Below are 72,089 nucleotides of genomic sequence, written 5' to 3' on the forward strand. Positions count from 1 at the left end.
ACACAGAAACTGAAACAGGCTCTAGGCTCTGAGCACAGAGCCCGATGAGGGGCTCGAACTCACAGACTGCAAGATCATGACCTGAGCTGAAGTCGGACGCCCAACCGACTGAGCCACCCAGGCGCCCCATTTTGCAATTCTATTTTAAATGTACTCCTGACTTGCTCCCTGCTTTTCCTCTTCTCTTCTACTTCTGACATTTCATTTCTTCCTTCTTTCACTCCCTTCTGTTATCTTAAGTGCTTATATTATATTCCTTTCTATAATTATTTACATTCTTAACATAGTTTTCTATAATATTTTTTTCCTTTTTCCATGAAACCATTTCATGCATTACTACCATCTCCATCAGAGTATGAATGACCACTCATACCTATTCTGTCTATTCTGACATGTATGCTAATATTCTAAGATCCAAAATTTTTGAATATTCAAACTAAGTTTTTTTACTCTGAATCTGTCCTGTATATTGTCCCTCTCAGTCACAATTCTTCTGAATCTCTTTTGGAAAACTTATTAATAAGTCACTAAAAATAATTGTATAACCCATTTTGTATGGCAAAAAATATGAAGATGCATGAAAATCAAGGATTTTACTTCAGGCCAGACCTCACATATTTTTTTATGTAAAATTCAGATTCATAAACTAACTTGAAACATAAACAGCTGCATTTATTTAAGATGCGTTTCCAGTAAAAATTTTCTTCTCTCATTCTTATTTATACAAGTTAGTATAAAGTTATGTTGTGTTTATTCATTCTTCTTTCTTTTTGTCTTCTTACTTCAGTCTACCCTTTCCCATCTTTAGTGTCTGCTGTTGGTGTCTCCCTTTCTTCCTCTCTCTTTATATCATGCCCTCTTCTCTTCTTGCCTCCTCTTTCCTTTAAAATTCACGACTCCTTACATTAACTGAATATTAGTTTTTTTAATTCATTTCTCCATTGCTTTCCTCATATGGTAAAAACCTCCTTTCCTTTTATTTTCTCATTCTTGTCTCTATTGTGTTGGTGTCATTTCTCTACTTTCCATTGCTTTGTCATAATATTTCTCTCACTTGTGAGTGCCTTCTGATTTTTAGATTACATAAATTTATATCCTTTTTGAATTTTACTATTTCTTACCGATCATACTGAGGAGAAAAACCTCTTCCTCTACCCTCTTATGTTGGTTATGAGGGCCTGCAAATTAAATCAATAAAAGAAGAACAAGAGAAAAAGCAAAAAAAAAAATTATTCACATGCTTATGGGAGTTCATAAAAGAAGTAGCTCATAAATGGCTAAAATTAGGAGTTTATATACTCAACCTCAAAAAAAGAAAGAGGGGAGAGAAAAGGCTTCTATGGTAAGAATAAATGGGTTTTGAAGAGAACAAATAAAAGATAAGAAATTTGTATAATCACTTTTTATGCAGGTGCAAGTAGTATTTTCTTTCTTTCTCAGGACCATAAAACACCATCAGAGAAGGGAATTTATAAAAGTTTCTTTCTCAGTCGTTCCTGAATTTAGTGAGAAAGGAAAGCCTCAAGGAGGCTTATTCCTGCAGCCATTGAATCTCAAATGTGTTTGCTCTAAAGTAATATTCACTTGGAAGTTAAAAATAAAATAAAAATAAAAATAAAATCACATTAACTTGGGGAGTTCAACGGGTCTCCACAATACTATCTAAATTATTCTCATATCAAATTCTTACTCAGAAACCAAAGCTTCTCACACATTATTCTTTTTTCTTGCTTTCCTAAAATTCCCCATTTCATATTTGTAATTATTCTGATATATATCCTAATATTTTTTATTTATTATTAGGCTTCATTTTTTCTACAATCCTTTCTCTGTGCTTTTTTATTTGCACAATTTTCTTTATTTTCTTGCCTGTTTTCAATTGTATTTTTTTCTCTCCTTCCCTTGTTTTCTTTAGCTGATTTCCCTGCTGGCATGCCACTACTCTCATCCTTTTGTCTTTTTTAATTCTACTTGTACCTTCACATTTATTATTTCTCTTTACCTTTCCACCTTGATTAAACATTGTCTCCTAATTTCTATTCCCTTTCTCTCTCATTTTCTTTCATCTCCTCCACTGATCTATTAATTTATTTAAACATTGCTTTTTATTTTATTTTTATTATTTTTATTTTTTATGTTTTAGAAGTTTTTATTTAAACCCAAATTAGTTGTGGCACCTGGGTAGCTCAGATAAGCGTTGGACTTTGGCTCAGGTCATGATCTCACAGTTTGTGGGTTCCAGCCCCACATCATGACTCTGTGCTGACAGCTCAGAGCCTGGAGCCTGCTTCAGATTCTGTGTCTCCCTCTCTCCCTGCCCCTCCTGGGTAGCGCGCTCTCTCTCTCTTTCTCTCTCTCTCTCTCAAAAATAACTAAACATTAAAAACAAATCTTAACACAAGTTAGTTAACACACAGTGTAATATTAGTTTCAGGTGTACTGAGCACTTCCATACAACATGCAATGTTCACCACAAAAATATGTGCAATTTTTACTGCCTTGTTTTCCTGTTCATGTTTCTTGCCTCTTCATTTGTCTCTGATCTCAAAAACAAAATTTACATACAAATTCTCCAAGTCAATGTAAGAAAGTGATTTAGATTTTGTGGGCAGTTGCAATGAGTTTTAAATATGGTTGACATGTGGCACTTCATGATATTGGGTATTCTGATTTATAAACATCCTATGTGCTACTACTATTTCTGTCTTAACAGTTTTCAATTAACTTCTGCAGTTTATTATAGAAATTCTCACATAAATTTGAAGTTACCTCACACTGTTATTGTCATCCTAAATCCTATAGTTTCTAAAATTACACTATCTATGGAAATACCTGTTAAAATAAGTAGCTGTGCTACCTACTGTAATATTTTTCTCTAGAGTTTTAAACTTATTTTCAGTGTAGACCATATTATCATCAATGAATAAGAACAATCACATTTTTTGGTTTTGGAATGCTTATCCTTCTTTTAATTCTTTTCCACATATGTTAAGAGCCCCAATGCAATAAAAAACGGGGACATAATAGGCAGTGCACTTACACTTCTCACTTAAAAGAGAATTAGTTGGGTACCATAATTTATTGTTTGTTCTATGTTTATATTAGCTATCTTTCTTGCATAAATTTAAAATCTTCTTTGTATTTACAATATACAATAGGGTTTTATTTTGTCATAAATGCATGTTAAATATATATGAGTGTACCTTTATTACCTGCTAAAATATCATGTGCCTTTCATGTTTCAGGCATTAGTATGGACAATTATGTTAATAGATTTCTTAAATATAAGGCATCTTAGAATATCTGAGAAATTTAAACTGTTTATGATATATTATTCTCTTTATACCTTGGTGCATATAGCTTACATTATTTATATGTATATTTATATACATTATTGAGATGAAATTAGCAAAACATAACATTAGCCATCTTATTTTGTGCCATTCAGTGGAACCTACATTTGCAATGTTGTGCAACCACAGCTCACATTAAGCTTCGAAACATTTCATCACTCCCAAAGAAAACCACAGAATCCCCAGTCACTCCTCTCTCCTCCCTCCCTCCATTCCCTGGAAACCAATGTCTGCTTTCTGTCTACAGATTTATGCATGTTTGGATATTTCATATAAACGGAATCAGACCATGTGTGACTTTTGTGTCTCACCCCTTTCACTTCTTTGCTGAACTCTCTCATGAGAGTGTGGGCATATCTTGACTAGAGAATGACTGGTGTCCCATATGGGTTCTAATTTTCCTTAGAATGCAATGGTCTCACATAAAATTCTGGAAATTAGCTGAAAATATCTTCTTTATGTCTTGCTCATCCTCTAATAGGCTAGGCTGTTTCACAAGGTGGTATGATGGGCAAAGAGCAAGGCTTGCCTGCAGGCATTTATCAAGAGCGTGGTTGTGTCACATTTACCCCACACTGACTTGCCAAAGTGTGTCAAAGGCCAACCTATATTCAAGGTGCAAAGGAAAAGGCGATCTCTTGATTGGAACCACACATCCCATTACAAGGAAGGGAAGAACTTACAGACATTTTTCTAGTCCAGCACTTCCCGGGATCAAGAGCAACTGAGATGTGAGAAACTGGAGACAGGGAGTAAAGATGATTATTTAGAGGCATATCCCTCAACAGGAAGAGAGCAATGACTTAAGAAATGTGCAAGAAAGGCAGTACATTTGCATGTGGAGGGAAACATTTTTTTATAATGCATGAGGGAAAGGAATAACAGAAGGGAAAGGAATAACAGAAGAGAGGGTCTTAGCAAGAAGGAGAGTTCCAGATTTATTGCACAAGTGGATGGATTAGCTGTAATTAGAAACATAGACAATTTATTCACAGTACCAGAGGAGAAGGGTGCTTTTCTCAGCAAGGATATAAAAAAGGTATGATGTAGTGGTGGGATTATTTTGAAGGAGTCTTTTCACTGATTTCTTTTCTAAATGAAATATGAAGTTCACTAATGGTTGAATGAATAAATAAAATAAAGTTATATAGATATAGATAGATGATAGATAAAAGATAGGTGATAGATAGATAGATAGATATGATCAATGGAATTCATTGAATACAATGGAATATTATTCAGCCATTAAAAATAGAATTCTTGCATCTGTGAAAACCTGGATGAACCTTGAGGACATGATGCCACATAAAATAAGTCAGAGCGTGAAAAACAAGCCCTGTATGATCTCATCTATATGTGCAATCAAAAAATTTAAAACTTATCCCACTGAATTCATAGATAAAAAGAACAGATTGGTGTTTGCCTGAGGTGAGGTTCAGGAGATTGGAGAAATAGCTGACATGGTAAAAGGTACAAAGTTCCTGTTATAAAAGAAATAAATTATGGAGCTATAATCTGCAGTGTTATGGCTATAGTTAGTAATGGCTATAGTTAGTATGGCTATAGTTATAGTAATAGTTATGGCTATAGTTAGTATAGTTAGTATAGTGTGTATATTTGAAAGCTGCTAAAAGAGTAGATCTTAAATGTTGTCATAACAAGGAAGAAAATTTATAACTACGTGTGGTGATGGATGTTAACCAGAATTATTGTGGTCATCATTTTGTGATATATACAAATATAAAATTTTATGTAGTACACCCAACACTGTCATACTACTACACATCAAATATATATCGATAAAAATATGCAATATGGCATCAAAACGACACTGGCAGAGCATATGTTGGTGTTTTGAGAATAGAGAAAATGTTATTAAATAGTGATCAAGGGAAGTGAGAAAGTGAATACAGTAGAAATGCCATTAAAAATTTCTATGTGTTCTGGGAAGAGAAAGAAAAGCCCACCGGACTTAGTATTGAGGAATTTGGTATAACTTCACGTACACTGTTTTATGTTTTTATCCATCCGTGTTTATCTGACCAGGATGCATGGACGAGGAAAAATGTTAGATTTAATGCAAGTTGTCTTTCATGTGATGAGGAGTGTGAAGTGGGGAAAAAAAGGATGGAATCACATATTTTTGCAGGAAGTGATTATAATGCTGGCTTGTGGAAGTTTAGGTAAGGAGAAGTTGTGACAAAGTTATGGAGAGTCGAGATTTTCAGACCCTGATGATAACAAAGTAATATTAAAGTCAAAGATTAGATAGACTAAGTGGAAATAGCTGCTAATAGGACAATGTGAGGCTTGAAAATGACATAATAAGTTTACTATATTGGTAATGACAACAGCTAGTGTGTAAGCAAAAGAGAGAGGAGGGGGTCGCAGGTGAGCCAAGAGTGTTGGAAGAGAGGAGATCACAAATGTCAGAGACTGAGGCTATCATGCTAACCCATTGGTGTGGATCTACAATCACTAAGACATAACATAGGTTGAGTTGGGAAGTATCATACTAAGTCAGGAGCCATGGAGGTGGGTGACTTGAGTCAGCAGATTATTTCTACAGGCACTGTGATGGATATAGACTGATAGCAAATGTTTCAAAGCTGGAGGGATGGAAAATTATCTGCAAATGCTAGTGATCAAAGAGAATGTTGTCACATACAAGCCTGGTAAAAAGGAGCGGAAGGGAGACAAAGATTCCACTACCTGAGAGAGTCTCAACTGAAGCAGTGGCTTCAGGGTAGAATGAAGAAATGAAGTGAATTTTCAGGATGCAATGAATTGACCCATGTACTGAAATATATTTACTGTGTACATTGGTAGGATATTGGAGTTGCGGAAACATGAGCAGTAGGGTCAGAAAAAGGCATTTACAGAGCCTGATGGTAGGATGTGACTCTGGGGATGGAGTCTTCTTCTGATGAATGACAAAAATGATGAATGTTGGGGTGCCTGGGTGGCTCAGTCAGTTGAGCGACCGACTTCAGCTCAGGTCATGATCTCACGGTTAGTGAGTTTGGGCCCACACCTGGCTCTGTGCTGACAGCTCAGAGCCTGGAGCCTGCTTCAGATTTTGCGGCTCCCTCTCTTTCTGCCCCTCCCCCACTCGCGCTCTGTCTCTCTCTGCCTCTCAAAAATAAAGAAAAATAATAAAAAATAAAAAATAATAATAAAAAATGACGAATGCCAACTATAGTAGCAACATAATAGTTGACATTAAAATACATTAAAATTTTCTGTTGTTCACGACAATAGATTGAAACACATTCAAAATATAGAAATGAAGTTCAGAACATATACATAGAACATAAAATCATATAAATATTGTTTTTAATGCATAAATATTTTCCCTTGGGAAATTCAAGTTATTTTTGAGAAGTTTTTTTTTGAGAATTTTTTTTTATAAATAAGCATGTTTGTCTTAACCCTAATGTTTCTGTGAAGTGACTTTAACAATTCCTGACATTTACCTCCAAAACTGATTATTAATTTCCTCAATATTGTTACAGAGCATTCACACAATCTTCTGCTCAGGGTGATCATACATCATGGAATCTTCTTAGAGTTCTATTATTTCCATTAGGCTTAAAAATCATTTCAGTGCCCTCTTGAGTTGTGGAGGAGACGATCCATAGTATAAGAGCCAATTATTATAATGATTTCAAATGAGACTATTTTAGGAATGTTCTTTCTGTCTCAAACTGGAATTGGTTTTATTGGAAATACATTGCTACTGGTGTTATTCATCAACACTTTCTTGCCCAGCCCCATACAAAGAAACCTATAAACTTGATATTTACCCATTTAACTTTATCTAATGTCATGACAATTCTTTTCAGTGCAATCCCAGAAATAATGAATGCCTTTGGAGTAAGAAATTTCTGGATGACATTGGTTGCAAGGCAGTGCTGTACCTATACAGAGTCACCTGGGGTCTTTCCCTCTGCACCACATCTTCCCTGAGTATTTTACAAGCCATAATTATCATTTCCAGCAACTCTAGGTGGGCGGGGCTCAACCCAAAATCTCCTCATACATTTTTCCTGTCTTCTCTTCTTTCTGGATCACCAACATGTTAATCTACATCCATGTCATCATAAGTGCTGTGGCCCCGTACAACACTACTGGAATTGGACAAGTGTTTTCTCTGACATACTGTAGTGGAAAAAAGTCTGATCTCCTTCCACAGACTGCTTTGCTAGGGGGCAAGGTCTTATGAGATTTCCTGTGTATGTTCCTTATGATCTACTCAAATGTGTAGTGGTAAAGTTCCTCTTCACACATCACAAGGTAGTCCAGCATCTCCACAAGACCAGCCTCTGCCCAAGACTCTCTCCTGAAACCAAGGCCACCCACACAATCCTGGCACTGGTGAGCTGCTTTGTTTTCTTTTACTGGACTATCAGCTGCCTTACTATTTACATAATGTACAGCTATAATGTACAAGGATTACAGAACATCATTATTTTTCTCTCCTGTTGTTTGCCAGCGATTTTTCCATTTGTGTTGCTCAAAAGTAATAACAGATGATCATTTCTGAACTGTGCTTTTGTAAATATGAGACAGTTCTCTCAGAGTCTCGAACACCCTCACACACTTCTCAGATACAAAGGGGCATGTGATTAGATGTTCCCACTCCACAATTTTAGTGAGGTAAAATTCTGAGAATGCATTAATAATTTTTACTTTGGGAATTTCTTCAAATCATCGAAGTGAACAGAGAAAATAAATGATTAGATACATGTAATGAAATGTTTGGAATTGTTGCACCTAGCCAGAGCACTCTTTGTCCTTTCCTAAAATTATTGTCAAAAATTCATACCTATGATTACTTGGATACCCTTATTTCTAAGAGTTCCTCCATAATGAGACATATCTATCAGTTAAAGTACGGTAACTACAATTGCTGGATTATGCTGGACTGCCTTCACTAGACAAAAAATTTTATATCTGCACTGTTGTATGTTTTGGATCCAAACAATGCTTGAATTTACCATATGCTGCTGATTATGTCTAGTTTAATCATGGAGTGTGATATATAAGTGTACATATAACCATGCTCTCTTCACTCTGTGAATACTGATCACCATTCCCCAGAGCACAAAAGTATTGCCCATTCTCAAATACTTCATAAGACCTTATGTTACCTTGTGTGTGCACGATTTTGTATCTATTTACATCACTAGAAGTATTTTTTGAATTCTTACACATTCTATTTTGTATAAGTATATTGTTGTGTCAATAGCTAATATTTTTATATGGACAGTGTTGTACTTTTATCAAAGTATTTAGCAATTCTCATATATCACAGAATGATAAATTAGAAAATTAATTTTTTCTTGAAAGCAGTCAAAATTCTCAGTAAAATTCTTATAAACAATTTTTAATAACTGCCTCAAATAAATGTAAAGTTAATCTGATGAAGAAAAAGTAGTAAGCTTCATGCTAAAAGTGCAGCTGCTCTCAGCACATTTGTGACTCTTACAGCACAGACCTCTGTGCTTCAAAGCTCCTTGGGAAAGAGAAAACTGGGGGTTAGAGCCAGAATACAAAGATTTACTAATGATGTAACACAATTCAACTACATTCTTTTTACAATAGAAATAACTAATGCATGAAGACACTCAAAGATTGAAATTAAAAAGGAAAAAAAAAACTACAGTAGGCTAATTGACATAAAGCTAAATTAAACATATAAAATATGAGACAAAATTATGTGGTTGTGATGGAGGTAACTATAATAATGATAAAGGGATAAATTAACTCGGAAGAAATATCTGCCCTAAAATTGAATACAGTTAGAATAATAACTCCATAAAAATTTAGTTCTTTTAGACTCTGAACTTAGGTGACCATCAATTTAATATAGACTGCTATACAAATAAGGTGTTACACATAAATCTAATGGTAATGATGAATCAAAAGCCCGTGTTAGATACAGAAACAATAAAGAGAAAGAAAGCCAAGCTTAACATAAGAAAAGCCAATAAACCACAAAAGAAGAGAGAAAGAGAAGAAGAGAGCAGAGCAGAGCTACCAAACAACCAGAAAACAATGAACAAAATGACAATAAGCACATGTCTATCAATACTTACCTTAAATGTAAATGAGCTAGCTGTTCCATCAAAGATACAAGGTGACTAAATGAATTTTTTAAAACACCCATCGATGTGTTGCCTATAAGAGACTCATTTTGGACCTAAAGAACCATCAAGGTTGAAAATGAGGAGCTGGAAAAACATATTCCATTCAAATGGAAGTTAAAAAAAAGGAACAAGGCAGGTTAGCAATATTCTTATCAGACAAAATAAACTTTAAAACAAAGACTATAGCAAGAGACAAAGAAGGACACTCCATAGTGATGAAGGCATCAATACAAGAGTTTATAACAATTGTAAATATCTATGCACCCAACATAGAAGAACCTAAATACATAATGCAACATTTAAAGACTTATAGGGAAAAATTGACAGTAATAAATAATAATAGAAGACTTCAACACCCCACTTATATCTACAGATAGATCCTCCAGGCAGAAAGTCAACAAGGAAACAGTGGTTATAAATGGAACACCAGACCAGATGGACATAGCAGAGATATGCAGAACATTTCATTCAAAAACAACAGAATGCACATTCTTTTCAAGTGTACAAGAAACATTTTCCAGAGTAGATCACATATTAAGCCACAAAAGCAGTGGCCCTATAAACTTAAGAAGATTAAAATCATGTTGAGCACCTTTTCTGATGATAACAGTATAAAATGAGACATAAACTACAAGAAAAAAACTGGGGGAAAAAAGATGTGAAGACTATGCAACATGCTACTACACAATAACTGGATCAACAAAGAAATCAAAGAGAAAACCAAAAAATATGTGGAGACAAATGAAAATGAAAACTCAATGATCAAAAATCCTTGCAAAAGCAGTTCTAAAAGGGAAGTTTATAGCAATACAGGCCTTCTCTAGAAACAAGAAAAATCTCAAATAAACAACCTAACTTTACACTTAAAGAAAGTAGAAAATGAAGAACAAATAGTGCCCAAATCTAGTAGAAAGTGGAAATAATAAAGATTCAAGCAGAAATAAATGAAATAGGGACTGAAATAGAAATAGAAAATTTCAATAAAACCAAGAGCTGATTCTTTCAAAATACAAGAAAATTGACAAATCTCAAGCCAGACTCATCAATAAAAAAAGACAGAGGAGTCAAATAAATAAAATCAGAAATGAGGCAGAAAAAATAACTGACACACAGAAACACAAAGGATTGTAAGAAAATATTATATGTCAACAAACTTTTCAATCTAGAAAGAATGGATAAATGTAAATACACACACACACACACACATTTCCAATATGAACCAAGAAGAAATAGAAATTTTCAACAGACTGATTATTACTCATGAAATTGAGTTAATAATAAAAATAACTTTTAACAACCAGAAGTCTGGATCTATACTCTGAAAACTATAATATGTTGAAAGAAATTGAACATGACATAGTTGAATGGAAAGATATACCATGCTACATAAATTGCACATATGAGTGAAATCATATGGTATTTGTCTTTCACTGACTTGTTTCACTTAGCATAATACTCTCTAGCTCAATCCACTCATTGCAAATGGCAAGATTTCATTATGGCTGGTAATATTCCATTGTATATATACAATATTCCATTATGTATACATATTCCATTTTATGGCTGGTAATATTCCATTGTGTATATATAACCACATCTTCTTTATGCATTTATCAGTTGATGAACACTTGAGCTGTTTCCAACACTGAGCTATTTTAGATAATGCTACAATTAAAAAAAATAGAGGCAAACCAAGAAACAGACTCTTAACTATAGAGAACAAACTGATGGTTACTAGAGGGGAGGTGGGTGTTGGGATTGGGCGAAATAGTGTATAGGGATTAAGGAGTACACTTGTGATGAGCACTGGGTGATGCAGGAAGTGTTTCAGTAAACCTGAAAGTAATATTACACTGTATGTTAACTGGAATTTAAATAAAAAGTTTTTAAAAAGAGTTGATTAGTACATACAGTCCAAGAGATTCCAGGGGCACATATGCACAGTGAGACAATTATCTGAAGAAGCAGCAAGAGGGTGATCACCTTCAAGTCAAAGAGATAGGTCTCAAAAGAAATCAACCCTACAGGTACCTTGCTCTTGGACCTCCAACCTCCAGAAATGTGAGAACATAAGTGTATTTTTCAAAAAAATTACACACACACACACACACACACACCATGCTAATAGATTGGAAGAATTAATATGTTTTTTTAATTTATTTATTTTATGTTTTATTTATTTTTAAGCCAGAGAGAGACAGAGCATTAGTGGAGATGGAGCAAAGAGAGAGGGAGACACAGAATCCGAAGCAGGCTCCAAGCTCTGAGCTGCGAGCACAGAGCCTGATGCGGGGCTCGAACTCACGAGCTGTGAGATCATGACCTGAGCCGAAGCAGGACGCTCAGTCAACTGACCACCCAGGCGTCCAGAAGAATTAATATGGTTAAAATGTCCATACTGGGACACGTAGGTGGTTCAGTCAGTTGAGCTTCCAACTCTTGGTCTCATCTCAGGTCATGATCTCACAGTTGGAGGGATCAAGCCCAGAATCAGTCTTCATGCTGAACATGGAGCCTGCCTGGGATTCTTTTCCTCTCTCCCTCTGCTCCTCTGACCCACTCATTCATTCATTGATTCATTTTCTCTCTCTCTCTCTCTCTCTCTCTCTCTCTCTCTCAAAATAAATAAATAAGCTTTGAAAATTAAATAAATAAAATGATGAGACTACTCAAAGCAATCTATAGAGTCAATGCAATCTTTGTCGAAATTCTAATAGCACTTTTCATGGAACTAGAACAAGTAATACTAAAATTTTATCAAAACCACAAAACACCTTGAATAACTAAAGAAATATTGAGAAAGAACTAAGCTGGGCAGCACACAATTCTAGATTTTAAGACATACTACAAAGTTACAGTAATTAAAGCAGCATGCTACTGGCAGAAAAATAGAGAGATGAATGGAACAGAATAGAGTGCCCAGAAATAAGCCTAAACTATATGGTCAATTAAGGAGGCAAGACTATATGATGAGGAAAAGATAATCCTTCCAATAAATGGTTTTGGAAAAACTAGACAGCTGCATGTAAAATAATGAAATTGGAGCACTTTCTCAAGCCATACACAAAACTGATTGAATTAAAGCCTAAATGTGATATGTGAAACCACAAAATTCCTGCAGACATCAGCCTTAACAACATATTTATGGATATGTCTTTTCAGGAAAGAGAAAGAAAAGTAAAAATAAACTATTGGGCTTACATCAACATAAAAGCTTTTGCACAGTGAAGGCAACCATCATCAAAACAGAAAGGCAACCTTCTGGATGGGAGAAGGTACTTGCAAATGAAATATCAGATAAGGGGTTAATATCCAAAATATACAAAAAACTTATGCAACTTACCACAAAAACATAAATCTGATTTAAAAGTGGACAAGAGACAGCAATAGCACTGCTAGGAATTCACCCAAGGGATACAGGAGTGCTGATGCATAGGGGCACTTGTACCCCAATGTCTACAGCAGCACTTTCAACAATAGCCAAATTGTGGAAAAAGCCTAAATGTCCATCAACTGATGAATGGATAAAGAAATTGTGGTTTATATACACAATGGAGTACTATGTGGCAATGAGAAAGAATGAAATATGGTCCTTTGTAGCAACGTGGATGGAACTGGAGAGTGTGATGCTAAGTGAAACAGAGAAAGACAGATACCATGTTTTCACTCTTGTGTGGATCCTGAGAAACTTAACAGAAACCCATGGGGGAGGGGAAGGAAATAAAAAGAGGTTAGAGTGGCAGAGAACCAAAGCATAAGAGACTCTTAAAAACTGAGAACAAACTGAGGGTTGATGGGGGGTGGGAGGAAGGAGAGGGTAGGTGATGGGCATTGAAGAGGGCATCTTTTGGGATGAGCACTGGGTGTTGTATGGAAACCAATTTGACAATAAATTTCATATATTAAAAAAAAGAATAGTTAATGTATGTTCTCAAACTATTCCAAAAAAAAAAAAAAAAAGAAAAAGAAATGGAAGAAAAACTTCCAGATTCAATCTACGAGATCAGCATTACCCTAATACCAAAACCAGATAAAGACACTACAAAAAAAAAAAAAAAAAAAAAAAAAAAAGGAGAGACCTACAGGCCAATATCCCTAATGAACATGGATGCAAAAATTCACAAAATACTAGCAAATTCAATCCCACAGTACATTAAAAAAATCATTTAAGACGATCAATGGGTTGCAAGGTTGTTCGATATTTGCAAATCAATCAGCATGATACATCAAATCAATAAGAGAAAGGATAAGAACCATATGACCATTTTAATACATGCAGAAAAAGCATTTGACAAAGTCCAACATCCATTCATCATAAAAACCCTTAATAAAGTAGGGTTAGAGGGAACACACCTCAAGATCATAAAGGCCATTTATGAAAAACCACAGGTAACATCATCCTCAATGGGGAAAAACTCAGAACTTTTCCTCTGTGGTCAGGAACACTGTCACCACTGTTATCGAACATAGTATTGGAAATCCTAGCCACAGCAATGAGACAAAAAAAAGAAATAAAAGGCATCCAAGTCAGCAAGGAAGAAGTAAAACTTTCACTATTTGCAGATGATATGATATTCTATGTAGAAAACCTGAAAGCCTCCACAAAAAACTGCTAGAACTGGTAAGTGATTTCAGGTAAAATAACAAGATATAAAATCAATGTACAGATGCATTTCTGTTGCATTTCTATACACCACTAATGAAACAGAAGAAAGAAAAAATTAAGGAATCAACCCCCATTTACAATTGCACCAAAACCATAAGATTCCTAGTAATAAACCTAACCAAATAGGTGAAAGATCTGTACTCTGAAAACTATAGAACACTGATTTTTTTAATGTTTATTCATCTTTGAGAGAGAGAGACAGAGTGCAAGAGGGGGAAGGGCAGAGAGAGGGGAGGACACAGAATCCAAAGCAGGCTCCTGGCTCTGAGCTGTCAGCACAGAGCCCAATGCGGGCCTCAAACTCATGGACCACAAGGTCATGACCTGAGCTGAAGTCAGACGCTTAACCGACTGAGCCACCCAGGCACCCCTAGAACACTGACTCTTTACTATAAAGAACAAACTGATGATTACCAGAGGGGAGGCAGGTGGGAGGATAGGTTAAACAGTTTATGGGAATTAAGGGGTGCACTTGTGATGAGCACATGGTGTTGTATGGAAGTGTTGAATCACTATATTTACACCTGAAACTAATATTACACTGAATATTAACTAACTGGAATTAAAATAAAAACTTAATTTAAAAACACAACTACTTATAGCAATAATTACTAAAATGTTGTAATAGGAATATGCTAAAGACAAAAAAATTAAAAATTAAAAAAATAAATTGTTATTGCCTTTTGGCCAGACCACCATCTTCCAATAATTCGCCAAAATGACCAACACAAAGGGAAAGAGGGGAGGCACCCACTATATTCTCTAGGCCTTTTAGAAAAAGGAGTTGGAGTTGTTCCTTTGTCCACATATATGTGAATCTACAAGAAAAGTGATATTGTAGACACAAGGGAATGGGCACTGTTCAAAAAGGAGTGCCTCACAAATATTAACATGGCAAAACTAGAAGAGTCTACAGTGTCACCCAGATGCTGTTGGCATTGATGTAAACAAACAAGTTAAGGGCAAGATTCTTGCCAAGAAAATTAATGTACATATTGAGCATATTAAACACTCAAAGAGCTGAGATAGCTACCCGAAATATGTGAAGGAAAATGATCAGAAATCGGAAGAAGCCAAAGAGAAAGGTACTTGGGTTCAACTGAAGGGCAAGCCTACTCCATCCAGAGAAGAATACTTTGTGAAAACTAAAGGAGGCTGAGCTGCTGGAACCCACTTCCTATGAATTCATGACATGGTAAGTGTTTAAAAAAAATACCTCAAGACTATTAAAAAAACGTGAAACATTGGCATTATCATTTTATAGATTAAGGCAATGAAGCATAGAGGTCTCTTACCTTTCCTTAAAGGGATCTGCAATTACTTACCAGTGACTCTGCATTAGACAAAGGAAAATATGCAAATTTGAAGGGCCAGTCTGGGAACTTCTAGAAGTCATGTGATAAATAGAGTTTGGGCCAAATCCATGTCAAAGTTGGTCTAGTGCATCCATAGATTAATTCTGTGTTTATTTCTCCTGGTCTTGAATACATAGTTGGAGGAAATATTCTTTCACATAAATGCATATGGAAGGAGAGCTAATTTGGCAAGGAAACCAAGTTGAAGCCCCTAGAAGTATTTCTCTATAGTAAAATCATAGAGAAAACCAATATTGCAACTCTGGTAAAAATCGCAGGGATTACAACCATCATTAAATATACGAGAGGGATCATCACCATCCTGTTTCCATTCAACTTGCTTGTTTACCTAATGCCAAGGCCACTGGGTCTTGTGGAACAAATATAGATTACCTAAAGTTAATCGGGAAGTTACAAAAATTGTAGCTTCTGTGGAATATTTGGCATCTTTGCTAGAGCAAATCAACACAGCTCCTTGTGTGGAAAATAAGAATTTCTCCATATAAATCAGCAAGGATTGTCAAAAACAGTACAATTTCACTTGAAATGGACAGCAGTATATTTTTATCATGTTCCCTCAGAGGTATCTCAACTCTTCTGTCTTCTGTCAAAATATAGTCCATAGAAACCCTGATCAAATAAAATCTCACAGTACATTGTGCTGTCCACTAGACATCAGGCCAGATGGATCTGATGTGCATTGAATTGTGAGTATCTTATGCCTTCATAAAATACATGCATGACAACAGGTAGGAGATAGGCCCCATGAGCCTATCATTTCAAGGAAGAAATGCAACATTCATTCATGTAGAGCATGAATAGATATCCCCTAAATCTCCTCTAAAGTGAAAAAAAAAAAAAGGTGCTACACTTGAACAGTTACCTGTAAGAAAGAGTCACAGCAGTGGCTGAGCCACTTTGGATTTGGAATGCAAGATATGCCACATTTGGTTACGTTGCTCCAGGCTTCCCCCCTTCCCCGCCCCCCCCCCCCCGATTAGTCCACATGACTGTCTCAATGCTGTACGGCAAACATAGGCTACAGTAAAAGCCAGTCTTCCACGTGGGTTTTAAGGACTAATAGATCCAACTCCAATGTTTCATAAGTTAGGGCAAATAGGGATTCTGGGTAGATCCTCTGAAAAAGCCCAATAGGTAAATGACACAAAAAGTCTTAGGGTTTTAGTGCAAAGTCATATCCTCTTCTGACATTTTCTTTTCAAGAAACAAATCCCAGATTGTTAATGGGCCCTGAGGAAGGTATATATAGAGAAGCTTCTAAGAAGAGGCACAGGAGGTGAGAATATTTCTGAGTATGTGGGTGGATATCAGTCAGCCTCTTTCTTCAGCCACTCCAATAGTTACTCAGTGGGTTGTGTATAAATTGGCAGGGGGGCTGGGAATGGAAGCTGTGCACAGGCTCAGTGGCATAGATTTTTCCTTACTATGTTGATCTGCCTACCACTAGATGTGAGGGCATTCACTGCAAAAACTAAAGTTTTACATGGAGCCCTAACTGTCTGTCATTCCCTGAATTCTCAAGCTATCTTTCTAAGGGCAGGTTTATTCCAACATAAAAATTTTCATCACTGTAACAGGACATATTCTACATATGGATTTGCCTTCCTTCTCTGCTATGCTTCTGCATCATTATCTGTGGACTTAAGGAATGCCTCATTCATCATCATGGTATTCCACATAGCACCCTTCCAAGCTCATCTCAACATAACAAAAATGTAACAATGACTTCATGTCCATAAAAGGTATTGTTCTTTCCGTGTACCACAATATCTAGAAGTAAGTACCCTGATAGACAATTTGGATGACCTACTGAAAAAAATGTTATCTCATCAGCTTTGATGTAACATCCTATGGGTATATATATCATGTATTATATGCTTTGTATATCTGGTATACTTTTTCCCCAAAGACAGAATACATGGGTCTGGGAATCAAGGAGCAGAAATGAGTGTGAATACTTTCATCACCTAATATCCCACTTAAGTTTTTCTTTCCATCCCCACAACCTTAAACTGTGCTGCTCTTGAGGGCTTAGTTCTCAAAAGATAAGTGTGTTAACAAGAGGACACAATGGTTATGACTTCACCTGGTGTGGTGGGCCCTCACGCCATGACTCCATTGAACTGACAATTAGTTAAGGGTATTGGTTTTTTATATGGGTTGCATGTATGCAACCCATGTATAGGATGGGTTGCATCCTATACAATGAGGATAAGAAACACTATGTTTAGAACCCATGGAATTCTCTGGGTAAGTCTTAGTACTGCCATGTTTGATAGCGTCATTCAAAAACTATGACAGTCCAACAAAGGCTCATAGTTTCCAGAAACAAAAGGTTGGTAGACCAGGTAGTGTTTGAAAGCAAAAATAACATGAACTGGATCATAAAATCATGTGATTGAAATCAATACCAGCAGTGGTCTCATGACTCATTACAGGAATGAAGACTGTGGCTGTTATAGATATTTTTATGTCTATATTAGCCAATTATTTTCTATTCTATTTATAGACCATCAACCCTGAGAAGTTACTCAGATGAGATGAAAAGTACAGTGGACAGTCCTGAAATAACGGGCTTGAGATGGACACAAAACTTGCAGGACATGTGGCCCCCTTGCTGGAGAGAGGTGGGGAGTTGCCTATGAAGGTAAGGGCCTGAATTTTCTATGAGAGGAAATATTCATAGAAGGTAAGAATGGATGCAGAATGTAATAAAGATTAATGGTAACAACCCTAAGCGTATTGGTCTCCAGATACAGTATTGCCCTTCCTTGATCTATTTAGTTTGTGGTGGGGTAGAGTGGGGATGGGATGAGGTGCTAATGACCCTGCAGGCTGTATTTCCTTGGTTCCCATATCCATAGAATATCTGGGGAGAGAATAAAGGGATAAGGTGAGCTAGTACCCCCTCCAAGTCCACTTCAGGTGGCACCTCAGGCAGTAGTAGAGGAAGGCTGCTCCTGTTCCTGCAAGAGTGGCCTGCCATGTTGGTTGCGGTTTCTTCCAGATGACCCTGCCCCTTGGGTTCTTCTAATACCAACTCTCCTTCTATCTTAAGTCTAGGGATGTTAGCAACTTCATACTGTTACTAATCTCAGGGTTTCCTCAGTATCTCCTGTTTGGATTTGCAGTTCTTTTATCACTTGTGTCACCAATGCTCTGCATTAAATGGCCTCCATTGTAAATATTTAAAGTTGTTTCTATTTTCCTAGTTAGACCCTTTCTGACACCAAGTGATCACTGACTTCATAAAAACTCAAATGATATCAATTTACCTACTGTCATGAATATGTGGCCTTCATAAGTGTTATGTCTTTGATCAGAACATCCATAATATTTATTTCTCTAATTTAGGGCTTCTCAACCTCAGCGCTGTTGACATTTGGGACTGGATAGTTCTTTGTTGTAGAAGACTATCCTGTGCATTGTACAATATTTAGCAGCATCCCTGGTTTCTACTTACGAGATGCCAGTAATACCTCCCTCCTAGGTTGTGATCACCAAAAATGTCTCTAGACATTGCAAGCATCCCCTGCAAGGGTGGGAGTGGGGCAAAACTGCCTCTTGTTGAGAACCACTGCTCTAATTGAAAAGCTGTTAAAACACTACAGTTTTTTTTCTCACTTTGAAGTAATGATTTTTATTTGGACTAATCCCTGCCTATTGTGATTTAGTGTGGTTATTACAGTGGAGTTCAGTAGACATGGCTGCAGCTGGTCATATATATGATAATTTTATTTTCAATCTGCACCTTTAGTCACTTGCCAATACAAAATGCTCATCCTATAGAATGAAATGTTGCATATAGCATTCTAAACTTTGACATCTTCCCATATCCATGCATTCATTCAGTCCATTCATTCATTCAGCCTATTAATTATTTACAGAGTGTTAGGCTCCTTTCTAAGCACATGGATGAGCAATTTAAGAAAGTAATGCCTCCAGTCTATCGTAGCTGGGCATAATAGCATGACATCCAGAACCACATAAGAAAAGACTGTGCTCTTCTGAAAATGAGAGGGTGTTTTTCTCAAGTCTTGTTTTAATTAATGCAGACTTCCTCTTACAAGGATATGTCATTATACGCTGAGACAAACTTCAGAAAATTAGGATGCACTTGGGTCCCATATTAGGCCACAGAATTACTGAGCAACTTGTTAATGCCAATGTGGATTTGGAACCACGGATCATTGTTGTGTGAAAACCATTGGATGTAGCAGTGCAAATCAAGCCCCCTGACTCCTTTGGCTTTCACTTCTGTACTCAAATAGTGCTTTTTAATTCTGCACTTCTCTCCTATGAAAGTAAGCAGAGAATTCTGTTTAGAATCTCATTGACATCAGTTGCCTGGTCTCTACTTAACTCACAGTTCTCTTTATTCAGTTTTTTTGTGTGTGTGTGATTTTAAAATTTACAAACTGTCTTATAGCTCCAGCAAGCGAACATGTTTATTCTTATTATTCAAACACTAAATAAGATAAAATTTGACATGTCCTAAAGCCTTGCCTTGAAGTCATGGTACTCCTTTCAATTCTAAGAAACAGGATCCTTGGTATACTGTGTAGTCTCTGTCTACTTGATTCTTATTCTTTTTTCTTGTTCCACATATATTTATTCATGATGGACAAGTATTGCATTGTATGTTACTGACTAAATCCTCCATTTTCCTAACTGTTTTGATGATGGTATAGTGAAAGTGGTGATGGAGAAAATGAAGAAACTTCTATGGCCGTGTAGCTGCTTAATAAATGTAGCAGAGTGATCATCGGTGCTATTGTAACATCTAGGAGTATGTTTGGTGGCATTTGAATAAGCTAGTAACCACGCATTGAAAATAGAAAAACATTAACAGTGGGACACAGAATTACTTGCCAGGGGAGATTGCCTTGGCCAGAGGTTCCTTTAAGGGATGGTTAGGTTTCCTTCTGGTGAGTCCCCACCCTCTAAAGATCCCAGGAATAGCTAGAGAAGAGCACACAGCAGATTTTCCAACCCCCTCACAGAAACATAAAACAAGCGCAGTTAAAGCAAGTACACCACAAGTTGTGTCGCCAGTGGTTGCCTCACCTTTCTTCCCACTCTTGATCTCCCTATACCTGCTCCATCCCCATCAAGCTCCTGACTGCTTTCTTCACATCCTTATTCCTCAGTGTGTAGACCAGAGGGTTGAGTGTGGGTGCAAGAATCATGTAAAGCACTGCCAGTGCTTTGCTCTGGTCCTGGGAGTAGTTGTCCTTGGGCTGCAGATACAAAAACATAATGGTCCCATAGAAGAGTGAGACTACCATTAGGTGGGAGGCACAGGTCCTAAAGGCCTTTTTCCTTCCCTCTGCTGAGCGCATTTTTACTACTGCCCTGGCGATGCACAGGTAAGTGGTCAGGATGATGGAGATAGGCATGCCTAGGATGATTAGCCGGGCAATAAACATTTTAGATTCTGTCGGGCCAGTATCAACGCAGGAGAGTTTAACAATGATCAATAGTTCACAGAAGAAATGGTCCACACGCCGGTTTCCACATCGAGGCAGCACCATGGCCATTGAGGACTGGAGAAAGGAGTTAGCAAAACCAGAGGACCAGGAAGCTGCTGCCAGGAGGTGACACAGCCTGGGGTGCATGATGGAGGTATAGTGTAGAGGCCAGCAAACTGCAACATAGCGATCAACTGCCATCACCGCAAGGAGCACACACTCTGTGGAGCCAAGTGCCAAGGCCACCCAGTACTGGACCATGCAGCCAGCATAGCTGATCTTTTTGTTACCTCCCCACATGTTCACCAGCATCTGGGGCACAATGCTGGTGGTGAAGCAGAGGTCAAGCACAGAGAGGTTTCTGAGGAAGAAGTACATGGGTGTATGAAGTCCAGCATCCAGGATAGAGAGTAGGATTATGGTCACGTTGCCCACAAGAGTTATAGTGTAGAACATCAGGACAAAGAGAGAGAGGATCAGCTCTAACTTGGGCCGCTCAGAGAAGCCCACTAAGATGAAATCCCCACCTGTGCTCTCATTAGCTGTTTCCATCTCCTCTTCAGCCCTATCACTTCAGGAGATCCCACACCCTCTGTTGTGGGATTTAAGAATAATAAGTGGGTAATTAATACACATAATGGATTTAAAGGACAAGCATGGGTCCTTAGATGTGACCTAAATTCTACATTTTTGTTTTCTCTTGTCCTTTCCATCTATTTCCCCCTGCAACTGGATGAAAACTCCAGCAGATACATGACCTCCACAGTAATAAATGTATCACAACCAATTTCAGTTACAAACAGAATCTAAATCCACTAATTTGAAAACCCAATCCCATGAATACCAACAACTGAAAGCCTCACTTAGCATTCAGTCTTGTCCTCCACCAGCTATCACTCCTTCCAGGTAACCCCTTGTGCTTGAGGGATGGGCTGTGGGCAGCTTCTCTCTCTCCCCACCCTTTCTCTGCCAGCATGACAGTAGGGCCATAGGGTCTTCCTGTTTGGGCCATGCAAAGGGGAAGGAAAAGAGTCACAAAAAAGTTCTTACTCTTCCAATCTGAGCCTGGGAGGTGTTTGAAGAGCTGACTCTTCTCTCATGGGAAAAGTGGTGGGTTCTTATAAGCCTTCTTACTGGGACAATGGGCCTGTGGGTCCCCAGCCTGGACTGGTGCATCTCCCATGAAGCTTACATCACCTTTTGCAGCTTCTGGAGATCCAGCATTCTCTCCCAGCATCGTGCTACTTTTTCCCTTTGTCCCTCTGGTGGTTCCAATGGATTAGACTCAGGACAACCCTGCACTAACTCTCCCTTCACCACCACCCTCCTCCAACACACAGGAAAGTCTCTTCCATCATTTGTCTCAAAAACATTGCAGCAGCCAAGACTTCTTGAATCTACCACTGTAGAAGCTATTGGCACTTTTCTCATCCCCCAGAATTTCCTGGTTTTTCTGCCCCTGGTTCACTCTCTGCACTCCCAACTAAAATATGCAATTAGTGAAATCTCCAAGTAGCTCTGTTGAAGTCTCCCATCTGCACACCTATTAATGTGATGGGGCAGGTACTTTAAAACACCCTTTCCTGTTGGAAGGGGATGGTTTCAGACTCAGACTACTGCTTATTTCAAATGAATATTTGCAAATTCTCTCCCCTCCTCTTTACTCTCCTGACCTGTTTAATTTTTCATGTGGATGAAACTATTCTGGATGAATACTCCAAGAATCATACAACCATTTAAAAAATCATTTTCTTATAAATACTAAGTATGATTGAATCTTTCCCACCCTCTATAACACTTGAGTCAGATATAAGGCAGAAAGATTCATTTTAAAATACTGGTCCTTATGTACTAGAGGCAGTGGGACACTCAGTTTCGTGGAACAAAATTTTGTGGGACATCCACTTTTTGGGGGTAGCTTCTGTCCATACCTTTCAGGAAAGTCAAGTGATAATAAGGCAACAAATCTCAAATAAATGAGCAAGAGGGTAAATTAATTTAAGCACTTATCTTAAATAGTAGTTATAAATAAAGGTACCAAGAAATAAATCAAAATTAGATAACAAATTCACTCCACTTGAATAGAAGTTGAAGGAAAAATCAAATAGGCAAAAGGTTATTTCCATACATGTCACGAATAATTTCCATGTTGATTCTTTCTGTGATTTCTCCAGTTGTCCCTCTTCTGTTAAATAGAAATACATCATAGGATTACCTTCGAGATAGATTGCCACTGACTTCAAGAAGCTTTGAGATATCCAGGTCTTTCAAATTTTATTTTCTCCTCTACTAATCACATTGTGTTCAGAAAGACTTGTTCTTAATGATACTAGCCTTCCTCCTTGCAACAGTATCTCATCTCTCCATTGGTATACAGATCATTAGCTACACTCTTATTCATGTCTTTGCACAGAGCATATTGAGATGGTAAGGGCCGGGCCCTGATGTATATACAAAGCCCTTAGTGTCCTTGTCCACAGTCATCTTGCTTCATTAGAATTACTGGTTACACAAATTTGACAGGGAATGTTTTACATACTGTAAGGGTGAATAATTTTTTACCAATTGATACTTAAATTTAAAAATCCATAATGAAAATTAGAACAAGAGAGAGGAGATAGGGGAAGTAAAATTAAGTGGGAGTAATTTGGGATTACACAGAAGCAAGAGGGGGTACACAAGGGATGTAATGGGAGAGCCAATTTATAAGTGAAAGATTGGGTTCCCAGACACCCTGGGGATGGAGCTCAGAGATGCAACAGGGAGGAAACAGGAACTTTTATTTTGTTCATCATTAAATCTCCATCAATTGTCAAGTGCCTGGCAAGTGATAAGTGTATAGTCAGTTAATATCTGTCCAGAGATCTCAAGTGTGTGACCTTTGAACCAAAGCTGGAAACTCCTATTTTGTTTGACTCAGATAAAACTTTTTAAATTAGGGGATTTTGTTAAACTATAATTTCTAGTACCTCATTTAAAAGTTTGTGACTAGTAGCACCAAGCCAATATTCATCTAAGATGATAATTTACTGGAGATAAATTTTAAGCAGACATCTGTCTCCAGTTCCCAGTCTTCACTGCATCCCATCTGCCTCACACACCCAGGTTTACCCCATCTTCTATCTGTAGCCATTTGAGCCTGAATTCCATACATCTGTTGTCTAAACCAGCATCTTGCCATCATGAGATTCTGTGTCTCAATCAGCTCCAGGGCCCACGAAGACTTTGCAAGTTGTTATGCTTTTAATTGCAAATAATTTCATGTTCTTCCTGGAAGCAGCCCTGACATATCTTATAAATCTGAGTAATATTAACTTGGCAAACAGAGACCTGGAACAAAAACCCATATACAGGTGGAGAAAACTCAATTCTTCCTTTCTTTTGACTGTTTTGAAGTCTTTAAATATTACAAGAGTCAGCTGTAATAAAAATGATCTGACAGTCGCTTTTTATTTTTTGATATCATGATAATCAAACTAAAAACTACCATTCAGTGTCTTTCTTATAGAAAACTGTTAAAATTCTCCACTGGGAGAATTAAGGAGACAAGAGAAAAGCAGTAATGGTGAAGAGAAAGGAATTAATTGCAGTAAGAGGAACAACTTCATCAGGGAGTTGGAGAGGTTTGCTAAAATTTGATAAAGGATGGGGCTCCAGGGTGCCTTAATCAATTAAGAGTCCAACTCTTGATTTCAACTCAGGTCATAATCTCTCAGTTTGTAGGAAAGAGCCTCCACATCTGGCTCTGTGCTGACAGTGCAGAGCCTGCTTGGGATTCCCTCTCTCTCTCTCTGCCTCTCCCCTGGTCATTCTCTCTCTCTCTCTCTCTCTCTCTCTCTCTCTCTCTCTGTCTCCCTCTCTCAAAATAAATAAGCATTTTTTAATTGATAAAGGAAAGAACCAATGATGATGTTAAATTCATCATAATTGATGATAGATTAACTCACTAAGTGATTCTTGTTTGAATCAACTCAGGGAACTTGAACATGAAATCAAGGACTCTGTCTGAATCGTGGATCAACCACTTACTACATGTATAAACTTGAGAAGGTCTTTAACCTTTATGGCTCTTGGTTTACTCATCTGTAATATGAAAATAACAATATCATAATATTCTTTTCATAGGGTTATCTTGAAAACTACAAAAGATTATACATACAAAAGTTAAACTGTTATCCCATAGATAATTAATAATAGTAACATGGAATAATAGGAATAATGGTAACATTTCTAAAGCTTTCAATGTATGAAGTGCTTTATGTGCATTGCCTTATTTTATATTCATATATAATCTCTGAGGTCGTTAATATCACTGCCCCATTTTGCAGAGTAGAAAACTAAAGCCTATGATGACTTAATCCTAAGGCCAAGTCCACATCCCCAATACATGGTAGAACTAGGACTTGAAATCAGAACTCACTGGTTCCAAAGTTCATGATCACTAAACTATCATACAACACTGCCTGTATTATTGTAAGTAGATATGCATATAATCCCTTTGTAGTTATCACTCCCAATGCCTGGCACATACCGGGCACTCACTAAATGTTTACTGAGTGAAGAGAAAAGGGGGAGCTACCAGTTATTCAACAAAACCACTGCCAATCCTGATCAGTCAGAATGATAGAAAGAGGGGAGGAAAGATTGAGGGTTCATCCCCAGGGATCATCTTTATAAACTGAAGTGTCCTTTTAATTAAGAAAAAAAACTTCCTAGAACCTTAAAAGCATTAATAACCTAGTTTTATGCCAATGTAGAAAGTCTGATTTTGGTGCTCACAAGAACAGTCTTGGCTTTTCAGTCCTTACTAGCTACAACCTGTCATTCAGAGCAATTGAAAGCAAACAATACTCACCTCCACACACAGTTTTCAGTCTGGTGTGTTAAAAGTCATGTTCTTGTCATGCTCTTTATCATCCACTTAAAGTCCTAGTGTGGGTGTGAGATCTGAATTCTTGGGGAGAGGAGAAGGGAAGCTATGTTAGGGCTGTCTCAGACACACAGGTCCCTTTTCCCTGCTATAAACAAAATCACTGCCAAAGCAGAAAGATGCAGAACAGAGTTTTCTCCTTGCCAAGACTATCAAACCTTCAGATGGAGTAAAATGTATCTGCCACACAGCAAGTTAGGACCAAAGATGCAAAGTGGGATTTGGCAAAAACTGCCAGCACCTTCCTTTGCTTCTCTTACTATTACTGTTTTCTGCTCTAGCCCACAAACTACTTGGTTTTGTCCTGTTTTCAGAAATGCTTATATGCACCCAAATCATGTACTTATCCTCTTTTCATTTCCTTACTGGGGGGTGGGGGGGGGCCAATAAATTATCTTGAGTCTTTAAAAAAGAAAAGGAAGGGACATCTGTGCAGCTCAGCTGCTTAAGCATCCGAGTTTGGCTCAGATTATCTCAAGGTTTGTGAGTCGACCCCCACACTGGGCTCCTTGCTGTCAGCACGGAGCCTGCTTCAGATCCTCTGTCTTCTTCTCTCAAAAATAAATAAACATTTTTTTATTTTTATTTTATTTTATTTTATTTTATTTTATTATTTTATTTTTTAATATATAAAATTTACTGTCAAATTGGTTTCCATACAACACCCAGTGCTCATCCCAAAAGGTGCCCTCCTCAATACCCATCACCCACCCCATCACCCACCCTGCCCTCCCTCCCACCCCCCATCAACCCTCAGTTTGTTCTCAGTTTTTAACAGTCTCTTATGCTTAAATAAACATTTTTTTAAAAAAGGGGTTCTGTAATGGACCAAGGGTAATGTATATCTAGTATGGTTAGGGTTTCTATTAGCTAAATCGGTTTCTGGCACCTCTCAGCTGAAAGCCTGTCCATTGTGCCCAAAGACCCAGAAGACATTGATTTGACCTGGTGGCTGGGAGTTCTTTCTGCCTGTCCAAAAGACTTAGTTTGTAGTTGCAGGCAGCTTCTATAGTAAGTGCCTAGGGAGCTTTGAGAAATGTGATGTCCCCACGTTTAAAAGCCACTGCAAACTTCACTTGTTTACTCTGCAGAAACATCTCTGGAGGAAGAGCCCCAAAGTGATCAATTATTGTAAGATAGTGAGGGGCTTAGGAATAAGGTAAAAGTAGCATAGGGGGATGGAGTTACTGAGGCACTAAAGCCTATTTCTCCACATCTCCACTGAAGTTTAAAAATGCCTATATTAAGAAACATGTTATTAAATGCTTAGGTGCATTTATGCAGTCACCAGAATTTTATTAGTTTGAATATGAAGAATAAAGCAGACACTGTTGGGGAACAAAAGAAAAGGAAAAGCCAAAAATCAAATGAGGCAGATTCCTTATTTGTAATAGTGTGTCATTTTACTACTACTAACTATGGTATTTATAGCAGTGATTTTTTGGTTGCATTTACACAAATAAGATAGTTTGGAGGAGTAACAATAAAATAAAGCTAGTTTGCAAAATGTTTTCTGTTACATTATTCAATTTACCCAATAAAAACTATCATGATCTTCAATAATACAGTAATTTCCTCTGTATTGAGGCTATTTACTCACTATGCAGACATCTTGTTTTCAAAAAATCAGTTGTATCCAGTCAATTAGTATTTTCAGTTTAAAAAGTAAAAGGCCCAGCTAAACATCACCTTATAATGTGACCCAGCAATCGCATTACTAGATATTTACCTGATTTCAAACCTTACACCCACGCAAAAAACCTGCATGTGATTGTTGATACCAGCTTTTATTGTTAATCACCCAAAACTAGAAGTAAGCAACATGTCCTTCAATAGGTAAATAATAAGTAAACTGGTACATCCATATTTAGCAATTTTTTTTAAGACCATCAAGCCAAACAAAAAAATGGATGAAGCTTAAGTTAATATTGCTAAGTGAAAGAAGCCAGTCTTCATTAAATTCTCCAAGCAGGCTCTCACCTTGAAATGGGAGTCTTCTCATAGAATCTTCAGATGCAACAAAAAGTCTGGGTGTGACATCCATGACTACTTTATAAGTGGAGAGGTTTTAATCCTAGTAAGAGCATCTCACAGTTTGGGAGTTCTGCTGTTACTGTTGATCAGCATCAAAGAGCAGAGGGTTGGGTAACTGCAGAGAAAAAGACCCTGATGCCCTGTCAAGTAAAGTTCTCGTGTAAATACCAAGAGTATAATGAAGAAAGAATTGCCTGAAGAAATAAAAACAGAACACGCCCCAAGACAGAGGATAGTTTGTGAGGCTTTCTTCACTTCTCATAAATTGAACGTTATTCTCTGTTGATGGTGGGCGGGCGGGGCGGGGGGGGGGGGCACTTCTTCTAAGCCTGTGGTTCCCGCAAGGTTACTGAGGCTAGCGGCTGGAGAGATCCAACGTGGAGGAGAAGTAGGGAGACCCAAAGTTCCCTCTCCTCTCAAACACAGCAGTGTTGAGGACAGAGGACTTGGAATTCCAAGAGTCGGAGCTGCAGAGTGACAGAGACATCTCCAGAGGCCCACGGGAACAACCTGGTCAGCTGTAGGTGCATGATGCGTGATTGCCAACTGGGAAAGATAAAATGGGCAGCATAGGCGTGGAGGGGAGGGATCCCCTTTTGTGGAGAGACAAAAGGAAGAGAAAGAGAGGCTGTGGAAGTGTAGGATTGTATTTGGATAAGAGAACAACCGTGGACCAGGAATTGGAAAAAAAAAATGGAGAAAGATACAATGTCTAACTGCAGGGCTTTCTCCAGACGGGGCCAGCTGCCTTGTTTGTGCACCTGGGGAGGAGGGGAGCCAGCCCTGGGCTAGGAAACTAGCTCATAAATGCAGTCCACAATGTGGGAAAGCAATCCCCTCCCTCCAGGGCTGTGGGAAGAAGGTAAATAACCATTCAAAGGACAAAGACTGCCTGTGCCCGCCAGCCAGAGGCCCTTTATTGGTGGGGTGGAGCAGCACTTTCCTGAACCAAGAAACGTGGAGGGGGATCCCTTAAGACATCAGGATTTGAATCCCAGCCAAGCACTAGGGAGGCATGGGAGTCGACAGAATGGGACAAACCACCTCCTTTGTGCATGCCAGGCACTGTGAGGAGCCAAAGGCCCTTCATCATTGGGGGAGTGGCACTTCCCAGGAACCGGAGTGCATGGAGCAGGATCCTTTAAGACAACGGGGTTTGAATCCCAGAGGATTGCCAGGGAGACAATGGAGACTGGAGCAAAAAAAAACAAAAAACAAAACAAAACAAAACAAAACAAAACAAAAAACACGGCCCACTTGAGCCTGTGCAGCACTGTGAGGATGGCCCGAACAGGGTTTGGGACACCCAGTCTGGGGAGAAGAGACTGGGGTGTTGCCATTTTTCTCGCCATCACCAACAAGGTGGGGCTTCAGGGAACAAACAAGGGGGCACAGTGTAGGCGGGACCCGCCTACACAAGACCACGCCCCTCCACAGCTGGTAACTGTGTATCTACCAGAGCCGGATTCACGCTGACCAAGCAGACAGCCCCTCCTCCAGACCAGCACTGCCACTGGTTCCAAGAAACCCAGAGGTTTTGCATTTTCTGATTCTTGGACAATTCTTACTATATATTTTCTCCCTTTCTCCTTCTTATTTCTCCCTTTCTCTTGTCTGGTTATTCTGGCTATTTGTTTGTTTAAGCAGACATATTTAATCTATTCTTTTTACACCTGTTCTCCTTTATTTTCCTCTCTCTCTCTGGATTAAGCCATATAGTTTCTCTGCCTGGTCAATTTTCTTTTCTTTTCTTTTTTCCAGTCCCTGTCATTTCTCTCTTTTTATGGGATAAGGCCTTTTCCACCACCACCACCCCTCATTTTTTAATTTTTTTTTCCCTAGGGTTACTTCAATGAACAAATCAAAAAACACCTGGTGTAGGGTCCAAACAATCACTACGAGTAGGGAGATAAAGCAACCAGAGTCACGACAACACAGAGCAAGTAACACACTCCAAAAAACACCTCCTGAAGGGCCAGGCCCTGGACAGTTTATGATGCCTCTTTAATATAGTAGTGTTCACAGGTGCAGGACACATAACAAGTTTTTAAAACACATAAGGGACAGAAAACAGGCCAAAATGATGAAATGAAAGAATTCTCCTCAAAAAAATTCCAGGAAGAAATGACAGCTAAAAATTGCTCAAAACAGATATAACCAATATAACTGAGCAAGAATTTAGATTAATAGTCATAAGATTAATAGCTGGGCTTGAAAAAGGATAGAAGACAGAAGAGAATCTATTGCTGTAGAGAACAAGGAACTAAAATATAGTCATGATGAATAAATAAATGTTGAAGTGAGGTGCAAAATAAACTAAATGTGTTCACAGCAAGGATTGAAGAGGCAGAGGGGAGAAAAGTGAAATAGAAGATAAAATTATGGAAAAAGATGAAGCTGAAATAAAGAAAGACTTAAAAAATTCTAGACCACAAGAGGAGAATTAGAGAACTAAGTGATTTAATGAAACATAATAATATCCATATCATAGGAGTTCCAGAAGAGACAGATTAAGGGAAACAGAAGATAAATTATCGAAAATTATGAAGCAGGGAAAAAGAGAAATAAAAAACTAGTAGACCACAAGGGAGAATCAGAGATAATAATATCCATATCCTAGGAGTTTCGGAAGAAGAAGAAGAGACAGAAAGGGACAGAAAGTATACTTTAACAAATCATAGCTGAGAACTTCCCCAATCTGAGGAAAGAAGACATTGAAATCCAGGAGGCACAGAGAACTCCCTTCAGATATAACAGGAACCAATCTTCTCCATGACATATCATAGTGAAACTGGCAAAATACAAAGATAAAGAGAGAATTCTGAAAGCAGTTAGGGACAAACGGGCCTTAACCTACAAGGGTAAACACATAAGGGTAGTAGCAGACCCGTCAACTGAATTTGGCAGGCCAGAAGGGAGTGGCAGGAAATATTCAAGGTTCTGAATAGGAAAAATATGCAGCCAAGGATCATTTATCCAGCAAGGCCGTCATTCAGAATATAAGGAGAGATAAAGGTTTTCCTACACAAACAAAAACTGAAGGAGTTCATCAACCACTAAACAAGCCCTACAAGAGATCCTAAGGTGGACTCTGTGAGTGGAATGTTGCAAAGACTACAAAGGACCAGAGACACACCACAAGCATGAAACCTACAGATAACACAATGACACTAAATCCATATTTTTCAATAAAACGCTAAATGTAAATGGACTAAATGCTCCAAAAACACGTATCAAAATGGATAAAAAACAAAGCCCATCTATATGCTGTCTACAAGAGACCCATTTTAGGCCTGAAGCCACCTTCAGACTGAAAGTGAGGGGATGGATAACCATTTATCGTGCTACTGGAAGTCAAAAGAAAGCTGGAGTAGCCATATTTATATCAGACAAACTAGATTTTAAACTAAAAACTGTAACAAGAGATGAAGAAGGGTATTATATAATAATTAGAGTCTATCCATCAAGAAGAGGTAACAGTGATAAATGTTTATGCACACAATTTGCAAGCACCCAAATATATACATCAATTAATCATGAATATAAGCAATCTTATTGATAAGAATATAGTAATTGCAGGTGATTTTAATACTCCACTTACAACAACGGACAGATCATTGAGGCAGAAAATCAATAAAGAAACAATGGCCGTGAATGATACACTGGACCAGATGGACTTGACAGATATATTCAGAACTTCTCATCCTAAAGAAGCAGAATACACATTCTTCTCAAGTGCACATGGAACATTCTCCAAGATAGATCACATACTGAGTCACAAAACAGCCCTGAATAAATATAAAAGAATTAAGATCATACCATGCAAATTTCCAGATCACAATGATATGAAACTGGAAATCAACCACAGGAAAAAGGTTGGAAAGCCTCAAATCCCTGGAGGTTAAAGAAAATCCTACTAAAGAATGAATGGGTCAACCAGTCAAAGAAGAAATTTTAAAAATATATGGAAGCAAATGAAAATGAAAACACAACAGTTGAAACCCTTTGGGATGCAGCAAATCAGTACTAAGAGGAAAATACATTGCAGTCCAGGCCTATCTCAAGAAACAATAAAAATCCCAAATACAAAATCTAACAGCACACCTAAAGGGCCTATGAGCAGAATAGGAAAGAAACCCCAAGGCCAGCAGAAGAAGAGAAATAATAAAGAGCAGAGCAGAAGTAAACAATATAGAATCCAAAACAACAGTAGAGCAGTTCAGTGAAACTAAGAGCTGGTTTTTTGAAAAAATAAACCAAATTGATAAACCCCTAGCCAGACTTCTCAAAAAGAGAGAGAACCTAAATAGATAAAATCACAAATGATATTGGACATATCACAACCAACCCATCAGAAATACAAACAATTATCAGAGAATATTATGAAAAATTATATGCCAACAAACTGGCAAATGGACAAACCATAAGAAATGGACAAATTCCTAGACACACACACACACACACACACACACACACTACCAAAACTCAAACAGAAAGAAATAGAAAATTTGAACAGACCCATAACTAGTGAAGAAATTGAATCAGTTATCAAAAATCTCCCAACAAATAAGAGTCCTGGTCCAGATGGATTCCCAGGGGAATTCTACTAGATATTTATTTATTTATTTATTTACTTACTTATTTTTAAATTTACATCCAAATTAGGTAGCATATAGTGAACAATGATTTCAGAGTAGATTCCTTAGTGCCACTTATCCCTTTTACCCCGTCCAGCCTCCCAAAAACCCTCCAGGAACCCTCAGTTTCTTCTCCATATTTTTGAGTCTCTTATGTTTTGTGCCCCTCCCTGTTTTCATATTATTTTTCTTTCCTTTTCCTTATGTTCATCTGTTTTGTCCCTTAAAGTCCTCATATGAGTGAAGTAATGTGATATTTGTCTTTCTCTGACTGACTAATTTCGCTTAGCATAATACCCTCCAGTTCCATCCACATAGTTGCAAATGGCAAGACTTCATTCTTTTTGATTGCCAAATACTCCATTGTATATATATACCACTTCTTCTTTATCCATTCATCCATTGATGGACATTTGGGCTCTTTCCATACTTTGGCTATTCTTTATAGTGCTGCTATAAACATTGGGGTGCATGTGTACCTTCGAAACAGCACACCTATATCCCATGGATAAATGCCTACTAGTGCAATTGCTGGGTTGTAGGGTAGGTTCTATTTTTAGTTTTTTGAGGAACCTCCATACTGTTTTCCAGAGCGGCTGCACCAGCTTGCATTGCCACTAACAATGCAAAAGAGATCCTCTTTCTCCTCATCCTCACCAATATCTGTTGTTGCCTGAGGTGTTAATGTTAGTCATTCTGACAGGTGTAAAGTGGTATCTCAGTGTGGTTTTAAATTGTATTTCCCTGATGATGAGTGATGTTGAGCATTTTTTCATGTGTCAGTTGGCCATCTGGATGTCTTCTTTGGAGAAGTGTCTATTCATGTCTTTTGCCCATTTCTTCACTGGATTATTTGTTTTTTGGGTGTTCAGTTTGGTAAGTTCTTTTTGGATTTTGGATACTAACCCTTCATCTGATATGTCTTTGCAAATATCTTCTCCCATTCTGTCAGTTGCCTTTTAGTTTTGCTGATTGTTTCCTTTGCTGTGCAGAAGCTTTTTATTTTGATGAGGTCCCAATAGTTCATTTTTGCTTTGGTCTCCCTTGCCTCCGGAGACGTGTTAAGAAGTTGCTGTGGCCAAGGTCAAAGAGGTTTTTGCCTGCTTTCTCCTCAAGGATTTTGATGGCTTCCTGTCTTACACTGATGTCTTTCATCCATTTTGAGTTTATTTTTGTGTATGGTGTAAGAAAGTGGTCCAGGTTCATTCTTCTGCATGTCGCTGTCCAGTTTTCCCAGCACCACTTGCTGAAAACACTGTCTTTATTCCATTGGATATTCGTTCCTGCTTTGTCGAAGATTAGTTGGCCATACATTTGTGGGTCCATTTCTGGGTTATCTATTCTGTTCCATTGATCTGTCTGTTCTTGTGCCAGGACCATACTGTCTTGATGATTACGGCTTTGTAATACAGTTTGAAGTCCGGGATTATGATGTCTCCTGCTTTGGTTTTCTTTTTCAAGATTTCTTTGTCTATTCAGGGTCTTTTGTGGTTCCATACAAATTTTAGGATTGTTTGTCCTAGCTCTGTGAAGAATGCTGGTGTTACTTTGATAGGGATTGCATTGAATATGTAGATTGCTTTGGGTAGTATCGACATTTTAACAATATTTGTTCTTCCTATCCAGGAGCATGGAATCTTTTTCCATTTTTTTGTGTCTTCTTCAATTTCCTTCATAACCTTTCTATAGTTTTCAGTGTATAGATTTTTCACCTCTTTGGTTAGATTTATTCCTAGGTATTTTATAGTTTTTGGTGCAACTGTAAGTGGGATCAATTCCTTGATTTGTTTCTGTTGCTTCATTGTTGGTGTATAGGAATGCAACTGATTTCTGTGTGTTGATTTTATATCCTGCAACCTTGCTGAATTCATGAATCAGTTCTAGAAGTTTTTTGGTGGAATCTTTTGGGTATTCCATATAGAGTATCATGTTATCTGAGAAGAGTGAAGTTTGACCTCCTCCTGGCTGTTTTGGATGCCTTTTATTTCTTTGTGTTGTCTGATTGCAGAGGATAAGACTTCCAATACTATGTTGAATAACAGTGGCAAGAGTGGACATCCCTGTCTTGTTCCTGACCTTAGGGGGAAAGCTCTCAGTTTTTCCCCATTGAGGATGATATTAGCGTTGGGTCGTCCATATATAGCTTTTATGATCTCCAGGTATGCTCCTTCTATCCCTACTTTCTTGAGGGTTTTTATCAAGAAAGGATGCTGTATTTTGTGAAATGCTTTCTCTGCATCTCTTGAGAGGATTATATGGTTCTTGTCCTTTCTTTTACTGATGTGATGAATCACATTGATTGCTTTCTGGGTACTGAACCAGCCCTGCATCCCAGGTATAAATCCCACTTGGTCGTGGTGAATAATTTTTGAAATGTAGTATTGGAGCCGGTTGGCTAATATCTTGTTGAGGATTTTTGCATCCATGTTCATCAGAAAAATTGATCTATTGTTCTCCTTTTTAGTGGGGTCTCTGGTTTTGGAATCAAGGTAATGCTGGCTTCATAGAAAGAGTTTGGAAGTTTTCCTTCCATTTCTATTTTTTGGAACAGTTTCAAGAGAATAGGTGTTAACTCTTCCTTAAATGTTTGGTAGAATTCCCCCGGAAAGCCATCTGGCCCTTCGACTCTTGTTTTTTTGGCAGACTTTTGATTACTAATTCAATTTCCTTACTGGTTGTGGGTCTGTTCAAAATTTTCTATTTCTTCCTGTTGCAGTTTTGGTAGTGTATATGTTTCTAGGAATTTGTCCATTTCTCCCACATTGCCCATTTTATTGGCATATAATTGCTCATAATATCCTCTTATTATTGTTTTTATTTCTGCTGTGTTGGTTGTGATCTCTCCTCTTTCATTTTTGATTTTATGTATTTGCATCCTTTCCTTTTTCTTTTTGATCAGACTAGATAGGTGTTTATCAATGTTGTTAATTCTTTTAAAGAACCAGCTTCTGGTTTCATTGATCTGTTCTACTGGGGTTTTTTTTGTTTGTTTTGGTAGCATTAATTTCTGCTCTAGTCTTTACTATTTCCTGTCTTCTGCTGGTTTCGGGTTTTATTCGCTGTTCTTTTTCCAGCTCCTTAAGGTGTAAGGTTAGGTTGTGTATCTGAGATCTTTCTTCCTTCTTTAGGAAGGCCTGGATTGCTATATACTTTCCTCTTATGACCACATTTGCTGCATCCCAGGGGTTTTGGGTTGTGGTGTTATCATTTTCATTGTCTTCCATATACTTTTTAATTTCCTCTTTAACTGCTTGGTTAGCCCATTCATTCTTTAGTAGGATGTTCTTCAGTCTCCAAGTATTTGTTACCTTTCTAAATTTTTTCTTGTGGTTGATTTCGAGTTTCATAGCATTGTGGTCTCAAAATATGCACGGTATGATCTCGATCTTTTTGTACTTACTTAGGGCTGATTTGGGTCCCAGGATATGGTCTATTCTGGAGAACGTTCCATGTGCACTGGAGAAGAATGTGTATCCTGCTGCTTTAGGTCAAAATGTTCTGAATATATCTGGTTAAGTCCATCTGGTCCAGTGTGACATTCAAAGCATTGTTTCCTTGTTGATTTTTTGATTAGATGATCTGTCCATTGCTGTGAGTGGGGTATTGAAGTCTCCTACTATTATGGTATTACTATCAATGAGTTTCTTTATGTTTGTGATTAATTGATTTATATATGTGGGTACTGTCACATTTGGCACATAAATGTTTACAATTGTTAGGTCTTCTTGGTAGATAGACCCCTTGATTATGATATAATGCCCTTCTGCATCTATTGATACAGTCTTTAAAGTCTAGATTGTCTGTTATAACTATGGCTACTCCGGCTTTCTTTTGTTGACCATTAGCATGGTAGATAAGGATCCCCGTATTTTCAATCTGAATCTTTAGGTCTAAAGTGGCTCTCTTGTAAACAGCATATATGGATCTTGTTTTCTTATCCATTCTGTTGCCCTATATCTTTTGATTGGAGCATTGAGTCCATTGACATTTAGAGTGACTACTAAAAGATATGAATTTATTGCCATTATGATGCTTGTACAGTTGGAGTTTGTGGTGGTGTTCTCTGGCCCTTTCTAATCTTTGTTTCTTTTGGTATTTGTTTGTTTGTTTATATTTTCATCTTTTCTCCCCTCAGAAAGTCCCCCTTAAAATTTCTTGCAGGGCTGCTTTAGTAATCACAGACTCCTTTAATTTTTGTTTGGGAAACTTTTTATCTCTCCTTCTATTTTGAATGACAGCCTTGCTGAATAAAGCATTCTTGGCTGCATATTTTTCTGATTCAGCACATTGAATATATCCTGCCACTCATTTCTGGCCTCCTAAGTTTCTGTGGATAGTTCTGCTACAAACCTGATCTGTCTTCCCTTGTAGGTTAGGGACTTTTTTTTCCCTTGTTGCTTTCATGATTCTCTCCTTGCCTGAGTATTTTGTGAATTTGACTATGATAACCCTTGTTGATAGACGGTTTTTGTTTAATCTAAAGGGGGTCCTCTGAGCTTCCTGGATTTTGATGTCTGTGTCTTTCCCCAGGTTAGGAAAGTGTTCCACTATTTTTTGCTCACATGACCCTTCTACCCCCATTTCTCTCTCTTCCTCTTCTGGGACCCTTATGATTCTGATGTTGTTCCTTTTTAATGAGTCACTGATTTCTCTAATTCTTAAATTGTGCTCTTTTGCCTTAATCTCCCTCTTTTTTTCTGCTTCATTATTCTCTGTGTCTTCTATCTCACTGATTCTTTGTTCTGCCTCATCCATCCTTGCTGCTGTAGCATCCACCCGTGATTGCAGCTGTTATAGCATTTTTTTATTTCATTCTGACTAGTTTTTACTTCATTTATCTCTGCAGAAAGGGATTCTAATCTATTTTCGACTCCAGCTAGTATTCTTATTATCATGATTCTAAATTCTGGTTCAGATATCTTGCTTGTATCTGTGTTGGTTAAATCCCTGCCTGTCGTTCCTTTGTGCTCTTTCTTTTGGGGTGAATTCCTTCATTTTGTCATTTTGAAGGGAGAAAAGGAATTAATGAGGTAGAAAAATTGAAATAAAAAAATTAAAATAAAAAAATATTAAAATTAAACACACACACACACACACACAAAATTGAATAAATGATGTTAGATCCTAGGTGTGTTTTTGTCTAGGTGTTGAAAGTGGTTTGACAGATTAGAGGGAAAAAAAGGGGGAAAGGAAAAAAAGGAAATCGTTTGAGAATTTGAAAAAATGAATACACTGAAGTAGATTAAAATGAGATGATGGGAGTAAAATAGAATTTGAAAAAATTTACACAAATGTAAAGAATATAGTAGAAAAATTAAAGAAAAATATTTTTAATAAAAATTTTAAAAAATGAATTTTTTCTCTTTCTGTATTCAAGAAAAATAAAAGAAATGAAAAAGAAAAAAGAGAAAAAATAAAAAGGAAATCATTTGAAAATTTAAAAAAGTGAGTACTCTGTAGTAGACTAAAATAAAATGATGGAAGTAAAATATAATTTGAAAAGTTATACATAAAAGTAAAAAATATAGTAAAAAATTAAAGAAAAATATTTTAATAGAAATTGAAAGTAAAAATGAAGTTTTTCTCTTTCTGCCTCAAGAAAAAAAAGAAAAAAAGAAAAAGAATGTAAAAAAAAAAAAGGAAATCGTTTGAAAATTTGAAAAACTGAATACAGTGAAGTAGACTAAAATAAAATGATGGAAGTAAAATAGAATTTGAAAAAATTTACACAAAAGTAAAAAATATAGTAAATAAGTTAAAAATATTTTTAATAAAAATTGAAAATAAAAATAAATTTTTCTTTTTCTGTATTCAAGAAAAAGAAAACAAGTGAAAAAGAAAAAAAAAGAAATAATTGAATACATGGACCTGCTAACAGATTGAAATAGGACTGAAATTACTTTGTTTTCCCTAGAAGTCAGACTATGAAGCACTTTATAGTCCTTAAACTAAGCAAGTGGTGAGACTTGTGTTCTTGAAGATCGAGATTGGCCCATTTGGGCAGGGCTCAGTGTAACGGCTCCCTTCTCCACTAGATGGCTCTGCTAGCCTACTGGGGTGGAGTGTTGTGGCATTTGTAGGTGGGAAAGCACATGCGCAGAAGCAGTGAAAATGGCACCACCCAGCTACCCAGTCCCTAGTATTGGAACTCTGCTCTCCCCACTCAGCAATTGCACACCCTTCCTTTGTCTTCAGCTTTCATCCACTCTCTGGGTTTTGTGAAAAAAAGCCCCAGGTAGTTCCTGTCTCCCAAGTTTTGTCTCAGATGCGCTGTGTTCCCCGGCCCCTTACTTCTGAAGGACTGCGGCTTTGACCCGTCCCGCCCCTCTGTGGGAGGGTCTCACCAAGCAATGGCCTAATGTCAGCTGCAACCAGGAACGCTTGCTGGACCCTGTTGCTGCCAGTGCCCGAGACTACAGCCAGGTGCCAGCCTGCCCCAGAAAAAGTTTGTGAGATAGTGTAGCAGCAGCTTTCAGGGATTATGGAAAATCACAACACACATCTGGCACCAGCCTTCACCCTTAACAACCTTTCTCCAGCACCAGCAAATGTGGCCATTCTCTGGGATCTGCTGGGATCAGGTGGCTTCAACGGTCTCTACCAAATGTCCTTCCAGCAGTGGAACCGCTTGTCCCTGTATGGCCCAATAACCTCCCGGACCCCACTCTGCTCCTGGGGATTCACCCTTCCCACCAGAGCACCGCCAGGTATCAAGCTGCAGAGTTGCAGCCTTTGTGCTCCCCTTGTTTACAGTCTTAATGGAATTTAAACCCTTTCTTTTCTCCTTTCTCCTTTCTCCCTTTTTAGTTTAGTCCCTGCAGCTGTTTCCAATTTTCCACTTTCTCTCCAGCTGTTTTTGGGGAGGGGTGCTTTTCCAGTATTTTCTCCCCCCCATCTCTGTCCTCTCTCCACCTGCAAATGCACCTCCCTGCCTGCCGTGGCTTCTCACTCCCCAAGTTCATGCTCCCCAAGTTCACCTCTCCATGCTGCATACCTGCTGAATTCTGTGGTTCAGGTTGTGCAGATTGTTGTGTTAATCCTCCAATCAGTTTTCTAGGTGTGCAGGATGGTTTAGTGTTGGTCTGGTTGTATTTCATGGATGCGAGACACACAAAAAACTTCTATGCTGTTCCACCATCCTGGCTCCTCCTCATCTCTACCAGATATTTAAAGCAGAGTTAATACCTATCCTTCTCTAGCTGTTCTGAAAAAATAGAAATGGAAAGAAAGCTTCAGAACTCATTCTATGAAGCCAGCATTACCTTGATTCCCCAACCAGACAGAGACCCTACAAAAAAAGGAGAATTACAGGCCAATATCCCTGATGAACATGGATGCAAAAATTTTCAACAAGACACTAGCAAATTGAATTCAACAGCACATAAAAAGAATTATTCACCATGATCAAGTGGCATTCATTCCTGGGATACAGGGTTCAATATTTGCAAATCAATCAGTGTGATACATCACATTAATAAAAGAAAGGATAAGAACCATATGATCCTGCCAATAGATGCAGAAAAAACATTTGACAAAATACAGCATTCTTTCTTAATAAAAACCCTCAAGAAAGTTGGGACAGTAAGAACATACCTAAACATCATAAAAGCCATATATGAAAAGCCCACAGCTAGTATCATCCTCAATGGGGAAAAACTGAGAGCTTTCCTCCTGAGATCAGGAACACAACAGGCATGTCCACTCTCACCACTATTGTTTAACACAGTGTTGAAAGTCCTAGTATCAGCAATCAAACAATAAAATGAAATAAAAGACATCAAAATTGGCAAAGAAGAAATGAAATTTTCACTTTTTGCAGATGGCATGATACTCTACATGGAAAACCTGAAAGACTCCACCAAAAGTCTGCTAGAACTGATACATGAATTCAGCAACGTTTCAGGACACAAAATTAATGTACAGAAATTGGTTGCATCTCTGTACACCAATAATGAAGCAACACAAAGAGAAATCAAGAAATCAAACCATTTACAATTGTACCAAGAACCATATTCCTTGCTGATGTATAATACTTAGATAACTACACCCAACAAAAAATGTTTATATCCACACTCTTTTGTATGTCTGGGATATTAGTTAGCATACTGATAGCCCAAAACAAGAGAAACAAGGGAAAAATAAAAACCGATGCTTTGATTTGATCTCTGCTAGGTGGCAGTTGCTGGGACTGGTGGTAATGACCTGGAATATATTCAGTAAATATGTTGGGCAAATAGAAAATTCTTTTTTCCCTTGGGAAACATATTATACCCATCATCCAGAATATTTTGTAATCTAAAAGAATATTTTGGCTCTGGGTTCTCCTAAAATTTTTAACATATTAGCCAATGTCCACATAATCCCATTTGTGGAGTTCTTTGTTAAGCATGAATTAATAAGATATTAGTATAGATCATAAGCATCAATGAGTTACCGCAAAACCAAAACTATGTAGCATAGAAAAAATTCTGAATATCACATCACTTAAAATCATTTTCTTGGCGATATTGTTAAAAAGGAAGTAAAAAACTAAGAAATAACAAAATACCTAAAATAGAATCAGTAATTGTCAGAGATAATTAATACAAACTTCTACTCCTGGCCATGATAGAGTAGTTTTAGAAGAGCCATACTGGAACCCAGTAAAGCTAATAATAAAGCAAAACAAAACAAATCTTTGAAAAAACTGTTAATGACCAGTATTTGAAAAACCAAGATCATAGACTAGAAAGAACTGCATGATAATGGTCTAATAACTTATGAGAAACTTTTCCCCATGGGAATTATTCTAAACATTGACATGAGACAAAAACTATGGATGTATTGAAAACCTCTTTTAATGAGTAGAAAAGCCAGGAGAGCTTTTGGTGACCTCATAGGACCAAAGAGACAAAATTGGAGGTCAAGCTCCTAAGACAGCCAGGATTTGAGTGACAGGAATTCCAAAACGTAGGATGACCCTGAAAAGTAATTCATATTTACCCTAAGGAATTAATCAGTTCTTGCAATGTTTTTTGTTTTGTTTTGTTTTTTATTTTTTTCTTAATGTTTGTTTTTGAGAAAGAGAAAGAGAGAGAGAGTATGCACAAGTGGGAGAGCGGTAGAGAGAGAGGGAGACACAGAATCTGAAGCAGCTTCCAGGCTCTGAGCTGTCAACATAGAGCCCAACTCAGGGCTCGGACTCATGAACCACGAGATCATGACCTGAGCCAAAGTCGGACACTTAACTGACTGAGCCACAGTCAGTTCTTGCAATGTTTAAGGAAAGAGACTAAGAAGCTAAGTAGAAAGTAGCCAAATGATTGAGAATAATGTTTGCCATTTCTATGGTACCTCAGGAATCAAATTTTTAGTTCAGTATTTATTAAAGAGAAGGGGCTTACTTTAAGAGTCTAGTATTTTATTTGTCTCTTTTTTTATTTGTACATTTGTTTTGTTTCTTAAATTCCACATAAGACTCACTTATTTCACTTATTCTACCTAGATCCATCCATGTTGTTACAAACTCTTAGTTTCAAACCTAGGAATGGGAAAACCCAGTTCATCTGGTATTAACTAGCTTACCCAAAGCATATTGAACTATGATGGTCAAAGAAAATTAACACTAATTTTTGGGAAATAAAATAAATCATATTCTGTGCATTTGCAAAATATCTTATTTTGACTGCTATAACCTTAAACAACTTAGTTATCCCAAATGATTCAATGAATAAATTTCTCTGATTTTACCTTACTTAGAGCATCTTAAAAATAATTGGCCTTAGAAAGCCCTTTAACTGTACTACATACTAAAACAAAATGGTACAGAAAACCTATTTGGAAAACCTATTCATAAAATATAAATTAAAAAGTGTGTCCTATTTTTTAAAAAGATAAAAATTATATTAAATGTAAATACTGCTTTGGGTAGAATAGGTATTTTAACAGTATTTGTTCTTCATGAGCATGGAATATCTTTCCATTTTTTGGTGTCATCTTCAATTTCTCTCATCAGTGTTTTATAGTTTCCAGAATACAGATCTTTCACTTCTTTGGTTAGGTTTATTCCTAGGTATCCTATTGTTTTTGGTACAATTGTAAATGAGATTGATTCCTTAACTTATTTTCTACGCTTCATTATTGGTTTATAGAAATATAACAGATTTCTGTATACTGACTTTGTATCCTATGACTTTACTAAATTTTTGTATTAATTTTTTGGTGGAATCTTTCAGGTTTTCTATGTGCAGTACCATGTCAGCTGAAAATAGTGAAAATTTTACTTCTTCCTTGCCATTTTTGAATGTCCGTTATTTCCTTGTGCTCTCTGACTGCTGTGGCTAGTATTCCCAGTACTGTGTTCAATAAAAATGGTGAGAGTGATATTCATGTCTTGTCCATGACCATAAAGGAAAAGCTCTCAGTTTTTCTCCATTGAGGATGATGTTAGCATGGGTTTTTTATAGACAGCTTTTATTATATTGAGGTACGTTCCCTTTAACCCTACTTTGTTGAGGACTTTTATCATGAATGGATGTTTTCCTAGTCAAATGCTTCTTCTGCATCTATTAAAATGTCTATACTACCCAAAGCAATCTACACATTTAATACAATCCCTATCAAAATACCAACCTTTTTCACAGAACTAGAACAAACAATCTTAAAATTTGTATGAAACCACAAAACATCCTACATAGCAAAAGCAATATTGAAAATGAAAGGAAAAGCTGGAAGCATCACAATTCCAGACTTCAAGTTACATTACAAAGCAGTAGTGATCAAAACAGTATCATACCGGCACAAGAATAGACACATAGATCAACGGAAGAGAATAGAAAACCCAGAAATGAACCCATACTATACAGCCAATTAATCTTTTACAAAGGAGGAAAGAACATCCAATGGAAAAGGGAATGTCTCTTCAAAAAAAATGGTGTTGGGAAAACAGGACAGCAACATGCAAAAAATGAAACTGGACTACTTTCTGACATCATACACAAAAATAAACTCAAAATGGATTAAAGACCTAAATGTGAGAGCTGAAACCATAAAAATCCTACAAGAGAACATCAGCAGTAACTTCTTTGACATCGGTCATAGCAACGTCTTTCCAGATATGTCTCCTGAGGCAAGGGAAACAAAGGCAAAAATAAACTATTGGGACTTCATCAAAATAAAAAGCTTCTGCACAGTAAAAGAAACGATCAACAAAACTAAAAGGCAACCTATGGAATGTGAGAAGATATTTACAAATGACATATCTAATAAAGGGTTATTATCCAAAATTTATAAAGAACTTATAAAACTCAAATAATCCCCCATATGAATAATCCAATTTAAAAATGGGCAGAAGATGAAGCACCTGTGTGGCTCAGTCACTTAAGTGTCTGACTTTGGCTCAGGTCATATGTCATAGTTCACAAGTTCGAGCCCCGCTTAATTGGATTCTGTGTCTCCCTCTCTCCCTCTGCCCCTCCACTGCTCATCCTCTCTCTCTCTCTCTCTCAAAAATACATCAACATTTTAAAAAGTAAAATAAATATAAATATAAATAGGCAGAAGATATGAAGAGATATTTTTCCAAATCAACAGCACAAGAAATAACAAGTGTTGGCAAGGATATGGAGAAAGAGGAACGCTCTTACATGGTTGGCAAGTATGCAAACATATGCAGCCACTCTGGAAAACCGTATGGAGGTCCCTTAAAACTTTAAAAATAGAACTAACTTACCATCCAGCAATTGTACCACTAGCTATTTACCCAAAGGATACAAAAATACTAATTCAAAGTGATACATTCACCCCAGTGTTTATAGCACCATTATCTACAATAGCTAAACCATGGAAACAGCACAAGTGTCCGCTGACTGATTGATGGATAAAGATGTGGCATAGATAGACAGATAGATAGATATAGATATAGATATAGATATAGATCTTATTCAGCTATAAAAAAGAATGAAATCTTGACATTCGCAATGATGTGGATGGAGCTAGAGCAAATTATGCTAAAGGAAATAAGTCAGAGAAAGACAAACACCATATTATTTTACTCATATGTGGAATGTAAGAAACAAAGCAAATGCACAAAAAGGAAACAAAGAAAGAGAGAAAGGCAAACCAAGAAACAGACTCTTAATTACAGAGAGAACAAACTGATGGTTACCAGAGAGGGGCATGGGTTAAATAGTTGACAGGGATTAAGGAGGTCACTTGTGATAAGCACGGTTTAATATATGAAAATGTTGAATCACTAAATTGTACACCTGAAACTAATATTACACTGCATGTTAACTAACAAGAATTTGAATAACAATTAAAAAATAAAAGATTAGAACCTTATTATCATTTCAGTAGATTCAGAAAAAACATCAGACAAAGTACAACATCTATCCATCCTCAACAAAGTAGGTTTAGAGAAGGGGCACCTGAGTGACTCAGTCAGTTAAGCATCTGACTTCAGCTTAGGTCATGATCTCACAATTCATGGGTTTGAGCTCCACATTGGGCTCTGTGCTGACAGCTCAGAGCCTGGAGCCTGCTTTGGATTCTGTGTCTCCCTCTCTGCCCCTCCCCTGCTCATGCTCTGTCTCTCTCTGTCTCTCAAAAATAAATAAACATTAAAAAAATTATAAAGTAAGTTTAGAGGGAACACATCTCAAATTAATATAGGCCATATACAAGAGACCCACAGCTAATGTCATTCTCAATGGGGAAAAACTGAGAACTTTTTGTCTATGGTCAGGAATATGACAGGGATGTCCACTATTTAACATAGTACTGGAAGTCTTAGCTTCAGCAATCAGACAACACCAAGAAATAAAAGGCATCCAGATCAGCAAGAAAGAAGTCAAACCTTCACTATTTGCAGATGATATAATATTCTATATAGAAAGCCCAAAAGACTCCACCAAAAAAAAAAAACCTGCTAGAACTAATTGAGTAAAATCATGAATACAAAATCAATGTACAGAAATCTGTTGCATTTCTATACACCAATAATGAAACATCAAATCTGATTTTAATTTCTCAAGGCTTAGCTATGTCTAATTTTTCATCTTAAAATATATTTCTTACTTTTTAGGTTGTCCTGGCTGCACTCTAAAGATATAAGAAAGTCATGAGAAGAATGTTTTTTTTGCTTTTTTTGTTTTTTTTTATTTTTTTAATGTTTAGTTTTTAGAGAGAGAGAGACAGAGAGACAAAGTATGGGCAAGGAAGGTGCAGAGAGAGAGGGAGACACAGACTCTGAAGCAGGCTCCAGGCTCTGAGCTGTCGGCACAGAGCCTGATGTGAGGCTCGAACTCACGGACTGTGAGATCATGACCTGAGCCGAAGTCAGACGTTCAACCGACTGAGCTACCCAGGAGTCCCAGGACAATGTTTTAAATGGACATGATTTTGAAGATTTTCTCAATCTCTATGACCTTGGGTTACTTGGGAACTCAATGAGCTTTTTTGTTATACATATAAACTTTCATAAGACAGCCATTCAAAGGTCTGCAGACACGACCTCACCCATGTACTTTGCCAAATATCATGACAGATGGAATGTTGGCCTTCAGAATTAGACATATTTTTTAAAATAATTTTGGTTGTAAAGCTGTGATATTCTTTTAGTTTCCTGGGGTCTTTCTGTGTGAACAATTTATTTTCTAAATACCTTTCAGACCATTACTATCAGTCCTAGTAACTGTAAGTGGGCATAGCTCAAACTCAAAATCTTAACATGGATTCCCTATCTCAAGCTCAAAATTTTAACATGGATGCCCTATTTCCTTTTCTTATGGATCATCAACATGCCAATCTATATTAAGATGATTAAAACAACAGTAACCATAGCAGCACCACTAATATTAGTCCTTGGTATCACTGTACTTATTGTAAAACCAAGCAGTTTGGACCTTACCAGGCATTGGCATTCCTAAATGCCATGTTCCTATGAGATTTCCTATGTATGTTCTTCATGACCTAGATCAGTGTCCACATGATGATGCTCTTTTACAGACAGCACAAGGCAATCCAGCATGCAAATAGGACCAGTCTCCACAATAGGACTGTATGTGCTCCTGAAACCAAGGTTACTCACATGATCCTACTCCTGGTGATACATATATGAGAAAAGCCTGAGACTAGAGATTATCACTGGTTTTCTCTCATCTTGCTACCCATCCACCCTTGGATGCTGATTAAAACTGAAAGTACCATCTCCATATTGGTCTATGCGTATTCAAAGATGAGAAATCCCTTTTCAGAGGGACAGTAGTGATGTAATAGATATCCCACAGCCTTCTGCTGCAACTAAAGAGACTTTGTAATAATTTAGGAAAAAAAGGAAAAGTTCTTGGAAATGTTTTCAGTTTATTTACAACCACTATTTTACTAAGATAACATTCTGAGAATCAATTTAGAAGTATTCTATAAATTTTTTCTAGGCATAAAGTAATAGTTGAAAAGAATGCTTACAGTGTAACATATTTATAAAATTTAATGTATGAATTATACTTTTGTAAAATTAATGTGGAAACATAAGCTATCATGAAAATAAATATAATATAATAAAACTACTCTATGATCCAGAAATTGCACTACTAGGTGTTTACACAAAGGATACAAAAATACTGATTAAAAGGGATAAATTCTCCCTGATGTTTATAGCAGCATTATCAACAATACCCAAACTATGGAAGCAGCCCAAGCGTCCACTGATAAATGAATAAAGAAGATGTGGTATATATGTATACACACACACACACACACACACACACACACACACTGGAATATTACCCAAACATAAAAAAGAATGAAATCTTGCCATTTGCAACAACGTGAATGGAGATAGAGAGTATTATGCTTAGCAAAATAAGTCAGTCAAAGAAAGACAGATGCCATATGACTTCACTCATATGTGGAATTTAAGAAACATAACAATGAACATGGGGGCAGGGGAAAAAGGCAAACCATATACACAGACTGTTAACTAGAGAGAACAAACTGAGGCTTGCTGGAGGGGAGATAGGTGGGTGATGGATTAAATAGGTGGTGGGTGTTAAGGAGTGCACTTGTGATGAGCAGTGGGTATTATATGTAAGTGATGAATCACTAAATCCTACACATGAAACTAATACTACACTGTATGTTAAGAAACTAATATTACACTGTATGTTAACTAACTGGAATTTAAATAAAAACTTGGGAAAAAAAGAAAATTAAAAAACAAAAAGAAAAATATGGGCAGGATAAACACAAAATTCAGGAGTTGTTACTTTTGGGAGTGGGCTTTAGAGTTGAGGTGGAAAGGGGATATGATCAGGAAGGATAACAAGGGGGATTTATCTGGAACTTCATGTTCTACATTCTAAGAAGTTAGATCATGGGGCACCTGGGTGGCTTAGTCGGTTAAGCACCCAACTTTGACTCAGGTCGTGAGTTCACAGTTCGTGGTTTCGGACATCATGTCCAGCTCTGTGCTGACAGCTCAGAGCCTGGAGCCTGCTTCAGATTCTGTGGTCTCCCTCTCTCTCTGCCCTTCCCCTACTCACGCTCTTTCTCTCAAAAATAAATACACATTAACAAAAAAGTTAGATCATGATGTATAGATATTTTATTAGTCAGGGTTCTCTAGAGAAACAGAACCAATAGGATATTTATCTTTGTATGTATATATGTATATTTATGTATAAAAAAGATTTATTAGAAGGTATTATACCACATGACTATGGAGGCTGAGAAGTATCATGATCTACTGTCTGCAAGCTAGAGACCCAGGAAACCAGCGGCATAGTTTGAAGACAGAGAGTCAATAATGTAGATGCCCAGTCCAAGTCTGAAGGCATTAAGAATCAGGAGCAGTAAGTGCAGAAGACTGATGTCCCATTTCAGTACTCAAGCAGAGCAAATTCAACCTTCCACCACTTTTTTGTTCTATCCAGCACAAATGTATCCTTCAATGTATGGGATGATAGCCACCCACACTGAGGAGGGCCATCAACTTTATTCAGCCAACCAATTCAAATGCAAATCTCTTCCAGGGATACCCTCTCAGACACACCCAGAAATAATATTTAACCAGATATCTGGACATCCCTTAGCCCACTCAGGTTGACACAGAAAATTAACCATCACAGGTGTTTACTCCTTATAACTTTTGTCAATCTGAAATATTTTATGATTAATAAACACTAAAATAAAACATTTCCTTCAATTTATCTACATTATCAGAATATTATTCACTTTATTATCCCATTTATTTTTTAAATTTATTTTTATTGAAATATAATTGACATGTAACATGGTACTTTTTGTGTTTTATCCATCTTATTCTCCTAACAACCCTTTACCATAAGGGTTATTACTATTTTTATATTATAAATAAAAATGCTAACATTCAGAGAGGTAAATAGGTTGAAAAAGACAGCTCATGAAGACCCAGGTCCTCCTTGCAATATCACATAGTGTCTGAAGAACTTTGGATCTGCCATCCCCTGGTTCTATCTCAGGTGGGGAGACTGAGTCCCACAGAGGGAGAAGCCCTACCTGGAACCCAGGTGCTTAGCTCACAGTTCACTGATACCAGCTTGAGCATGATGGAGTATCCCACCTACACTCCAATGATGGGAAAGTGTGGCATTGGCCAAAGATGGAGTCAACTAGGGAGCTGAAGGCACTTATGAGGGCCCATGGGGTAGAGGACATACAGATCTTACCTGAGCTCTTTGAATCCAGGATTCATCACTTCAAACCTGGCCTCTGCATCTATCTGGTTGAAGACAGAGCTCAAAGTGGGGCAAGGCTAGTCTCCCAGTGCTGACTCACGATTAGCTCATATCTCCAGGCCTTGTCACCACATTTAGCCACCAGTACAAGGTCTGCTGATCCCCCAGACACAGCATTATGTCTGATCAGTCTGCTTTGGGCACAGCCTGCATCTTCCCATTATTTTACACCATCTTTTCTTATAACCACCTTTAACTTCAGCATAGTGTCTGCTAATCTCCCAATTGCTTACCACTCTGTGAGACCTTGGCTCCTGAACACTGTGCCCAGTGTCCTGACCTCCTTGGCCTGTGACCAAGGTCCCACCTTGTGGACAATGCTCTCAGCATTGGCTCAGCAACTCACTTTATCCCAACTCAGACCTGCAGGCTTGGTGTCAACTGAATACCTCTTTCAGAGAAAAAATTTTAAATCTGCCATCCCTGAAATCATATTTCTATAACATCTTTTTTTAATGTTTATTTATTTATTTTGAGAGAGGGGGTGGAGTGGCAGAGAGAGAGAGAGAGAGAGACTGAGAGAATCCCAAGCAGGCTCCATGTTATCAGCGCAGAGCATGACACGGGACTCTATCTCACAAACCATGAGATCATGACGTGAACTGAAACCAAGAGCCAGACACTTACCTGACTGAGTCACCCAGGTGCCCAGATATTTCTGTAACATCTTGATTATAGGCCTATTTCTGGCCTTTGCCCAACCATGTTGGAGAAAGGCAGAATGTAAGAAAATATGCCTATCAAGGCTTTCCTCCCCCAGCCAGATCAACAATAAGAACTCTCAGCATTAATCCTCAGCACTGTCTTCTGGACAGACCTCCAATTACCACTCACTGGTTTCTGTCGGGTTTTTTCCTGGGAAAACAGGCGGCCACATCTGCACTCCCCTGCAGCCAGCCTGGCCATGTGACTAATTTTGGCTAATGAGCTCTAAGCAGAATGTTGAGCATCTCTTTTGGGCCATCACTTGGGTAAACGCAAGGATGATGAGTGACCTCAGCATCATGGCAATGTGAGTTGCTTCCTATGTCTCTCTTCTTTAATTTACAACTACTAAGTCATCCATAACCCAATGAAGGTTCTTCAGCATAACACACCAGGATCTTGGAGATATCCATACACCTGTACATCAGAAAGTGGGTGTATTGGATCTCATAAAGGCAACATAACTGGGGAAGTAGCCACAGAAGCCACCATGACTCCAGTAGGTTCCAGCAATAGTGGCACCCATGACCCTTGCCCTTTCCTGAACCAGCAACCTCTGCAGCAACAGCACCTGCCACTCTGAGGGCACAAGCAGTGACTGCAAGAGCACCAGTGACACCTCTGCACAAGAGAGAGGAGGGTGGGAAGTGCAGGATCCCAAATATATAGCTAGAAGGCAAATCAGAAAGGAAAAACCAAAAACTTGTGCTATAGTGCCATCTGCTAGAAAACTAAAGAAAGGCTTCCAATTGCCAACCTGTTGAACTGTTAGAATCAAAGTAAACAAAGCTTTACCTAAGTAAAAAAGTTGTTCACTGTTTCAAATGCACTGGTGGAGGCACCTCTATCTCATCAAACACCATGAAAAATCATAATAATACTGTACCACAAAAAAAAGGAAAGAAAATTATCCAGCAATCAAACTCAAAGTCACAGAATATTGGGATCTGATATAGTATTATAAATAGCTCTGGGGGTGCCTGAATGACTCAGTTGATTAAACATACAATTCTTAGTTTTGGTTCAGGTCATGATCTTGTGGTCTGTGGGACTGAATTCCTCCTGGGACTCCTCACTGACAGCAGGGAACCTGCTTGGGATTCTCTCTCTGTCCCTCACTCCCTCTCTCTCTCTCTCTGTCCCTTCCCTGCTTGTGCACATTCTCTCACCTCTCTCTCTCTCTCTTTCTCTCAAAATAAATAAATAAATTCTTAAAAATAGCTCCTATGAAGAAATTGAATGAGCTACAAGAAAACTCAGAAATGCAGGTCAATGAACTCATAAATAAATAAAGAACAGGAGTACTTTACCAAAGAGACTGAAATTTTAAAGAAGAACCAAACATTAAAGAGTACATTATCATGATGAGCACTGAGTAAAGTATAGAACTGTTGAATCACTATATAGTACACCTGAAACTAATATAACACTGTATGTTAACTACTGGAATTAAAATTGAAAACATAATTTAAAAAAAAGAACCAAACAGAAATTCTGGAGCTGAATAATTCAATCCATGAGGTGAAGAATACATTCAAAAGCACAGAATAGAGCAGATCAGATGGAAGACAGAAAAAGTAATCTGGAAGATAAGAATCTAGAAATGATTCAGGAAGAAGAAGAGAGAGAAGTAAGATTTCAAAGAAGTGGAGAAAACCTATGAGAGCTATCACACTCCATTATAAGAGCTACCATAAAGGAGCACCTGGGTGGCTCAGTCGATTGAGTGTCCAACTTTGGCTCAGGTCATGATCTCACAGTTCATGGGTTCGAGCCCCACATTGGGCTCTGTGCTAACAGCTCAGAGCCTGGAGCCTGCTTTGGATTCTATCTCCCTCTCTCAAAAGTAAATAAACATTTTTTTAAATTTTTTAAAAGAAGAGCTACCATAAAAATAATGGGTATACCTACCAGAAGAAGAGAAGTAGACGGGGGCCTTTTGTTTTGGGAAAAAATCCTAAAATATGTGTGGAAAATATTGCAAAAGACTACAATTAGCCACAACAATCCTAGGAAAATAATAGTGAGGGGAGCTAAGATGGCGATAGATTAGGAGGATCCGAGGCTCCTCTCCTCCTTTGAACACTACTAGATAACTATCAAATAATTCTAAATAAATACCCCAGAAATCAACCAGAAGACTAACAGAACAAACACCACAGCAATAGGGAGAGAAGAAGCCACATCAAAGAAGTTAGGAAGTGTGGAACCATGGTTTGCAAGAGAAACTGAATGGAGCCTGCGTGCTGCAGAGGGGATGGAGCCATGGTCTCAGAAAAAGGAGAGAGTATAGAGGGGAAGGAGCCATGGTGGCAGAGAAAGGAGAGAAAAGAACACAATAGAATGCACAAGAACATTTCCCCAGAGCCATTAGCTGGGGAAATGAGAGGGGATAATTTTCATGAGTTCTTGCAACCTAGGGACTTAACACTGGAGCTTTAAAGGTCAGTAGGCTTTGCTAGGGTAGAGTCCAAAGGGTACTAGTCTGCTCCTGGAGAGAAGGCAGACAACCAGGGGAAGCCTGGAAACAGCATTCTGAAGAATGCCTGGGTCAGAGGGGAGATTATTCACTCCTCTAGGAGTGCCTCCCTGAGAGGCAGCTTTCACAGAGAGGCCTCTCTGGGGACAAAAAGCCAGCAGGCACCATTTCCCTCCCCAACCACTCAGCATGAACACAGAGCCACCTGCTGGAAACAACATAGCACAACATTGGCTGCCTAACTTGCTTACACCAAGCCCAGCCCCCCTTTCTGGCAAGACTGCCCTTCTCAGACAAGTTTGCCTCTGTCCCAGCACAGTGGGCCTCTCCCCCAGAATACCAGCACAAGCTCTTGTCCACACCATGTCCCTAAAGCCTGTTGTTTTAAGAGCAGCAGACTTGGCTGGATTAGAGCCTGGAGGCCACTGTGCTACTCCGGAAGAGAGGACAGGCAAACAGCCCAGATACATACAGTGTGGAAACAGCAATCTGAAAAATGCCTGGGAAACATAGAAGGGAGATTATTGGCTCTTCTCAGAGTGCTTCCCTGAGACGTAGCAGTCAGACCCCATTGTCCTCCCCCGCCCCTAGCACAAACACAGAGCTACCTACTGTAACCAGTGTAGTGTCAACACTGGCTGCCTAATCTGTTTACACCAAGTCCTACACCCCCTGCACTCTGGTGGGACTGCCCCTCTCAGTCAAGCTTGCTACAGTCCCATTGCCACAGGCCTCTTTCCCAGAAGACAAGCTGAAACCTTGCCATGTCAAGTCTCCTAATCACAGAGTTCTACGGGGCTTCAATTCTAACAGAAATAGTATCACGACTCATTTAACAAGCCAACCAAAGCAACGTGGCTAAAACTCACCAAATTCTGGCCAAAGACCAACCACTACACACTGGGGGCAAGGAGAGCCTCTGCAGACAACTGGCCTGAAGGATAGAGCAGCCAAAAAACAACAGTAGAGTGCACTCAGCACACAGCAGAGGCACTTTCTTAAATGCCAACCCCTGAACACTACATGATCTCCTCTTAATAAGGCCATCACTTACAGGAGCAGCAGATATAACTGGCTTTTCTAACACATAGAAGTAGGCAGAGATTTAGACAAAATGCCAAGATAAAGGAATTCATCCCAAATGAAAGAACAAGATAAGGACACAGCCAGAGATCTAATCAAAACAGACATTAATATGCCTAATGGAGAATTTAAAGCAACAATCATAAAACAACAATCACTGGGCTTGAGAAGAGTGGAAGACATCAGGGAGACCCTTACCACAGAGATTTAAAAAGTTAAAAAATAATCAGAAATGAAAAATGCAATAACTGAGACTGGAAACAACCTTGATGCATGAATAAAAAGCTGGAAGAAGCAGAGGAATGAATAAGTGATATTGAAGATAAAATAATGGAAAATAGGAAAGCTGAACGAAAGAGAGAAAAAAGAAATATGAAACATGAGAATAGACATAGGGAACTCAGTGACTCCTTTAAACATAATAACATTCAAATTATAGGAATCCTAGGAGAAGAAGAGGAAAAAGAAAGAGGAGGAGGAGGAGGAGGAGGAGGAGGAGAAGAAGAAGAAGAAGAAGAAGAAGAAGAAAAAGAAGAAGGGAGAAAAGATGGCAGAAAATTTATTTGAGGAACTCACAGCTGAAAACATCCTTAATCTGGGGAAAGACACATACATCCACGTCCAGGAGACACAGAAAACTCCCAACAAAATCAACAAAAGCAGGCCAACACAAAGACTTATTATAAAGAAATTTGCAAACTATAGTGATAGCGAAAAAATCTTTAAAGCATCAAGACAAAAGACATCTTTAATTTATAAGGGAAGACCAATAAAGTTAGTAGAATATCTCTCAGCAGAAACTTAGTAAACAAGAAGGGAGTAGTGTGATATATTCAACGTGCTGACTGAGAAAAATCTGCAGCCAAGAATATTCTATCTAGCAAGGCTGGCATTCAGAATAGAAAAAGAGATAAAAAGTTTCACAAACAAAACTAAAGGAGCTCATGACCACCAAACCAGCCCTGCAAAAAATATTAAAGGGAACTCCTTGAGTGGAAAGGAAAGAACAAACGTGACAAAGATGAGAAAGGATCATAGAAAATCTCCAGAAACAACCACAAAACAAGTAACAAAATGAAAATAAGTACATATCTATCAATAAGTACTCTGAATGTAAATGGACTAAATGCTCCAATCAAAAGACATGGGGTGTCAGAATGGATAAAAAAGCAAAACTCATCTCTATGCTGCCTATAAGAGATTCATTCTAGACCTAAATACAACTGCAGATTGAAAGAGAGGGGATGGAGAAACTTTTATCATGCATGTGGACATCAAAGGAAAGCCAGATTAGCAATACTTATATCAGAAAAATTAGACTTTAAAATAAAGAATGTAACAAGAGATAAATAATCGATAATAAAGGGGACAACCCAATAAGAAGATTTAACAATTACAAATATTTATGTACTCAACATGAAAACACCCAAATATATAAAATAATTAATAACATAAAGGAACTCATTGATAATAATACAATAATAGCAGGGGACATTAATACCCCACTTACAACAATGGATAGATCATCTAAGCAGAAAACCAACAAGAAAATAATGGCTTTAAATGACACACTGGCCCAGATGGACTTAACAGATATATTCAGAACATTCCACACTAAAGCAGCAGAAGACACATTATGTTCAAGTGCACATGGGACATCCTCCAAAATAGATCACATACTAGGTCATAAATCAGGCCTCAACAAGTACAGAGTGAGATCATACCATGCATATTTTCTGACTACAATGCTGTGAAACTTGAAATCAACCACAGGAAAAAAATTGGAAAGGCCACAAATACATGGAGGTTAAACAACATGCTATTAAACAATTAATGGGTCCACCAGGAAATCAAATAAGAAATTTAAAAAAATACATGGAAACAAATGAAAATGAAAACACAATGGTCCAAAGCAGTTGGGATGCAGTAAAAATGGTTAAGAAGGAAGTACTAGCATTACAGGCATACCTAAGGAAGCAAGAAAAATCTCAAATAAACAACCTAACCTTACACCTAAAGGAGACAGGAAAAGAACATAAACAAAGCCTAAATCCAACAGAAGGGAAATAATAAAGACAACAGCAGAAATAAATAATATGGAAACAAAAACAAAAAACAATAGATCAATGGGGCCAGAAGCTGGTTCTTTGAAAAACTTAATAAAATTGATAACCCCCTAGTCAGACTTACCAAAAAGAGAACAAACGCAAATAAATAAAATCACAAATGAGAGAGGAGAAGTAACAATCAACACCACGGAAATACAAACAACTATAAGAGAATATCATGAAAACTATATACCAACAAATTGGACACCCTGAAAGAAATGATAAATTCCTAGAAACATATAAACTACCAAAACTGAAACAGAAAGACAGAAAACTTGAGTGTAACAATAATCAGCACAGAAATTGAATCAGTAATCAAAAATCTCCCAACAAACAAAAGTCCAGGGCCAGACAGCTTCACAGGTGAATTTTACCAAACTACTTCTTAAACTACTCCAAAAATAGAAAAGGGAGGAAAACTTCCAAATTCATGCTATGAGGCCAGCATTACCCTGATACCAAAACCAGATAAAAACTTTACTAAAAAGGAGAACTACTGGCCAATAGACTGATGAACATGGATGCAAAGTTTCTCAATAAAATACTAGCTAGCTAGATGAGTGAATGAATGAATGAATGAATTAATGAATTAATAAACAAAATGCTAGCAAAACCAATCCAACAGTACACTAAGAGAATCATCCACCATAGTCAAGTGGGATTTATTCCTGGGCTGCTAGGGTGGTTCAAAATTCACAAATAAATCAATGTGATACATTCACAAATAAATCAATGTGATGTGATACATCACATTAATAAAAGAAAGCATAAGAATTCTATGATCCCTTCAATAGGTGCAGAAAAAGATTTTGACAAAGTACAACATTCATTCATGATAAAAACTTCCAACAAAATAGGGATTAAAGGAAACATACATAATATACTGAAGGACATATACCAAAAAACCCACAGTTAATATCATCCTTAATGGGGAAAAACTCAGAGCTTTTCCTCTATGATCAGGAACACAAAAAGGAGCTCCACTCTCACCACTGTTATTTAAAATAGTATTGGAAGTTCTAGCCATAGCAATGAGACAACAAAAAGAAATAAAAGACATCCAACTCAGCAAGAAAGAAGTAAAACTTTCACCATTTGCAGATGATATGATACTCTATATATAAAAACCTGAAAGACTCCACCAAAAAAATTGCTAGAACTGATAAATGAATTCAGTAAAGTTTCAGGATACAAAATCAATATACAGAATCTCTTGCATTTCTATACACTAACAATAAAACAGAAGGAAGAGAAATTAAGGAATCAACCCCCATTTACAATTGTACCAAAACCATAAGATAACTAGGAATAAACCTAACCAAAGAGGTGAAAGATCTGTACTCTGAAAACTATAAAACACTGATGAAAGAAATTGAAGATGACACAAAGAAATGGAAAAATATTCCATGCTCATGGATTGGAAGAACAAATGGTGTTATAATGTCTATACTATCCAAAGAAATCTATTTAATGCAATGCCTATCAAAATGCCAACAGCATTTTTCGTAGAGCTAGAATAAACAATTCTAAAATTTGTATTTTAGAACAGCAAAAGACCTTGAATAGCCAAAGCAATCTTGAAAAAGAAAAGACAAGCTGGAGGCATCAGAATTCTGGACTTCAAATATTACAAAGCTGTAGAGGTCAAGGCACTAAGATATTGGCATAAAAACAGACACATAGATCAATGGAGCAGAATAGAAAAAACAGAAATGAACCCATAACTATATGAGCAATTAATCTTTGACAAAGCAAGAAAAAAGACCCAATGGAAGAAAGACTATGTCTTCAACAAATGGTGCTGGGAAAACTGAAGAGAAACATACAAAAGAATGAAACAGGACCATTTTTCTTACACCATACACAAAACAAATTTAAAATGAATTAAAGACCTAAATGTGAGATAGGAGATCATCAAAATCTTAAATAAAGAACACAGGCAATAACCTCTTTGACATCAGCCGTAGCAACTTCTTTCTAGATATGTCTCCTGAGGCAATGGAAACAAAGGCAAAAATAAACTACTGGGACTTAATCAAAATAAAAACCTTCTGCACAGCAAAGCAAACACTCAACAAAACTAAAAGGCAACCTTCAGAATGGGAGAACATATTTGCAAATGACATATCTAATAAAGGGTTAGTGTCCAAAATATATAAAGAACTTCTAAAACTCAACTCCCAAAAACAAATAATCCAATTAAAAATAGGTAGAGGATATGAATAGATATTTCTCCAAAGAAGACATACAGATGGCCAACAGACCCATTAAAAGATTCTCAACATCACTTATCATCTGGGAAATGCAAATAAAATTATAATGAAATATCACCTCACACCTGTCAGAATGGCTAAAATCAACACAAGAAACAACAGGTGTTGGTGAGGATGTGGAGAAAAGGGAACCCTTCTGCCCTGTTGGTGGAAATGCTAACTGGTGCAGCCACTCTGGAGAACAGTGGAGAAGTTAAAAATTGAGCTACCTTATGATCCAGCAAAATTGTACTAAGTATTAAGCCAAAGAATATGAAAATACTAAATCGAAGGAATACATGCACCCTGATGTTTATAGCAGCATTATCTACAATAGCTGAATTATGGAATAAACCCAAATGTCTACTGATTGATGAATAGATAAAAAAAGATCTCGTGTATATATACAATGGAATATTACTGAGTCATAAAAAGAATGAAATCTTGCTATTTGTAATAACATAGATGGAGCTAAGGAGTATTATGCTAAGTGAAATAAGTCAGAGAAAGACAAATATCATATGATTTCACTATGTGGAATTTAAGAAACAACACAAATGATCATGGGAGGATAAAAAGAGAAGCAAACCAAAAAAACAGATTCTTAACTATAGAGAACAAACTAATGGTTTCCAGAGGGAAGGAGGGTGTGGGTATGGGTTGGGTAGGTGATGGGGATTAAGGATTGTATGTGTTGTGGTAAGCACAGGCATTTTATATAAGTGTTAAATAACTAAATTACTCACCTGAAACTAATATTACACTGTATGTTAACTACCTGTAATTTAAATAAAAACTTAAAAAAAATAACAAAGCTGGACTTATCATAATTCCTGATATCAAACTATTCTACAAAGCCATAGTAATAAAACAATATGGTACTGATACCATAAGACACATAGATGAGTGGAACAGAATAGAGAGACAAGAAATAAATACCAGCATATCTACACTTAATATTCAACAAGAAAGCCAAGAACCTAATGGGAAAAGCATACTCTCTTCAACAGCTAGTGCTGTGAAAACTGGAGAAATACGTGCAGAACAATGAAACTGGAACTTCTCACACCACTCACAAAAATTAACTCAAAATGGATCAAAGACTTAAACATAAGACTTAACACTGTAACACTCCTAGACAAAAATATAGGAAAGAAGCTCACTTATATTAGTTTGGGTAATTTTTTTTGGGACATGGTACCATAAGCCCAAACAACAAAAGCAAAAGTCAATAAATGGGACTACATCAAACTCAAAAGCTTCTGCATAGCAAGAGAAACAATTAAAAAATGAAACAGCCTACCAAATGGGAGAAAAATTTTGCAAACCATATATTAGATAAAGGCTAATATCCAATATATATAAAGAACATAACTGTATAAAAAATAAACAATATGATTCAAAAATGGGCAGAACTGAATAGACATTTTCTAAAAAAGACATCAAAATGCTCAATAGGCACATGAAAAGATGCTCAACACCACTAATCACCAATGCAAATCAAAACCCCAGTAAGATATCACTTCACTCCTGTTAAAATGTCTATCATCACAAAGACAAGAAACAAAAGGCACTGGCCATGATGTGGTGAAAGGCAACACTTATACAATGTTGATGGGAATGTAATTGGTTCAACTCCTAATGTTCCTCAAAAAAATTAAAAAATAGATCTAACATATGACCCAGCAATTCCACTTTGGGTATATACTCAAAGGAAATGAAAACAGAATTTAAATGAGATATCTGCACACCCATGTTTATCACGTGTTTATTCACATTAGCCAAGATATGGAAACAATGCAAATGCCTATCAATGGATAACCAGATTAAAAAGATGTGGTATATATACACAATGGAATATTATTCAGTCATGAAAAAAAGGATATCCCATCATTTGTGACAACATGGGTGGACCTTGAGCATCTATGCTAAACAAGATAAGTCAGACAAAGAGAAGTAGTGTATGATATCACTTATATGTGGAATCTAGAAAAATAAAACATATAAAAAAAGAAAAAAGAAAAAAGCAGAGTAAAATGGTGGTTACCAGGAAATGGGAGGTGGGGGCATAACACTGATGGTATTTAAGGTCACAAATTTATAAAAAGTAGTAAATAATTCATAGAGATCTAATGGATAGTATAAGCATTATAGACATAATATTGTTATATAATAACATAATGTGATAAATATTGCTTCAATGGCAATCATATTAAATATATAAATATATCAAAGTAAAACACTGTACACCTTAAATTTATAAAAAGTAACATGTCAAAATTTCAAATAAAATATATTAAGGAAAAAAATACTAGGATCATGATTGTCAGGTCATGTAATAAGCCTATGTTTACCTTCATAGGAAACTGTCAAACTGTCTTCCAAAGTGATTGTACCATTCTGCATTTCCCACCTTCTGGGTGTAATGAATGAAAGTCCCTATTATTCTGCACCCTCACCAACATTTGATACTGTCATTTTTTTGGATTTCAGCCATTCTAATAGGTAGATAGTGGTGTCTCATTGTTGTTTTAATTTGAATTTTCCAAAATAACAAATGATATTGAGCATATTCTTATACTCTTACTTGCCATTCATAGATCTACTTTGGTAGTAAATGTTCAGATCTCTTGCCCATTTTTAGATTAGATTTTATTATTGTTAAGACTTCAGTTATTTGTATGTAAGTAATGAATCACTGACTTCTACTCCTGAAACCAATATGGCAGTGTATGTTAATCAACTAAAATTTAAATTAAAACAAGACTTCCATTATTTTAGTATTCCAGAAGTCCTTTATTAAATACATTTGTTAAATTTTTCTCCTAGTCTGTGGCTTATCTTTTATTCTTTTAGCTGTACTTTTTAAGGTTTAATTTTTTACAGCTGTTTAACTTTTTATTTAACAACAATCTTAGAGAAAGTTTGCAGAGATAGTGAAGAGTTCATGTATGCCTTTCATTCAGTTTCCTCTAATGTTAAAATTTGTACAACCATAGTAAAATTATCAAAACCAGGACATTAATATTGGTGCACTACTGCCACAAATCTTATTCAAATTTCACCAGTTTTTCTTCCTAATGTTCTTTTTCTGTTTCAGGACCCAATCCAGTATTCCAGAATGAATTTAATTATTATGGCTTCTTTATCCCCTCTAGTCTATGACAGTTCCTAAGTATTTGCTTGTCTTTCATGACCTTGAAGCTTTTGATGAGTATTGGTTGATTGGCTATTTGTGGAGTGCCTCTTAATTATAGTTTATCAATTGTTTTCTCCTGAGGTTATGCATTTTTAAATTTTTTTTTAGTTTATATATTTATTTTGAGATAGAGTTGCACACCACCAGGGGAGGGGCAGAGAGAGAGGGAGAGAGAGAACCCCAAGCAGGCTCCACACTGTCAACACAGACCGCTACTCGGGTCTCGATCTCATGACCTGAGCCAAAATCAAGGGTCCAACACTTAATCGACTGAGCCACCCAGACACCCTGAGATTATGGATTTTTTTAAAGAGTACCACAGAAGTGATGTATTCTCAGCACCTCATATCTGGGGGTACATGATATGTCCCTTTTGGGTGATGTCCTTCACTTGGCTATGGTGGCCTCTGCTGGGTTTCTTCACTGTAAATTTAGCTTCTCCTTTGTAATTATGGGATATCTTTGATAATATGAAAATACCTGTTTCTCCTAAAACTTTTGCTCACTGGTTTCATCATTCATCACCAGATCTTGCCTGAAACAATTAATCTTGTGGCCTTTGTCTAGTGATGATTTTGTAGGCCTTTCATTTCTTCAACATGTATCATTTAAATTTCCCTGTAAGGAAAACTTCTGCTCTCTCCCATTTATTTATTCAATTTTTTATATCAACATGGACTCAGTGATGTTTATTTTACTCTGTGAGTTATAATACCATACTATCATTTCTTATTTTGTTACTCAGATTGTTTCATAGGTAATTAGGAGCCATTAATCTTTAGTTTCAGTTTCTTTGAAAATTACCATCCTTTTTCAAGTACTTATTTTCTGGCACCACAGGATATTTTAAGATCATTTTGTACATTCCCTGCCCCAGCCCTGGAATCAACCACTTCTCCAACAAACCCCATTTTCTTTTACTGGGTAATGCAACATAGAAACCAAGATCTGGTCAGTAGATGTGCTCACTGCTGTTGGAGTTGGTCTTAGGCCCTCTCAGCAGACAGAGCTAGAAAATGTATATCTATGAATCCATGCACACATACACACCTCTATTTATTCAACCCTAGAATACACCTGAAGTAATTATAGTATTTCCAAACCATACTCCTGTGAGAAGTACAGCATTTATATACAGTTCTTTTTGTCTTTAGCCTTATATTGTGCAGTCAAAATAATAACTATTTTCTAAATTTACTTAGGTGTGTGTGTTGTTGTTTTTTATTCCAGATCCCCTTCAGTGTGGTTATGTTGCACATTTGTAATAGACTTTCTCAGAGGTTAGAGGGATCTTCACTTCATACATGTGAAACCTTATCTCCTGGTTTTCTGAAGTAGTTCTGGATAAACTTAATTTTCTCTTATTAATTTATATAATATTGGGATATTTAAAGAATATTTTTATTTCATGGATGTTTTATATCTTGGACATTAAGATTTAACCTTAGGGCCTTCACCAGCCTCCCTCTTCTGCCCCTCAGTTGTTCTCAGTCTGACTTTGCTCACCACTGAGGTTGGGTGGCTGTAGGTGGGGTGGAGTGAGAGAGATCACACACTGGCATTTGGTGACTTTTTTTCCCTTTAAGATTTAATTTTCATAAGGTGCAATTATTATTTTTTCTTCCATGGATTGTGCTTTTTTTTTTTACTGTACCTAAAAACTCATATCTAAAGTCAAGGTCATGAAAATTTTCTTACATTTTCTTCTAGCAGTTTTATAATTTTATGTAAATATAATTGTGTTTGTCATTGTATATAATTAAGCCTGATTCATTTTGAGTTATTTTTATGCAAAGTGTGAGGTACATATTGTTCATTTTTTAAGTACAGGTGTCCAGGTATTCTAGCACAATTTGTGAACAGATAAAACCATCTGTCTTCTACTGAATTGTCTTTATGAAACATCAGTGGTGCAAGTTTCTGTTCTACCAATCTATGTGCCCATTCTTTAACCAATACCCCCACCATTTTTATTATTGTACCTTATTAAGTCTTAAAATTTGGAAATGTGAGTTCTCTGACTGTACTTTTTCAGAACTGTTTTGGCTATTCTAGTGCCTTTGCCTTTCTATACTTTCCAAATAAATTCTAAAGTCATTTTCTCAATTTCTACCAAAAAAAATTCAAATTTCTTGTGAATTGCATTGAAACTATAGAACAATTTGCAGAAAAGTATAATCTTAACTAATGATCCATGAACAAAATATGTTAATCTATTTATTTAGGTCTTTAATTGTCATAGACTCTGGGTCTAAAGTTCTCTCTTGTCTAGCAAGAGAGTGGGACACAGGATGAAAAGCCAAGAGATGGCTAATGTCTGAGAAAAGACAAGAGCCCCAAATAAGGGTCCTTGCCCCATTTTTGTTAGGATCAGAAGGCTTACAAACATGGTGATGGACGTGAACAAAGAGACAATGAATCTGTGAACATTAACTGAGGATGTGAGGAAAAGGGGGTCGTGAAGATATTAGGGGTTAGTGGTTTGGGTTAATAAAAAACAAAATCCTGGTGCCAGGCAGCCAGTAGAAGGTTGTTTACAGTGGACATGAGGCACAACCTCTGTTTATCTTAGCTAGTCTAGGGGATGAGACAGGTAGGACATGTGACCTCAGACTTAACAAGGTACCTTTCTTTTGTTAATCATCTCCACTCTGGGCAACTTCACCCTGCAGCGCAGAATGGCAGTCTGTAGCCCAATTTACCTGTTTACCTATCTTGGTCCTTCCTTCCTATGAAATCAGCTTTCTGCTATAGTACTAAATTGGGAGTGCTTCCACCCTGAATACTTAATCTTGTTTATTTCATATACTTATGTTCTATATTGGGGCCTTTGCCCCTCCTTATTTTGGGCGACTTTGTCCCTCCCTACTTTATTCTGGGGGCTCCAGCTCCCCTTTACTCTATTCTGGGGCTTAAGCCCCCCTTCTCTATCCTTATTCGCCTAATCTTGTTTACCCAAACTTGGGTGTGAGCATCCTATGGCTTTGTACTTCTTTATGCCTTGTTAACCCATTGGTGTAAATCCCAAGGGATTCCTAAACTTATTCCCCACATTTAATTTCTCTATTTTTTTTAGCATATAAACCTTTTCTATCTTTTATCATTTATCCCTAAGTATTTCATATTTTTGGTACTCTTGTAAATGGTTTTGATTTTTTGTTTTTAATTTCTTATTGTTTGTTGCTATTTTATAGAAATACAATTGACTTTATATATCATTCTTTATTCTCCCCAAACTCAGTTTCAATAGCTATTTTGTGGAACCCACTAGATTTTCTACATAGATAATCATGTTTCCTGTGAACATAGTTTATTTCTTCCTTTCCAATATGGATTTTTTTTTTTTTTGCCTAATTACACTAATTTGAATTTCCAGAAGAATGTTGGAGAGAAGTGGTGAAAGTGGACATCCATGTATTGTCCCTAATCTTAGGGGTAAGGTATTTAGTCTTTTACCATTACATATGATATTGTTGAAATTTTTTCGCAGATGACCTTTATCAGATTAAAGAAGTTCCCTTCTATTTGTGGTTTGCTGAGACTTTTTATTGTGATTGGATGTTGGATAATGACAAGTGATTTTTCTGCATCTGAAATAATTTTTAAAAGATTAATGTGAATTATATTGATTGAATTTTAATCTTTTAAGCAAATTTTTAATGTCTATTTTTGAGAGAGAGAGAGGGAGAGAGATGGAGTGCGAGTGGGGGGAGGGGCAGAGAGAGAGGGAGACACAGAATCTGAAGCAGGCTCCAGGCTCTGAGCTGCCAGCACAGATCACAACCTGGGGGCTTAAGCTCACAAACTATGAGATCATGACCTGAGACGAAGTTGGAGGCTTAACCAACTAAACCACCCAGGCACCCTGATTGATTTTTAATCCTGCCAACCCTTAATCAATGTGGGACAAGCCCCACATCGTCATGATGCGTTATGTTTCTAATATATTGTTGGATTTGATTTGCTAAAATTGTGTTTAGAATTTTCCGTCTATGTTAACGAGAGATATTGGTCTGAGTTTTCTTCTAAAGTCTGTCTAATTTACAAAGATAATGCCAGCCTCATGAGATGAGTTACAAAGTACTCTTTTCCCTTAATTTTTTTTTTTTTGGAAAAGTTGGAACATAACTGGTGGTGTTATTTCTTCCCGAGATGTTTAATAAGATTCACTAATGAACCCATCTGTGCCTGGAGTTTACTGTGTGGGATTTTAATTTCTTATGGCTATTCAGGCTATCTATTCCTTCTTGAGCAAGCTTCAGTAGTGTTTTTGTTTTTTGTTTTTTGTTTTTTTGTTTAATTGTGGTTAAAAAAACCACATAACATAAAATTCGCCATATTACCTACTGTTACATGAACAGTTCTAGACAGTTAAGTATGTTCATAAGTATGCATAATAATGCAACAGATCCCTAGAATTTTTTCATATCACAAAACTAAAACTCTATGCCAATTGAACAAAAACTCCCCCATTTCCTCCTCCCACTATACCCTGGAAATCATCCTGTTTCTATTAGTTTGACTACTTTAGCTACTTCATATAAGTGAAATCACACAGTATTTGTCTTTTTGTAACTGGTTTCTTTCATTTAGCATAATGTTACCAAGGTTCATCCACAAGGCAGAATGTGACAGGATTTCCTTCCTTGTTGAGACTTTATACAAGGTATACATACATGCATTGTATGTATATACCACATTTTCTTTATCCATTCATCCAAAGATGGCTATTTGGTTAGCTTCCACCTCTTAGCTAATTGTAAGGCTGCAATAAACATGTAATGCAAATTTCTCTTCAAGATCCTGATTTCAATTCTTTTGGATATATACACAGCAGTGGGATTGCTGGATCACACAGTAATTCATTTCTAACTTTTTTGAGGACCTATCATAATATTTCCCATAGCAGCTGCACCATTTTATATCCTACCAACAATGCACAACAGTTCAAATTTTCCACATCCTAACAACAGTTGTTTTTTTCTTTTTCTTTTCTTTTCATACAATGAGTGTGAAACAATAGCTCATTGTAGGTTTGATTTATATTTCTCTAATTATTACTAATGTTAAGCACCTTTTCACATCCTTGTTGGTCACTTGTATATCTTCTTTGATGATATATCTATTCGAATCCTTTGCCCATTTTTTAAATGGTTATTTGGTTTGTTGTTGAGTTGTAGTTCTTTATACATCCTGAATATTAACCCCTTCTCAGATATACGCTTTGCAAATATTTTCTCCCATTCCCTATGTTACCTTTTCACTCTTGATTATTTCCTTTAATGTGCAGAATTTTTAAAATTTGATGTAGTCCCATTTGTCTAGTTTTTGCTTTTGTCACCTATGGTTTTGGTGTCATATCCAAGAAATCATTGTGAAATTCAATGTCATGAAGCTATTCCCCTACATATACTTCTAAGACTTTTCTAGTGGTCTTAGGTTTAAGTCCTTAATCCATTTTGACTTAATGTTTGTATATGATGTGACCTAAGGACTAATTTTCATTATTTTGCCAGTGGTTGTCCAGTTTTCCCAACATCATCTGTTGAAGACAGTAGCCTTTCCCCATTGGGTGGTGTTGGTACCCTTGTCAAAAATCATTTGACCATATTCGCAGGTTTTAATTTTAGGCTTTCTATTCTAATCCATTGGTCTAATGGATAATTATTTATTATTTATGTTTTGTTATTTTTATTATTATTATTTATACTAATACCACACTCTCTTGATTACTATAGCTTTGGAATATGCTTTGAAATCTTGAAATATGAAGACTCCCAAATTGGTCTTTCTTTTTCAAGATTGTTTTGGCTATTCAGAGGCCCTTGAGATTCCATATGAAATTCAGGAGAGATTTCTCTAGTTCTACAAAAAATGCCTTTGGGAATTTGATAGGGATTGCTATGAATCTGTAGATCACTTTGGGAGAATGGACATCTTAACAATAGCAAGTCTCCCAGTGAACAACAAATACTTTTCCCTTTATTTGTGTTTCTTTATTTAAGAATATATTTTTCCAGAAAAACAAAGCAGTTTTATTAATCATCTGACACATTTACATAATACTTTTTATCCTACATTTTTTAGCATAAAACAACACAATTTTGTTTCTTTTTTAAAATTTATTTAAATTTTAGTTAGATAACACACAGTGCAATATTGGGGTCAGTGATCCATCACTTACATACAACACCCAGTGCTCATCATAATTGCCCTCCTTAATACCCATCACCCATCTATCCCATCTCCCACCAGCCTCTCTCTGTCAACCGAAGTTTGTTTTCTATTATTGAGTCTTTTGTAATTTGTTTCCCTCTCTTCTCTTTTCCCGCTGATGCTTATATATTCACCTGTTTTGTATCTTCAATTCCACTTAGGTGTGAAATCATGGTATTTGTCTTTCTCTGACTGACTTAATTCACAAGGCATAATACATTCTAGCTCCATTCACATTGTTGCAAATGCCAAGATTTCATTCTTTTTGATGGCTGAGTTATATATATATATATATATATATATATATATATATATATATATATACCAGTTTGTCTCTATCCAGTCATCAGTTGATGCACATTTAGGCTCCCTCCCTCCATACTTTGGCTACTGTTGATAGTGCTGCCATAAACATTGGGGAGCGTGTACCCCTTCAAATATATTTTTGTATCCCTTGAGTAAACACCTAATAGTGCAATTGCTGGATGGTAGCATAGTTCTATTTTTTTAGTTTCTTGAGGAACCTCCATACTGTTCTTCAGAGTGGCTGCACCAGTTTTCATTCCCACCAACAGTACAAGAGGGTTTGCCTTTCTCCACATCCTTACCAACTCCTATTGTTTCTTGTGTGTTAATTTTAACCATTGTGGCAGGTGTGAGGTGGTATCTCATCATGGTTTTGATTTGTACCTCCCTGATAAAGAGTGATATTGACCATCTTTTCATGTGTCTGTTAACCATCTGGATGTCTTCTGTGGAAAAGTGTCTATTCATGTCTTCTGCCCATTTCTTAACTGTGATGTTTGTTTTCAGGATGTTGAGTTTGATAAGTTATTTATACATTTTGGACACTAACCTTTATCAAATATGTTATTTTTAAATATATTCTCCCCATTCCTTAGGCTTCCTTTTAGATTTGTTGATTGTTTCCTTTGCTATGCAGAGGATTTTTATCTTGATGAAGTCCCAATAGCTCATGTTTGCTTTTGTTTCCCTTGCGTTAAGCAATGTGTCTAGTAAGAAGTTGTTCCAGTAGAGGCTAAACTCTGGGATTGTGATGCCTCCTGCGTTGGTTTTCTTCCTCAATATTACTTTGGCTATTCGGGGTCTTTTGTGGTTCCATAAAAATTTAGGATTGTTTGTTCTAGCTTTGAGAAGAATGCTGGTGCAATTTTGATTGGGATTGCATTGAATGTGTAGATTGCTTTGGGTAGTATTGACATTTTGACAATATTTATTCTTCCAATCCATGAGCATGGACTGTTTTCCCATTTCATTGTGTCTTCTTCAATTTCCTTCATAAGCTTTCTATACTTTTCAGCATACAGATCTTTTACAACTTTGGTTAAGTTTATTCCTAGGTATTTTATGGTTCTTGGTACAATTATGAATGGCATCCATTTCTTTATTTCACTTTCTGCTGCTTCATTATCAGTGTATACATGCAACCAATTTCTGTACATTGATTTTGTACCCTGCGACTTTGCTGAATTCATGTGTCAGTTCTAGCAGACTATTGGTGGAGTCTATCGGGTTTTCCGTGTATAATATCATGTCATCTGCAAAAAGTGAAAGCTCGACTTCATCTTTGCCAATTTTGATGCCTTTGATTTCCTTTTGTTGTCTGATTGCTGATGCTAGCACTTCCAACACTATGTTAAACAACAGAGGTAAGAGTGGACATCCCTGTTGTGTTCCTGATCTCAAGGGGAAAGCTCTCAGTTTTTCCCCATTGAGGATGATATTAGCTATGGGCTTTTCATAAATGGCTTTTATGATGTTAAAGTATGTTCCTTCTATCCTGACTTTCTTGAGGGTTTTTATTAAGAAACGATGCTGTAGTTTGTCAAATGCTTTTTCTGCATCAATTGACAGGATCATATGGTTCCTATCTTTTCTTTTATTAATGTGATGTATCACAATGATTTATTTGTGAATATTTAACCAGCCCTGAGCCCAGGAGTGAATCCCTCTTGATCATGGTGAATAATTTTTTTAATATGGAACCACAAAAGATCCCAAATAACCAAAGTAATATTGAAGAAGAAAACCAAAGCGGGAGGTATCACAATCCCAGACTTCATCCTCACTACAAAGCTGTAATCATCAAGACAGTATGGTATTGGCACAAAAACATACACATAGACCAATGGAATAGAATAGAGACCACAGAATTGGACCCACAAATGTATGGGCAACTAATCTTTGACAAAGCAAGAAAGAATATCAATGGAAAACAGACAGTCTCTTTAACAAATGGTGCTGGGACAACTGGACAACAACATGCAGAAGAATGAAACTAGACCACTTTCTTACATCATACACAAAAATAAACTCAAAATGGATAAAGGACCGGAATGTGAGACAGGAAAAAATCAAAATCCTAGAGGAGAAAGCAAGCAACAACCTCTTTGACCTCAGCCACAGCAATTTCTTACTCAACACATTTCCAAAGGCAAGGGAATTAAAAGCAAAAGTGAACTATTGGAACCTCATCAAGATAAAAAAAAATCCTCTGCAATGCAAAGGAAACAATCAATAAAACTAAAAGGCAACCGACGGAATGGGAAAATATATTTGCACATGGCATATTGGATACAGGGCTAGTATCCAAAACCTATAAAGTACTCACCAAACTCCACACCCAAAAAACAAATAATCCAGTGAAGAATGGGCAGAAGACATGAATAGACACTTTTCTAAAGAAGACATCCAGATGGCCAACAGACACTTGAAAAGATGCTCAACATCACTCCTCATCAGTGAAATACAAATCAAAACCACACTGAGATACCACCTCACACCAGTCAGAGTGGCTAAAATGAACACATCAGGAGACTATAGATGCTGGCAAGGATGTAGAGAAACAGGAACCCTCTTGCACTGTTGGTGGGAATGCAAGCTGGTGCAGCCACTCTGGAAAACAGCGTGCAGGTTCCTCAAAAAGTTAAAAGTAGAGCTACCGTATGACCCAGAAATAGCAATGCTAGGAATTTACCCAAGGGATACAGGAGTGCTGATGCATAGGGGCACATGTACCCCAATGTTTATAGCAGCACTTTCAACAATAGCCAAATTATGAAAAAAGCCTAAATGTCCATCAACTGATGAATGGATAAAGAAGATGTGATTTATATATACAATAGAATACTACTTGGCCATGAGAAAAAATGAAATCTGGCCATTTGCAGCAACATGGATGGAACTGGAGGCTATTAAGCTAAGTGAAATAAGTCAGTGAAAGACAGATACCATATGTTTTCATTCATATGTGGATCTTGAGAAATTTAACAGAAGACCATGGGGGAGGGGAAGGGGGAAAAATTATACAGAGGGAGAAAGGCAAACCATAAGAGACTCTTAAATACTGAAAACAAACTGAGGGTTGATAGGGGTGGGAGACAGAGAAAAGTAGGTGATTGGCATTGAGGCAGGTACTTGTTGAGATGAGCACTGGGTGTTGTATGGAAACCAATTTGTCAATAAATTATATTTAAAAAAAAAAAAGTTGTTCCAGCCGAAGTCAAAGAGGTTGTTCTCTGTGTTCTACTCTAGAATTTTCATGATTTCCTGTCTCACATTTAAGCCTTGCATCCATTTTGGATTTATTTTTGTGTATGGTCTAAGAAAGTGGTCCGCTTTCATTCTTCTGCATGACGTCGTGAAATTTTTCCGTCACCATTTGTTGAAGACACTGTCTTTTTATCATTGGCTATTCTTCCCATTTTGTTGAAGATGTGGGTCCATTTCTGTTTTTTTATCCTTTTGCAGTGACCTGTGTGTCTGTTTTTGTGCCAGAATCAAATTCTTTTGATGACTACAGATTTGTAATATAGCTTGAAATCTTGAATCATGAAGCATCAAATTTTGTTTATCTTTTTCAAGATTGCTTTAGCTATTATGGTCTTTTTCATTTGATACAAAGTTTAGGATTGTTTGTTCTACCTATGCAAAGAATGCTGCAGCTATTTTGATTGGGATTTCATTAAATGTGTAGATTACTTTGAGTAGTATAGATGTTTTAACAATCTTTGTTCTTCCAATCCATGAGAATGGAATACATTTCCAATTCTTTGTGTCCTTTTCAATTTCTTTCATAAGTGTTCTATAGTTTTCAGAATACAGGTATGTTATCTCTTTCATTAGGTTTATTCCTAGGTATCTTAATGGTTTTGGTGCAATTATAAATGGGACTGATCCCTTGATTACTTTTTCTGCTGCTTTGGTATGGGTGTATAGAAATGCAAACAGATTTCTACACATTGATTTTATATCCTGTGATTTTGCTGAATTCATGTATTAGTTCTAGCAATTTTTTGGTGGAGACTTTTGGATTTTCTACATAGAATATCATGTCATCTACAAATATTGAATGTTTGACTTCTTCCTTGCTGATTTGTATGCCCTTTATATCTTTTTGTTGTCTGAGTGCTGCGGCTAAGACTTCTAGTACTATGTTGAATGGTAAGAGTGGGGTATCCCTGTCTTACTCCTAACCATAGAGGAAAGGCTCTCAGTTTTTCCCCATTGAGGATGATATTAGCTTAGGATCTTTCAAATATGGCCTTTATGATGTTGAGGTATGTTCCATCTATCCCTACTTTGTTGAGGGTTTTTATCGAGAATGGATGCTGTATTTTGTTAAATGTTTTTTCTGTATCTATTGACAGTATC

General features: G+C 37.1%; 1 protein-coding gene, 1 long non-coding RNA gene and 1 pseudogene across 2 annotated transcripts; 1 reads left to right on the forward strand and 2 right to left on the reverse strand.

Moving 5' to 3' along the window:
- Positions 1-5,480: 5,480 nt before the first annotated feature.
- Positions 5,481-7,985, forward strand: LOC125935114 (vomeronasal type-1 receptor 4-like; annotated as a pseudogene).
- A 10,185-nt stretch (positions 7,986-18,170) lies between these two features.
- Positions 18,171-21,823, reverse strand: LOC125934796 (putative olfactory receptor 2W6). The gene has a single exon (XM_049648392.1). It carries the CDS (start codon positions 21,568-21,570, stop codon positions 20,638-20,640), a length of 933 nt encoding a protein of 310 aa, XP_049504349.1. The 5' UTR covers positions 21,571-21,823; the 3' UTR covers positions 18,171-20,637.
- Positions 21,824-21,884: 61 nt separating this feature from the next.
- Positions 21,885-28,254, reverse strand: LOC125934828 (uncharacterized). The gene is made up of 3 exons (XR_007461533.1): positions 27,929-28,254; positions 25,874-25,972; positions 21,885-23,203 (listed from the first exon to the last, which is right to left on the reverse strand). It is a non-coding gene; the product is annotated as an uncharacterized LOC125934828 (long non-coding RNA).
- Between the last annotated feature and the right edge of the window lie 43,835 nt (positions 28,255-72,089).

This window comes from Panthera uncia, assembly GCF_023721935.1.
Source record: "Panthera uncia isolate 11264 chromosome A1 unlocalized genomic scaffold, Puncia_PCG_1.0 HiC_scaffold_17, whole genome shotgun sequence".
Lineage (NCBI taxonomy): Eukaryota > Metazoa > Chordata > Mammalia > Carnivora > Felidae > Panthera > Panthera uncia.

Excerpts from the sequence above, each read along its gene's own strand:
- LOC125934796 (XM_049648392.1), bottom strand. The coding sequence starts at position 21,570 with ATGGAAACAGCTAATGAGAGCACAGGTGGGGATTTCATCTTAGTGGGC.